Here is a 72,089-nt window from a genome sequence, read left to right on the forward strand (position 1 = left end):
GACCAAGTATCTTGCAATTTGGATCCCAGTCTGTTAATATAATAGTAGGGAAGATGATCCTTCGATTCATTTCCACCTTATGGAACTAATTATTGCAATTCAATTTGACTGTACATCCAAACGTACCCGGGAACGGATGCTTGTAAGTTTTAAGTTGTGAGTTCCACCTAAAAGTTACTTACAGAGAAATGACTTCTCACCTCCCTTCCCATAAAGTTTCCTAGCAGTTTTGCCTGCAAGAACATGTTTAGTTAGCTGTAAATGCATGTAAATGGTGGTAAATAAGTAATGACGACCGACTATGGTATTTTCGTGGTAGAGATGCTGACAGGTACGGATCTTGAAAAGAGACTCCGATTGCATGACATAAACTCTATGGGCCCCACTAGATGTATGTGTTTTATCCACATCGTCCATTCATTTTGTCATATCATTTTAGGGCATGAGCCAAAAAGTGAGGCAGATCCAAAACTTCGGTGGCCTCCAAGAAGTTGTCAATGGTAGGCATTCAATCCCTACTGTTTTCTATGGCATGGTCCAATTGAGCTTTGTATCTGCCTCATCTTTTGGCTCATGCCCTGAAATTATATGAAGAAAAAAAATGAATGGATGGCATGGATATTACACATACATCATGGTGGGCCCCACCTGTTATGGGGTTGAGTTTTACCTGATTTTTGAAGTGAAATTCCAACTCTATTGCGAACAGCAAACCATTTACATGCATTTACACTGAACCAAACAGGCCCAAGTGACTTACAGGTAAATTTCCTCTCCCAAACACTACTTGTAAGTGACTTACCTGTAAGTCACTTCCCACTTACAGAACTACTTACAAGCATCCAAACAACCTCTAAGTCGCAATCCACGAAAGAAGGTTCTAATTCAATACAAGACTGATATGAAACATGAAAGAAAATGGGTATAACTAGATGATAAAAGGAGAGAAAACTGACATTCATGTCTCTATGTTCTTTCTATTTTTGGTATTAAAACAGTGCAAAGAGCAGTGTAGCAACCAGCAAAGCAGGAAAATGGGGTGTCTTAATGAAAGACATTAGGGATTACTGTTAGTAGAAGATATCTACTCATACAATCTCATATTGGAACATTTCAACAGCCAAAGAAGAATCATTCAAGTGTCGTTTCCAAAGCCTTTGGAAGGAACCCAAAACTGTGGGGTATGAAACACAAGGATAGAAAAGAAGAAATAGTAGTACAATGACATTATATAAGGAAAGGAAAAGGGAATTTGGATTACGAAGCAATCAAAGACTCTTTTCCTTTCAGAAAGCATGGATCCTCTACAATTTTCATCTGTGCTATTTACAGTAAGCTAAAAGGTGTAATGCCTAAACCTGATTAAATACTCCAAATTCACGACGAGCAAAATCATAATCGGATTCAAGTGAACAGATTAGAGAATCGTCACGAACTAGGCTCTTTCTCTCTCAATTCGTCGATTGTAGCGTGTTTTAATGAGAACCCATCAAGGATATCACTATCCGAGTCGATCTGTAACTCTTTGAACATGGCCATCACTTGGATCATGGTGGGCCGCCTGAGTGGCCGATCATCCAGGCACTCACATGCAATCTTTAGGTACTGATAGAGCTCTGCCTCCCCAGAGTTCTGCCCTGTCAGCTCGGGATCAAATATTTCGATAGCTCTCTTCTCTCTTACTAGCTGCTTCACCCATCCAACCAGGTTGCTGTCTCCAAATTCTGATGGGTCGATCGGTCTCTTCCCTGAAAGAAGCTCTAGCAATATGACACCATAGCTGTAAACATCGCCTTTTGTTGTGCAACGGAAACTCTGGTAGTACTCTGGCGGGACATATCCAGGAGTCCCGGCGAGGGTGCTTACACTCAAGTGAGTGTCGAGGGCGTTCATTAAACGGGCCATTCCGAAATCTGACACTCGGGCCTCTAAATTCTCATCCAGAAGGACATTGCTAGATTTCATGTCTCGGTGAATTATATGAGGAATGCAGCTGTGGTGAAGGAAAGCGAGCCCTCTCGCTGACCCAATTGCAATCTTCTTCCTTGCGGCCCAGTCGAGCTTTGAGCTCCCCCCTTTGACACTTCTGTCATGGAGAACTGTTTCTAAGCTCCCCCATTTCATGTACTCGTAGACAAGCAGCCTCTCCTCACTGATTTTGCAGTAACCCAACAGAGGAACAAGGTTCCGATGCTTGATCTTCCCAATCGTCTCCATTTCTGCGGTGAATTCCCTGTCGCCCTGGCCCGTTACATGGACCAGCTTCTTGATTGCGACAGTGCACCCATCGCTCAAATGGGCCTTGTATACATCGCCGAATCCACCAGACCCAATCAGGCTCTCAGCACTGAAGCCATTGGTAGCTTCGAGGAGGTGGGCAAAGGTCAGCTTCCTCAGCGGCTTCTCAAATGTTGCGACATTGATGCTTAGAGGCTCGAGAGCGCCAGACAACTTCCAGCTGCTATTGCCGGAGGTCGGGAGGCTTTCAATGTATTGCTCTTTCTGTTCTTCCTTCTTCTGGTGCTTGTTCATCCTATACAAGGCCAGCGTGAGTGCAAAAATGAAGAGGAGAGCAACTGTGATGCCGATCACAACACTCCCAGCCATAGACTGATTTTTCCTTCCCGAATTTGAATTTGGAGAATGGGACCTGGGGAATGAACTGCAAGGAGGCAATGGAACTCCGCAGAGGCCAGAATTGTTCTCGTATCTTGATGCCGGGAACGTTGTCAGCTGACCAGAGGAAGGGATTGGACCCGTGAGGTTGTTGTTGGAGACGTCAAAATCACTGAGGAATGAAAGCGCCCCCAATGACCCAGGAACGAATCCTTCAAGACTGTTGTGAGAGAGATCAAGAACTCCAATCGCTTTTAGGCTTCCTAAGCTATCTGGGATGGCTCCCATCAGCTCGTTGTGGCCCAAATTCAGGACTTGCAGATATGACATTGATCCGAAGTCGTCTGGGATTGTCCCGGACAGTGAATTGTAGGAGAGATCAAGGTAGATCATGCTGCCATTGCTGGTAAAAGAATACACTGTTGTCCCAGTGTATATCCTCATGGACGGGCATGAACGTAGCATGGGGTGGGCAGCAAGTCGTTCTGCCCGGATACCCTCGAATTCAAGCAGCCCCCCAGCACCCCGGCAAGCTGTCCCTCCCTCATTCCTGACGAATGCAAACTGCTTACCAGACACAACTCCGGGGATGATCTTCCCAGACTGGTCAGCGAGTGCAGGAGGGAGTGGGCCCGTCAGTTCATTGCTGTTAAGATCGAGCCAGATGAGGTTTTGACAGTTACCGAGCTCCAGTGGAATCTCCCCAGTGAGTGAATTGTTGCCCAATTGAAGAATTGCAAGGCTCTGGAGGTTTCCTATCTCAGCAGGGATGCCTCCGATGAGCTGGTTAGTGGCGAGCGACACCCAGATCAGATTCTTGCAAGTGGTGAGAGAATGAGGAATTGGACCGGGGATGCGATTGTTGTTCAAAATTAGAGTCTGTAAGCTAACTCCATTCGAGCAGAGGCTATCTGGAATTTCACCATCGAGACTGTTAGCCCAGATAACCAGATTCGTGAGCTCTGGTAGTCTCCATATTTCTAAAGGAATCGAACCATTTAGATCATTGAAACTGAGATCGACAGTTCTCAGACCCTTGCAGTTTCCGAGCTCCGAAGGCACTGAACCAGAAAGGGAGTTACCGGCGAGAACGATTTTCTGCAGAGAATTCAAAGAAGAGCAGAACCCAGATGGGATATTGTCCGTAAAACCGTTAGAGCTGAGATCAAGCACTTCCAACTGAGTACAGTTCCTAAGAGACATAGGAATCGATCCAGTGACATTGTTGAAAGCAATGGAGAGGTATTTCAGCGACATAAAACTGCTGATGACAGTGTCAATGAAGTCGCCGGAGAGCTGATTCCTGCTGAGATCAAGCGTCTGTAAAGAAGGGCATGAGAGGAATGTCGATGGAATCCCGCCGGAGATGTTGTTGGTGGAGAGGTTTAGCTCACGAAGAGTTCCACAAGTCTTGCCCAATTCGGGTGGAATCTCCCCCCCAAAAAGGTTCTTGCCAAGAAACAGCTGCTGTATATTGCCGAAACTTCCCAACAGCGACGGAACCTTGCTCTCGAGAATGTTATTAGTGAGGTCAAGCTTCTCAAGCTGCCGGCAATTTGTGATGCTTGATGGGAACCCAGCACCTGAGAGCGAGTTGTAAGACAGATCGAGCACCGTGAGATTGCTACACTGGCCGAATTCGAGCTTGGAGAATTTGCTCGAGAAGTTGTTGTGAGAGAGGTCCAGGTGTTTCAGCAAAGCCGGCAAACCCGAAATGGGATTGAATGACATCTCTCCGGCAATCAGATTGTATGAGAGATCGAGAACTTGGAGATTCTGGCAAGACTGAAAGACGCTGCCCAATCCGCCGGTCAGCTTGTTATCAGAGAAATTGAGAAATTTCAAATTCCCACAATTCGAAATTGAGTAGTTCAACAGCCCAGCATCCGAAATCTTATTGCGAGAGACATCGAGCTTAACGAGCGACGGACTGAACGGAAACACCCTACCGGGGATTGAATTGTGAGAGAGGTTGAGCGCGATCAGACGGTCGCAAGAGAGCAGAAACGCTTCTGGAATCGATTCCGAGAAGTTATTGTGGGAAAGATCCACCATACGGAACTTGCAGAGGAGAGAAGCTATGCTGCTGCCGCTGCTGCTGCCGGAGAGATTGCCGTAGAACGAATTCCCTCTTAGGCTAAGGTTCTCGAGATTTTCCAAAGCCATGAGATCGGCAATCCGGAGTCGACCGACAAGGCCGCCATTGTTCAAATCGAGTCCGACCACCCGATCGTCCGGCCTCGAGCAGACGACTCCATTCCACGAACATGGATTCGGAGAATTCACATCCCAATTCTGCAATACGCCGTTCGGGTCTCTCTCTACCGACGATTTGAACAAAATCAAAGCACCCATGTCAGCGGTCGGGGAAGCCGCGGAGGCAAAAGACGATAATTGAAGAAGCAACAGAAAACGGAAGAATCCAATCCGTTCCGATACCGCCATTTCCCCAATCGGAGAGAAACTCGATCTTCTTCCCGCCAAAGCTCGGCGCTCTTCTTTCTAACCCTTCTCGTTTCGAATCAGCATTCGAACAGACCGCTTTCGTTCTTCGCCTACTGCAGAATTACGATCGGAGATTTTCAATTACAGAAAGCAATTGAAAGAGAAGAAAAGGAAGAGAGATTCGCGAAAATGAGTGAAATTGATAAACCTTTTTAAGCTGGAAACTGTAACAGTTTCGCTTCTGATACGAATCGGGAAAAGGATCCGTTACGATCTTCTTCTTCAGATATCATAAGCTGTCTTCTTCTTGCAGGTGGATTCGAGAGAGAGATTCGAATCTTGGACGGTGGAGAATGTATACGAGGAAACGAAATCAAATCAGGAAATCTATCAATCGATTTCAGATCTTCTCTTTTTCTTCTTCCTCCACCGAAACGCGACGATACGTTACGCGACTTCTCCGTATCGTGTAACGTATCGGAGTTTCGGAGCGATGAGAGACAGAGAGAGAGAGAGAGAGTCAAGAGGTTTTGAAGAAAAGAGAAGAAAGCGAGCGGCAAGTTGTTGGAGAAAGAGCGGAAATGAAGACTTTTAATACTCTGGTTGATGGTGATAGATGATACGCAGCCGCCTAGAAATTGCATATGTTGAATAGAACTAGTATAAGTAAACCGTCCAAATTATGATACCCAGCGTAGATGTGTCTTAAATAAAAATTAAGTATATTTTATTGTTTTAATACGTGACTGGAGGATATTTCTTGAACGGTTGTAAATGAAAGAGATCCAACGGTCCTATTTCTACCAACAAGTGTCCAGGAATCAGATGGTAAGATTGTTGAAGTGAGTTGGAGACAGTGGGATGTACATTATATATTTTTTAATTGAGAAGTTCTCAGTGCCTGCGTATCAAGTGTCATAGACAGCCGGAGTATCAAATAATCCCATCTTTTTTGTTTTTCTTTCTTTTCTTATTTTTCGAGTCGAGTCAAAGGTAGGATTTAACTCTTCGAGGCTGCTTTTCGGTGTCTCACTCTCTCTCTCATGCAGAGGTATTATGGGACCAACGTGATCCTTTCCGTTGATTTAATGGGCTTTTCAGTTATTGAAACAGTTCCCGATGGGATAATCCTAGCCCTACGATCAGTGGCCATTTACCTCAACGGCAGATGATGGACTTGGATTGTTTAGTGCAGCACAAAGAACCGACGTCGGTGCTGGAATGGCTATGTGGACCCCACCATGATGTATGTGTTTTATCCACGCCGTCCATCCGTTTTGTTAGATTATTTTATAGCATGGCCCCAAAAATGAGGCAGACCCAAATCTCTGGTGGATCATACTGCAGGAAACGGTGTTGATTGAATGCTCACGGTTAAAATCTTCTTGTGGGTTTTGGTTCGAGCTGATATCTGTCTTTTCCCTTCATCCAGTCCGTGTGACCCTATCAATGGTTTGGATGGAAAATAAATATTACAGTGGGCCTCAGGAAGGTTTTAATGATGGGTATTCAATCGCCACCGTTTCTTGTGGTGTGGTCCACCTGAGATTTGGATCTGCTTCATCTTTCGGATTATGCCATCAAATGATCTGAAAAAACGGACGGACGGTGTGTATATACAACACATACATCAAAATGGGCCCCACGGTCTTGGCGTGACCGAAGTGGGTGTTAGGCCGGCCTGACCGAATCCGCTCACCTATCTCTACCGTACAATGGTGCTGAGTACAACACCCCTAGCTCTGTGTGGCCCACCGAATTGTGAGTGTGTATGTGACATCTTCTCCGTCCATCAGGTGGGCCCCTGGAATTTTGGACTTAGGTTAAAAGATCACCCTGATCCACGACTCAATGGGACACCACAGGGAACAATGGGGAGGGGATGCCAACCATATGGTTGAGTGTGGGTCCATCATGGTGTTTATATTCCATCTCACCCGTTCATCAGGTTAGCCTCACCAGGATGAAGTGCCACACCAAAAATGAGCCAGACCCAAAACTCAGGCGGGCCACACTGCCTAAACTTAGAGGTTTTTGGAGTGATTTTACATATTCTGGTGGGGTGGCCCACCTGACTTTTTCCCTGGATTTTACACAATAAGGTGGGCCTACCTAGATGGGGTGTTGTATGGATTGGGTCCTACAGTTCTTGTAGGGGTACCGGTCCCTCTGGCAGGGTGACCTATCAATGAGTCCATCCATCTAGATTGGACGGTTCATTTCTTTAATAATTACTCCTGTACCATCATATCCATCAATGGATGGTCGCTTAAGATTGACGGTCAAAACTATTCAGTGGTTTAAATTGATAAAAAATGATGGATAGGATTCTCTGGTATCATCAGATTCTGAGTTCCTACAAGTGGGGATCATTCAATTGATCCCGACCGTTGATCTGCGTGATCCAATTGTGGGTCCATCATATCCATGAAGATCAATCCGATCCACTCATTAGATGAGATACAAATATACACTGAGTTGGACCATTGAATGTTCATTGTTTATGATGGTGTGCCCCACCTATTGAACGGCTCAGATATTCTAGGAGTCTGGCGTTTGAATGTGATCATTTCTCAAAGTAAGAAAAAAAAAAGAAGATCCCTAGGAACTTCCAAGGAAATCTTGAAGTATGGCCTATGAATGGTGGGTCCCACCAGATCAGAGATCAGACTGACAGGAACTATGGGGCCAGGAGCATATAAATTCTCTTTATTTCTTTTTGTTTTTTTCTTCTACTTGTCTTCTACAGTGTATTTCTCGTTTTTCCTGAAAAGAGAATCGGACGCCGACCTTGTACTGTAGGGGAGTGGATTAGGTGTTATCCGGGAACACGTTTGTGGGTGTTACCTTGACCTTATGGAGCCCACCTTGATGATTTATTTATATATCCATGAGGTTCATAAATTTTTAAATTTCATTGTAATATTTATTCCCAAAAATTAAATAGATATAAATCTCGTGTGGACCACACCACTAAAATCAGTGGTGACTGACCATTAAATAAATTATTATGGACCATAAGAGTTTTGTTTTTAATTATCAAACTTAAAATTTTATTTTCTCTTCATCCAGGCATTTTTTATCTTATCAACAGGTTGGATGGTAAATAAAAATTACGTTGCGCCCTGAGTAGTTTTTAATATGGCCATTCAATCACTACTGTTTCCTTTGGTGTGGTCCATTTTATATTTTAATATTCTTAATTTTTTGTGTTCACATCCTATAAAAATATATCAAAACTTATGAACGGCATGGATATATAAAATATTTAACAAGGTGAGCCCCATACCCTCAGGGTAACACCCACTAACATGCTACGCGGGTAACACCTAATCCGCTCCCGGACTATAGAAAGGACTACAGAGGGATCAGTGCTACTGCATTTCAGAAAAATTGCATATCATACTCACCAACGTATCCTCCACCCGTAATCATTAAAAAATATATGTCAATCCAGTCCATTCAAATATCTGGACCAACTCAGAATAGATAATGACACTCTATTCATGGTTATATTAGAAAGATCTTCAATCAACGGTCTGAATTTACCACGCAAATTTTCATTGACTACAAGGCCACGGTTATCTAATAAATGTTGATTTTTTATATATGGCCCATTTAAGTGTGACCACAATTTAGATAATGTAGATTGAGTATGGTTAATGCATGCATGAGTATACACCACAGTATCCTACCAGAGTAGTGTACATTTCCAACTGCAGTAACAATTTTAAATTGGGGAAGTTGCGGAGGATCTGCCTGTTGTCGCCAATATAGCATTATTTCAGTCGCTCTCTAGTTTCTATAGTCAACACCAGTATTTTATACGCAACAAAGCATTGTAAATGCCCTTGTTTTCAATTAAAATTACAAAAATACCTTCCACTTCTATGGTGGGCCCTGGCTGCTTGGATGGTAAGTGGTAACCAATCGGACACGGATTGCCTGGAGACCCGATCACTAGATATACCATGATGGCCCAACTCTGTGGGGCCCACTGTGATGTATGTGTTTCATCCACACCGTCCATCCGATTTTTCAAACCAATTTAGGGTAGGAGCACAAAATTGAAGCAGATCTAAAGCTCATGTGGATCACAGTACAGGAAACAGTAAGAATAACGAAACTGCCGTTGAAACCTTCCTAGGGCCCACCATAATATGTATTTGCCATCTAACATGTTTATTAGTTATCATATAGGACTGGATGAATGGAAAACACAAATATCAGCTTGATCCAAAACTTCTGTGATCCTCAAGAAGTTTTCAACGGTAGACATTCAATCCCCACTGTTTCCTGTTGCTGGTCCACTTGAGTCTTGGATCTGGCTCTTTTTTTGGATCATGCCCTAAAATGATATGGGAAAACGGATGGACGGCGTGGATAAAACACATATATCATGGTGGGCCCCATAGAGTCGGTGACTTGGTCTCCAAGCAATCCACGTCCGCTTTCACCTGACTTTTAACCCCGCCAAATTGGTTGCTTGACTGGCGGGCTCCGGTGCCAGTGCCACTGTAAGCTTAAGATTGTACCGAGTAGATGTGGGACCCACATGATGTATGAAGGCCATCAAAACCGTCCATCAGACACATCACTTCATATTACCACCAAGTGCACAAAATAAGCCCATTCCAACGCTCAGGTGGGCCACAACACAGAGGAAAATGCAAGAGAGAACACTGATCCTTGATTTGCAAAGGGGTCCACCTGAATTGAAAAGCAGCCTGAATTATGGTCTGACCTTGAAAGTCACAAAGCCTGAATTATATATCCATAATATGGTGGGCCCTTCACACAAGTCAAGGGTAGGTGTGTCTACCAAATTGTATGCTATGGTGTGGCCCACCTAATGCATGGAAGAGAATCATTCTCAGGCTCTGTGGGTAATAACCCATATGCACCGACGCATCTAATGTACACATGTGAGATTTGTGGGCATGTTAGAACTAATTTATGATTTGATTCAAACTGTATGCCACCGACTCATAATGTCTATATAAAATAATGCTTAATCGAACGGTTAGAAGACCAACTGTCTATTCAACCAACTATCATTGTGCTAATCAAGCAATATGTAAAGGTTGAGATTTTCCTTTAATGAATTCTTTTATTACCTTCAAAAATTCTGTGGCATTTATATGATTGAATGGAAATAAGTCGAATATAAATATAGAAAAAGCAAGACTTACCACTAAAATGAGACTTGTTTAAGAGCAACAGGATGCTTCGTCAAGCAACTTGTTGATGAGTGGGGAAAAGACGATGTTGATAATCACAAACTACGGTCGACCCAACATATAAGCATAGGTGAATAATTTCTAAAACTAAAGTCTTCTTTCAAATTCGACATGCAGGCGCAGATTGAAGAGAATTACAACTATTGGCTATCACTAAGTTGATTCGGCTTTAAAGCAGAGATGGATTATGCTAATCCTAAAAGTTAAGGGTTCCACTGATGATGAGTGGTGGAGAAAGCTAAATGTCTTGAAAAACTACATAAACAACCTTGTGCTGAATTGGTTGCCAAGTTGTTATGTTTTGGATTATTGTTGGGATCCTTGCTTCAAATTTTTCTTTGTTATTTATGTAAAGTAGCAGTTATACTCTACCAATTATGCTTTCGCCTTCGTCAAATGTGATTAATCATCTCCCAAATGTACTTTTGTGCTGATGAAGCCCTAACAATTGCTTGTCCTTATCCAAAGGTTATCTAAACGTCACGAACATTTATCTATTAATGCATTATCCTCTGTATATTCAGTGCATGTCATGAAGATATCAACTTACCATGTGGTTGAATTTATGTCATTAATCTGGTGCCGCTAAATCTTGTCCAAACAAAAGGCTTTTCACCCTTTTGAAAACCATCTTAGAAACGTCAATTTGATACCACACTAGTGGAAGTACTAAAAAGGTTACCCACCGGATGGAAAATCAGTTTGAGTATACTATATCATTTAATACTGAGGACTCATTTAGTCACACCATCAAAATGGGTTTTTAGAGAAAACCTCCATTTGGATTGGAAATGAAGTCTTTTAGCCCTTTTGGAAACCACCTTACAATTACAAATGTTACTTTGACACTGCGCTAGTTGAAATAAGCACTTAAAAGCTTACCCACCCAAAATCAATTGGACTGTTTTTTAGAGAATTAGCTCTTACATAGCCATATTCCTAGGAAACGTCATTTTAATGGCGTGTTTAAATAGAACCCAAAGTTGTCACGCTTGTGTGATGTGCTAAGTATCCTACAATCATTACATAAATGGTAACTATAATGTGTTACGGCACCATAACGGCCATTATAGACAAAATAACATGCAAAAGCGACTATAAAACCAATATAATTAAAAACAAAAGTGCTAAGATGGCCCTTATGCCGTACTACAATGATAACAAACTTGTAGTTATTGAATACCTTAAATTTGGTACATGCATCACATAGCCCCCACATCAACCTGGTACCATCATAGCTTATAGTCGTCCTGATACCCTTGAGTACTCCCTTGTAGAAATGCAACAAATGCAGCTGATATTATCAGATTGAAAATCAATTTTAGCATATTGGGTCATTCAATACTTTAAGGGCTCATTCGGATGCACCATCAAAATGAGTTCTTAAATAAAACCCTCATTATGATTAAAATGAAGGCTTTTCACCATTTTGAAAACCATCTTACAAATGTCAATTTAATACTTGGCTAATTGAAATAAGTATTAAGAAGCTTACTCCCCCGAAACCAATTGAATTGCTTTTGGATAATTAGCTTCTATGAGAACCTTGTCTAATGGTTTGTTCAAATGGGTCCGAAAGCTTGGTTGCTATGCTTGTGTAATGTGCAAGGTATCTAAAAAAAAATTATGTAACAATATATGTGTTACCAGTATGTAATGGCCAAAAAAAAAAAAAGAAGAAGATGAAAAAGAACCTAAAAAGTTTTTACAAAACTGTTATAGCTAGTTTTAAAAAAATTAAATTAAAGCATCGTGATGGCATGTACAACCCTATTATAATGATAATGACCTCCTAGTTATTGAATATGTCGAGGTTGATACATGCATCTCATGAGCCCAACATCTGCCTGATACCACCATAGCTTATCGTGGTACTGGTACCCTTGAGTAACCCCCCTTATAGAAGGGCAACAAAACAAAATTATTATTTGAATTGAAAATCAGTTTCAGTGTACTATGTCATTTAATACTTTAAGAGCCCAGTTGTATGCATAGTCAAAATGGGTTCTTATATAAAACCTTGGTTTCAATCAAAACAAAGGTTTTTTTGTCCTTTTGGAAACCATATTACAAATGTCAATTTAATAGCCCGCTAGTTGAAATAAGTACTAAAAAAGCTTATACAAGGAAGACCAATTACATTGCTTTTTAGAGAATTAACCTCTATGAGAACTATATTCTTCCGCAACCGTCATTAAATTAATGGTGTGTTCAAACGAGGCCCAAAGCTTGGGTGTTATGCTCATGTGATGTGCAATTAGAGGTGTACACGAGTTGAACCGAGTCGAGCTTGGCACAGCTCGACTTGGCTTGGCCACTTGCTCACCCCAGCTTGAACTTGACTTGGCTCGGTCCTCGAGCCTGGCCAACTCAGCTCAATTCGGTTAGTGGCTCGGGCCAGTTCGAGCCAAGATTGAGCCGAGTTCGCCTGTACAACATTCTTACAAGCACATGATCTACACTTTCAAAATCTCATTGTATATAAAACAGCAACAATGGTTTCATAGGTATTTTATCAAATACTTTGTAGGCAATATAAAAATCAAGAAAAAAATCATATTTGTTTCATATACGTATCTTCTTTGCCACCAGCCACACTTTATTGAATCATTTCATCAAACACTTGGTGAGCAACATCAATATCAAAGTAACCGAGTCACTGAACTAAAACGATCTGAGTTTGATTCGAGTTGGGTTCGATTCGAGTTGAGTTGAGCTTGGGCAAGCTCGAACTTGATTCGAAAATTTTTAAAGCTCAAAAAATCAGCGCTCGAACTCAGTTTCGAACTGAGTCAAATAGAGCTTTTTCGAGTCGAGTCGAGTGAGCTACTAAGCTAACTTTGCTCGTGTACCACCCTATGTGTACTGTATACAAAATTAATTAGACAATTGTAACTATTATGTGTTATGGGATTGTAATGGCCGTTATGGAAAAAATAACCTGCAAAGGTCATTACAGGACTGATAGAGTAGTTTTAACGCATTATAGGACCGATATGGTTAAAAAAAAATACCATGATGGCCTGTACGACCCGTACCATAATGGCAACGACCATATAACTATTGAATACCTTTGGTAGTGGGTCTTCTCTATCAAGCCATGTCATTATCAAAGCAATTTGTTAGCTTATATTGCATTGTATCAGAGCATCCTTGTAATATAAAATTCTACAACTTGCACTAATTATTTATATTAATATTTTAGTAATTCCTTAATTAAAAAAGCCCCTTTTATCGAAAAATAGATTCTTTTTAGAAATAATTTTGGACAGAAAACTCAAGTATTTGTGTCTCAATGTCGTTTAACTTGGCATTGGCCCATCACTTGTAGGCCACTGATCAGATGCATACCACCATCTGATTGGTATGAATTCCATCCCATGGCCCATCAACATGTCATTTACAGGCTATTAACTGGATGGTTAGAAATCATCCCATCTGAGAGTTTTTAAATGGAAGCCCTTGAAATGTGAGGAAGTAATGGGTGGTCCAGATTAACCAATTAGACTGTTCGAGTGTCCCCTTGCACACTGATAGCTGGGGCCCACTATGATATGTGTGTAACATCAAAGCTACAAAAGCAAGGCTGATTTAAGCTTTTGTTGGGCCCACCATAAAAATCATCAAAATATTTTGTGGGGCCCACCTGAGTCCGCACCCGGTTTGGATGCCACACACATATCATGGTGGGGCTCACAGTAAGTGTATCAGATTCTTCCCAAACTTGTTGCAATTAAAAAGAGAAATGCTCCAGTCCTCTTCAGAGCAATATAAGTTATGGTGCTCCTAGGTGTAAGGATTCAGTTGGACAGTCAAATCAATTGATCTGAACCGTTTATTTAGTTCAAAACACATTTCATGGGCTACCATGAAAAAAATAAACTGATCAAATGATCTGATCCATCCTCCATTTGGTCTTATTTTATCTAGCCATCCATCTTCCAAGCCATGGATGACATGGTTAAGATTGCCTAAAATGGTGATTCCTTAGAAACATAAGCCATCCATGATAGTCCCTAACGAATTATTGATCGCATCTATCTTTTAATAAATGATTTTAACCGCCCATATTTAAGACCATTGATCGAACGGTTAATATTTGTCTATGGCAACCAATGAAATGTTTAAGGCCATTGATCAACAGCATGGTCCACCCGAGATTTGGATATGCTTCATTTTTTAAATCATGCCCTAAAATGAGTTATCAAAATGGATATACGGTGTGGATTTAAGGAACATACATCACCGTATGCCCCACTGTCAGGGATCCACCGAATCTGCGCCCATGAAATATGTGTTGGACCTGATGAACGGTCTAGATCAATGGATTGGACTGACAGAATATCTCAATGAAATCAGGAGCACTATAACTTGTAATGCTGTGAAATCACTAGAGAATTTCTCAATTTATTTTATTATAATAATTTTCAAAGTAGCAAGGTGGTGGTATTCTCGTGAATTATTGAAAAAATGAAGGGTATTGTAGGGTATCGATATTCATTAGCTTAGCTAGAAAACAGCGAAATCCTGTGAAGAAACAGGCGATTCGGTCCGTCCTTTTTAGTGAAGAAAATGAGTATAAACGGGGCCTGTCCCCACTTGCCTTTTTTCTAGTGCACGAGCGGCTCTTCCTCTCCTCTTCTCCACGTCTTCCAATTTCTGACACTTGGATTTTCAGTTTTTTACACGTGGGGCCCACGGTTTAGCAATCCAGGCCATTGGTCTATTGGGACCCACGGTCATTGTGAGGGCATCACGCACTAAAGATAGGAAGTGGATTGCCCACTGAGTAACTCAGTAGGCTAAACTATGTGGGGTCCACTGTGATTTATGTATTTGAACAATGTGAATTGAACGCCTACAATTGAAAATTTCTCTAGAGCCACGGAAGTTTTGGATGAAGTTGGTATTTGTGTTTTCCTTTCATAGTTGGATCACAAATAAACATTACTGTAGGTCTCAACGAGGTTTTAATGATGGAAATCATTATTCTCACTTAGGGGTGTGCACCGAATCGAGCTGGCCCCAGCCGGACTCAGCCCGGTCACTAGCTGACCCCAGTTTGAACTCGGCTTAGCTCGGTCCTCTAGCCTAACTGGCCAAGTTGTCTCGGTTCGATCAGCAGCTCCGGATAGTTTGATCCAAGTTCGAGCTAAAATCAAGCCTCCGTGGCATTTTCACAAACACATGTAGTGTACTTTCAATTTCTCATTGTATGCAAAGCTGCAGCAAGTATTTCATCAAATACCTTATAGGCAACATCGAAATCAAGGAAAAATGGTATTTGATTCATACACATACCTTCCTTGCCACTAGCCGACACTTCGTTGAGTCATTTTATCAAATACTTAGTGAGCAACATCAATATCAAAGTAACTGAGTCACTGAACTAGTTGATTCGAGTTGAGTCGAGCCTGGGCAAGTTCGAACTCAGTTCAAAAGTTTTTCGAACTAAAAAAGTCATCTAGACTCGGGTTAAACTCAGTTTCAAATCGAGCTTTTTTGAGTTGAGCCAAGCGAGCTAACTGAGCTAACTTGATTCGTGTACACCCCTATTCCCACTTATTCCCATGGTGTGGTCCACTCAAGCTTAGGATATGCTTTAATTATTGGAAGCAGATTAAGTGAAACCCCATATCCCACCTATGTGGGTGGAACCTCTAACTGTGGGCCCCACTATGATGTATGTTATGTTGTTCATCTGTATTGAAAGCTCATTTTAGGGCATGGTTCAAAAAATGAAGCAGAACCAAATATCAAGTGGATCATGATACAAGAAACAGTGGTAAATGATGGTTAAAAACTTCCCATGAGCTACAAAAGTTTTGGATTAAGTTGATATTTGTGTGGTCTCTTCGTGAAGATATTTGTTACTTATCAACAGGTTGGATATCAAATAAACATTCCGGTGGCCTGCATGAAGTTTTTAATAGTGGGGATTCAATCACTATTTACTGTGTGGTATGGTCCACATAAGATTTGGATCTGCTTTATTTTTGGTATCTTAAAATGAGCTTTCAAAACGGTTGGACGGTGTGGATTTAAGGCACAAACATCACTGTGAGCCCCCACAGGTCCCATCCACCTCGGTGGATACAGGGTATCACCTAATCAGCTGCAAATTTGGGCTTAACCCTAAAATAAGCTGTAAAAACGGATGGACGGCATGGATAAACCACATACATTCATGGTGGGCCCAATAGAACTCACTCCGCAGCTTCGGTTAGGCGATGATTCCGGCCCTCCTTGATATATATGTTGTATATCCACGCCGTCTATCTGTTTTTTCAACTCGTATTAGACCATGGTCCCAAATATGAAGCAGATCTAACTCTTAGGTGGACCACACCACAGGAAACAGTGGTGATTAAATGCCTATCATTAAAATTAGGGCCCACCAAAATGAATATTTGCCATCTAACCTGTTGATCGTGTTGCACAGACCTGTATGAAGGGAAAACCGAAATATCAGCTTGATCCAAAACGTTTGTAGCCCACAACTAGTTTTTAACGGTCAATCACCACTATTTCTCATGGTGTGTACCACCTGAGATTTGGATCAGCTTCATTTTTTGCCCCATGCCTTAACATGATCTGGAAAAACGGATGAGCGGCTTGGATATACAACATATACATCAAGGTGGACCCCACAGTTACGGACTGACCGATCTCGCTGTTACCCCAACCTGACCGAATCCGCTACGCATCCCAGACCAGAAGATCGTGGCCACGGGATCATCCGTTTTATTTTCAGTTGCATGTGGACTCCTTCTTAACCGTCTATTTTCTGTCCTTACCAGTTAACGGTTCTGATTTATCTAGCTATCTAGAGTGAGGGGCCCATCATTCCAATGGTTTGGATCACTGGATCATTGACTTCACTTGTGCAAACGAAGAACCTAAACACGCCATAATCATGCTCACGTGGAGCTGTATATATTATAAAGGTGAGACTCTTGTATTAGTTTTACACCATTTAAAAATGAGGACGACTTTCACCCGTACACATGACATAGTTGTACGGAAATCCAGACCGTCTAAATTACTGAACAGACTGTGAATGGATCAGAAATAATAATATTTATAATCAAAACATTCCCTTTTGATTTCACCACGCCTATGTTTAAATATTAACCGTCCATTTAACATCCATTAATTGGATGGTTCAGATTTCTCTCTCAGTGTGATTTTCAACTTATGCTCCATCTGTAATGTGACCCACAATTTGGATGGTCTGGATAGTCATGCATCAGTCCACTTGTAATGACAATGAACCACTTTCAAAGATTCAAACCCATAATATCGTTACAACTCCAATCTGCACGTGTGCATCTCCAAACGTGCAAAAATTTTCACAATCTCCAACACGTGCCAAGCTACCTCGAGTGCCTAAACAGGTACAAGACCCAAGTACTATTTTAAAATGACCATGTTCACCACAATCTAAGGGACTGTTTTGAATGGGATAGACAGAGCTGTGGGAAAGAGATGATTCCTTCACGTATTTGATTTTTGTGCCCTGTCAATCTCATCCATTCCATACATAAAATATTTCTGATAAACCCCTTTGGAATTCTTCAATACAATCCAATATAATATAATGGGCCACACCACACAATATTTATCATTTTTTTGTCATTCCAAGATATATGACTGACTCGATTTTCGCACGGGTGCACTAAATACAAACTGTTCATCAGGTAGAGTCTACTTTGGATGGGCCACACCCCAAAATCATAGCTGTCCAACAATCTTGACCATCTAATCAGATTGGACTGAAATCCATCAAATCTAACGGTTGAAGCTGTTCACTGGGTAGGGATATTGGGATGGGATCCATCCAAGGTGGGACCCACATGATGAACGGTTCCCTATAGAAAATGCACGTGGTATGTGGATAGTGCATGCTTGCATGGGTTGAACGGCTTCTATTTTTGTGACATTGGTAGTATCAATGTTGATGGTTTTGGGACAACTTCATCAAAGTAAATGATTCAAGGGCGTGGATCTTTGAGCCTAGCTTCCATCCAAGAAAATGCCAAGACAGGGTGCATCTTTTCCTTCCTACAGCCCGTTGTATTAGAAGTTATGGTACAGCCACCTTTTTTTTCCTGCCAAAATGTCATGTGGCTGATATCCAATCCGTTCAAATGGTGTTTCGCACTACGATGATCATCTGAATTGAAAATCAGGCAGACCCACTTATAGATCTGAGGACAGAATCAAAATCAATGGACAGCCATTGGTATGACTCAGTGAGTGGACCGTCCTGATTTTCATACAATGTGATAATCGTGAAGAGGCCCACCTTTTTCAAGATTTGGATACTCCACGCGTGCGATCTGTTGGCGATAAAATATGGATGTATCAGAACTTTTGATGGGGACTGTATACCTCTGATTAATTCTCTTTTTATATGATACTCAGGCTGGGTATCCCGCTTTATACGCAGGTGCTCAGACATTGTACACGTGGCATATATAAATTCAAATAGACCGAGTGGATTATCACAATTCCACGATCAGATTGATTGAACAATTCTAGCCTGTGATTGGGACACTTGATTTTTGTTTTCATTTTTAACCGTCCAATAAATTTCCACCAATCTAATGGTGAGATGTCAAATGAGTTTAATTTCTGGTTCATGGACATTGTTTACTATTACCACTATTTGGACAGTTTAATTTTCATGATACAGTATTAAAGTTTTTTCTTAAAATCTAACCATTTTCGAAAGAGAAATTTTCCACGGTTAACTTTACTTTTAACTGAGGAATCTTTTTAAACCTTAAACACTTTAATTTTCATTTCTGAAATTTGGAGCTTTTTTCAAATGAGAATATCCTTGTCATATCACAAGCTTATTTTATTAAAATATTCTCATTTCTTCATATTTCTTCATGAAATTGTCACCTACTTTCAATTTGTAAACTTTTTCTTAATGAAGCTATACTTTGTTTTCTTAATTCAATATACATTTCAATCCCGTTATGTTGGAGAGGAATTTGAGAGAGCAAAGGAAGAAAATGATGCTGCCATCCAAGAAGCCATGCATTGCAGGAATAATTGAAGTAGTTGGTCAATTTGCACCCTTCTTTAAACCCTAAATGCTAAAAATTTACACTTTGTACAAGTTCTCAATCAATTGGATAAGTTCTTGGTTATTTGCTTGAGTTCTTTGTTAATTTTATGGAGTTTTCAATCAATTTCATTGTGTTCTCAGTCAATATCACCAATATCTTGATTAATTTGTCTAAGTTCTCAATCAATTTACTCAATTTCACCGCGTTCTCAGTCAATTTCACTAAGTTCTCGACCAATTTTATCTCTCACAACCATTGTACTAGTAAAACATGAGTTCAAAAAGAAAAAGAATGCGTTGAAATGAAACACAATTTAAAACCCTTTGAAAGATTATAAAAAATCCTTATGTACAAAACCTAAAAGATTTCAAGTTTATCAATGTGATCAATTTGAAGCAATGAATAAAATCCTCAAAAAGATTGCGGGTATAAAATAAAATTAACTGGCTACTTACCAAAGATTTTAAGGAGAAAAAGAAAGAAGAAGAAGATTTTAGGTTTTTAGGTATAACTTAACGAAAGGAATATAACATTAAAAAACAAGGGTATTTTCTAGGTGTGCACATGATTCATTTCGATTCAATTTTAGGGTGAAATTGGAATCGAACCATTTCTAACTGTTTCAAGAAAATGAGAACTCGAACCGGACCGTTTGCACCCTAGATCGAAAACGATACAGTTTTCTTTATCGTTTTGTCTTATGTTAAGGAAAGAAATATATGGCCATGGATTCATGAGATCTGTTGTAAGTGACCCATGGTTGGTGGACATGGTGGGCCCGCTGGGATAGTAGACAGATTTGGCTGGGTCCCACCTGTAGGGAGAGACAATGGAGGGACAAGATCTATATGTAGGTTTGAGATTTGGGAACATCACCATCCATGATGCTGCCCTTGACCTAGAGACATTGTAGCAATTTATTTATTTATTCTCTTTGTACTTATTCTACGAGTAATCAGGTCCATCCAAAATTCAAGTGGGCCATAATAGGAAGAGGATGTCTGCCATTAAAAACCTTTCATATTGTGTGTGGGCCCAACCATGTTTTTAATATGCTATCCAATCCATTCACAAGATGGGGCCCATCAGGATGAACAGATATTCCAAAAATCAGGACATTCAAAAGCTTAGGTGGGCCACATTGCGTAATTTTAAAAGTTTTAATCATGATTTTTCATGGTAAGGCCCACCTGATTTTTGGATCAGATTAATCTTGGGTGCCAAGGAAAACATGAGGCGCATATGATGGATGGATTGGATGCCATGAAAACATCATGGTGGGCCCCATACAACTCATCGTAGTACAGGATCCAGCCTCATATGACCAATGACCCCTTTCTTTCCCTCTAACATGTCACACGTGCAGGAAATCCAATAATTGGGTGGGCCACACATGTACATTGTAGTCCTACTCAGAGATAAATGCAATCCATTCGGTAGGTATGCGATGATGTTAGAAACGATTTAACGGTGTAGAAAACTTCAGCTAGTTTTCTTCACAGCCGTATATTTTTTCAGTTAATTGTGGCCCACCTGGCTAGTGGACCAACCTGATTCTTGGGAATAGTAATCTAAATAATCATATCCTTCCGATGGATGGCTTGGATATTGCACCTAACCCCCAGGTGTGCATACACGGGGGCGTGTGTATTAGCTACGTACACAGCTTGTGGCTTACCAAAGGTTTCTTTTCCATATATGAGATCTGAAGCAATAATCAGGTATACCGTACCTTGGATGGGCCTCATCTCAAAAATCAAACTGATCCGCCGATCCTAACCACTCGATTGAAGGAAGAAAATAGATGGTCTTTTAACCCTCCAAAATTCTCCTACAAAATAGTCAGATCCAATGGTCAATGTCAGCCAATCGGTGTGGATTTGGGGTGTGTTCCATCCAAGATATTGCATGTCGGATCATGGGTTCAGACCTCGTGACTTTCCACCAAAGAAATTGAAGTGCTAGCTGACCCGAAATAAGTGGGCCATGGTTATGATGATGATGGGTGGCTACACTCAAGTGGACAACCAAACACAATCTTTTGGGAGATTTTATTTCATTACTACACTTGTTTTATTTTAACTTATATGACCCGAAATAGGTGGGACATGGTTTTCTCCAGACCTTTGAATCGTGGATTGCTGACTCGTCCGGGTAGACTCGGACTCGGTCGGGGACTGGTATGGGTCGGTATGATCAGTGCTGTGGGCCACTCGAGATTTGGATCTACTACAATTTTGGGCTCATGATATAAAACGAGCTGTTAAAATGGATCAACGGCTTGGATGAAGCACATGCATCATGGTGGGGATCATACTGGAGGGGTCAATACTATGGTCGAAAGTCAGGCAGGTTCGGACGGTTTGGTGCTCAACCCTAGCTTAACCCAAGTTTCATGTACCTCAATCGTAACCCAACGCAACCCAACCCAACCTAACTTCAGGTTGGAAATTCTCAACCCAAGTCTAACCTAAGTGGGCTCGGTCATGTGGATACATGGTAATATTTTTCTTATTATATTAGTCTATTATATTTCAATATATGTCTTGTTTTTTATACTTATGATTTTATTAATTATATATGTATTTAGTTATCATAAAAAAAATTTGTTTTTATAAACATATAAGCTAAAATATAGGACAATTACTCTTTTAAAAGCCGTATAGTGTAAGAGAAATTCGACATATATTGTTACCTTGAGTCATCCGAAATGACATAGGCCAATGAGACCCACTGGTGCTGAAATTTCACATGACTTCAACACTATGATCCACACTCAATTATAATTTATAAGTAACTTATATATCGGTTGGGTTCAGGTTGGGTTGGGCAACCCGAGCCCGGCTCGAGTTTCATCGGATTGGTGTTTGTATAGCCCAAGCCGAAGACTAAACCCAATAAATCCTGTCTGAGCCCAACCCAATCCGAATCAATCATGAATTGCTGACTTATCAACTCAGACTTGGTCGGGACCTGCCCCACATGGTTTGACTTGAACCCGAACCAATCGGGCAGGTGGGTGAGTTAAAAAAATCTATGATGTCAAATGAGCTTAATGTGGACACCCAACAAATGGTTTGGATTATATTGAGGAGCGATATGAATAAATAATTTTAAAAAAACATGGGCCCCACCCGTAATGGAAAAATTGAAGTTCCTTCATGCCTCAAATTGAAATGTGATTATAATTAGTCATTCTAATCAAAGGACAGTTGCAAGTAGCGTGTCAATGGGCTAGATATGATCAGCCCGTCCAGCCCAACAGTATAAAGCCAGAGGCCCAAGCTCTGGATGGGCCTAGACAAGCTAGGCCCGAACCCAAGCCAAAAAAAATGGTTGGACCAGGTCTAAGAAATGATTGAATCCCTACTAACTATTTGCAATGGTGAATGCTCCCAATCCGTAATTTGATTAGGTGGGCCATAGGCAGAGATACATAGACATTTAGAAGAATGAAAACCAAGTCCTACGTGCAAGATGCATCATGTATTAGTTAACGGACGATTGAAAATATGACACATGTATATATGAAGCCAGGTCAGGCTAAGTAAATGTGTCCAGGTAGGTGGACCACCCAGACCGCCCCCATGTCAACCAAAGTGGTTTGTGTGGGTCAAAGGTGCGGCTATGTGCAACCAAGTGCATTTAAGTGAGTCTAATTACAACAACTTAAAACATACCTAAGTTCTTTGAGATGTGGACGCCTGTCGATGGGTGCCATTTTCAACCGAGTGCATCTAAGTGAGTCTAAGTTCTCAATGGACCGGGACTAGTTAGAGCTGAAAGTCGGGGAGGTTGGTGCTCAACCCTAGCCCAACCCAAAGTTCCTATACCTCAACCCTAACCCAACTCAACTCAACCTCGGGTTGGGAATTCTCAACCCAAGCCCAACCCAAGTGGGCTCGGTTGGGTTGGTCGGGTGAATACATGCTAATATTTTTGTTGTTACATTAGTCTATTATATATTTAATATACGACTTATTTTTTGTACCTATAATTTTATTAATTATATATGTAATTATTTATCATATATAACTTCATTTTTTTTCCTAAACAAATAAGCTAACTATTTCTTTAAACGTCGTGTTGTATAGCACGCAATTTATTTGGGAGAAAGAAATCCGACATATCTCGTTAGCTTTGAGTCATCGGAATGATGTGGACCAATGAAACCCGACGGCTCAAAAATTTCCCGTGCCATCAACATAGACGATCCACACTCAATTATAATTTATAACTTATATATCGATCGGGTTCGATTTGAGTTGAGCAACCTGAGATCTCACTCAACCTGAGCTCGACCCAAGTTTTATCGGGTTGGTGTTTGTACAACCCAAGCTCAAAACTGAACTTGTCCAAGCCCAACCCAATGTCGGGTTGGTCATAGGTCGATCGGGTTGAACCCACCAGACTTTCAACCCTAGGACAAGGTCCATAGAGAGATACATTGTCAATGAGCCCAGCCTAATGGCCCACTTCAAGAACTAAACATCTAAGCTTAAGACAACCCAAGGCCTAGCTTGTTTAAGGGAAATATGTGGTTGGAAAGCTTGAAACTGACCGTAAGAGATTTTATTTTTATTCTATCCAAATTATAATTGCTCCCAGGATTTTTAATTGTCTTTGAGACTTGTAGTAATCATACCATAGTCATTTCCGAAATTTATAATTGGACCATAATAATAATTATTAAGACTTGTAATCATATTGTATTTGTTCTTGGAACATATAATCAAACTGTAATTGTTGTTGGAATTTATAATCAAACTGTAATTATTTTTTAAAATTATAATTAAAATTTATAGTCAGATTATAATCATTCCTGAAATTTATAACCGAACTATTAAAGCTTAAAACAATCAGTATGTGTACCCATAGTACATGCTTGGTGAAACGGCCTAGAGATGATGATGGGGATGCCATTGGTACATGTATCTCCGATTTCCCAACAAATATGTAAGGTGTCTTTCTGTTCTCTCTCCTTTAGCCATCACCCTTTGGATTTTAACATTTCTTGAGCTCGAGACATGTCACTTAATATTCTCTCATAATTTGTCATTGTAATGGGCCACTCCACCTTGATGGGAGTCTGGATCTTCGCTTGCCACAAATAATAATTTCTTACTTGTTGTAATGTAATTGGACTACAGCATCATATACTGTATTTAATGTAGTAATGCTGACAATGGTATTAATGACGTCGATTGATCATAATACAAGTTTTTTATTTTTTATTTTTTGTTTTCTATTTGTGGCAAACAATAATTTGAATTCCCTTAATGAAAGGTTGTGTTAAAAATAATGTTGACGGGAGTTCTCTCCTTGTAAGATAATATCATTAACGATTCTATTCAACTTGTGATTTTTTCTTTTCCATGTGTAATGTAGAAACGTAGTGAAGTTGGTTGGTCCCATGGAATCGATTTGATTCGAGAACGCATTATAAGCAGGTAGGGCTGAAAGTTGGGCGGGTTCAACCTGACCGACCCGACATTGGGTTGGGCTCGGGCAGAATATATCGGGTCCGATCTTAAGCTTGGGCTGTATGATCCAACCCAAACCCGATCAATATATAAGTTACTTATAAATTATAATTGAGTGTGGATTGTTTGTGTTGAAGGCACACTAGTGATGTCGGATCTCATTTGTCCACGTCATTTCCAAGGACTCAAGCTAACAAGATACGTCAGATTTCTCTCTCCCAAAGAGATTGCATGCTATGTTACATGACTTTTAAAAGAGTTGTCCTGTATTTTAGTTTGTTTTTTTACAGAAAAAAATGAAGTTTTTTACGATGAATAATCACATATATAATTAATAAAATTATAGGTACAAAAAATAAGTTTTATATTGAAATATAATAAACTAATGTAATAACGAAAATATTAGCACTTATGCACCCAACCAACCCGATTAACCCGACCGGCCCACTTGGGTTGGGCTTGGGTTGAGAATTCCCAAGCCAAATTTAAGTTGGGTTGAGTTAGGACTGAGGTATAGAAACCTTGGGTTAGGTTAGGGTTGAGCACCAACCAACCCCACCCACCGCGCCCCGCCCCGCCCCGCCCCGCTCCGCTTTCAGCCCTACAAGCAGGCCCACATTCTTGTAATTCAGGCCTTTCATCCATTGGGACCCACCAGAAAGTGATATCTATTTCAACAGACGATTGATAAGACGGTCCACATTCAATTGAAAAGGGGTCAGGGCAATCCATTCATGGTGGGATTCAACATACCAACGGTCCAGATTAACAAGTCACAGGCCCCACTTATGCGAATTCCAAAACGCGTCTCTCTCTCAAGCCACATCATCTAACTATTATCTGATGGCAAGGATCGTCCAGTTCTTCTTGATGAAAGATTAGAGACTGGGCCCCACTTTATTTATTTATTTTAAATCATAGAATTCATCATGACGAGAGATAGTGATCGGGCCCCACATTTTTCTACTCTCTCTCTCTCTCTCTCTCTCAGAGATAGTTGGGGGAGAGAAATGGTCAGAGGTAGTGATCTAGAGAGGCTTCCTCAGAGCCTCCTCCATGAAATCTTAACGAAGCTGGATGTTGAATCTCTGTCTTCAACAGCTCCTGTCTGCAAAACCCTTCATTTCTCGGCCTCCCAAGCTCTCTCTTCTCTCTCCACCATTGATTTCTCTGTAAGTCTCCAAGAACCCAACTTCTCTGTAACTCATATTCTCTTCTAACCATGTTTTTAGAATAAGTCTCCAAAAACCCATCTTCTCTGTAACTCTTATTCTCATCTAAGTATGGTTTTAGAACATGGGTTTTTCTCATTTTTCACCGTCTTCTTGTGAGGTTCTCATTCTTTCTGAGATGGGTTTCTCTTGTTCGTACTATTTTGTACTGATTTCTCTCTTCTTTGTGAATTTCAATCATTTTTCTTATATGGGAATTGCATATTTTAGCTTCTATTTTCTTTTTAATCTTGTTATTACACGCAACTTTTCTTTCCTTTGATGAGGTGGTTCTTGTGAATTTGGAAAATGTGAGATGGGTCTTGTGAATTTTGCTCAAGGTATAATGAAGGTGCGCTCCAATTTTCAGTTTGTATAAGGGGTCGTTTTGATGCCTGTTAATGGGCCAAGTTGTAAATCATTTACACTCTGCGTTTGGATGGCCTTTTTTTGCCTGCAGAATTTACCCCAATCTCATTTACAGGCTCTCAATTTACAGCCTAATGGCTGTAAATGGAAAGATTGGCTCTGCATTTACACGACTTAAAACAATTTACAGGCTATCTAAACAGAGACAATCATTTACAGCTTAAAGCCAAACAGGACATGTTGTAAATGATTTACACAACTTAAACCATATACAGGCATTAAATGGGGCCCATGTTATAAGTGGTTGTTAAGATCCTAACCCAATACGCCCAAAGCCCTAGGACTGATGGAATGTATGAAAACAGGCCCTTAAACCTCTGGGGATAATGGTTAAGAGACTCGGTGACTCAGACCGATTTGTCCGGTCTTGAGTCTAATTGTGACTCAGCTGAGTTGGGGTTGACTTGTTCGTGTGCCTTATGCTGTCAAATTGGATCAGGTCCGACTGAATCCAAGTCAACTCAGATGAATCGCCTGGGATTCAGACAAGACTTAAAACCATGCTAGGGATTGGAAGTTCATAAACCACTGCCATGTTCGGCATTCAAAGTCCACAGTGGCTGACTTGGGCAAGTGTCTAGGTAGCTCTTTCCACCTTGTGGCGGCTTTCACTCTGGTCCAGGTTTTCCTTTCCACAGTTGCCCACCTCTGTGACTCAAAACATGAGATGTAGTATTGGCTCCAATACCCAATGTTTTAAATATCGACGATGGCGGCCAATATATCCCACGATATATCTTGTATCCCACATGTTCGATCTAGTGAGTATTTTTGATTTTCGATCCTTTTTTTTTTCCCTTCTGTAAATCATGTTAAATTAGTGTCAAATTGTTACAAATCCATGATTTTTCATGTTTTGCATGAAAAATCATGGATTGGGAGCTTCGATTTCAAGATTTAGAGATGGGCCGAGTTGCGGAAAATAAAAAAATAAAAAATAAAAAATTCCAATTTCTCGCAAATCGGTTGCAATCTGTGTCCAAACATAAAAAATCAAACATGTATATAAACTAATCTAGTGATTCTTCACTTGCTATTGAATGTATTGCTTGTGTTTCCACACGTCTTCTTACATTTATAAATTATATGAATAAACTTTGAATATACTTGCACCAATTCAGTTAAACAACGCATATATTAGGACATCATACAAAGAAAGCATATTACGTGCACTTGTTTTATGTAATGTTTTGATTTATAAGAGTGTATTGGTCTCTTTTTTAACAACCACTGAAGTTTCATTGAAAAATTCGACCAATTTCCCAATGTTTCCCCATGTTTCCAACAACAACGATACATTACGTGATACAACTGATATATCCCATACGAAAGCCGATACGTATTCATATCCCAAGGGTGCGATACGTAACGCGATACCGATATTTTGAACATTGCCAGTACCAAATGTTAAGAACCTAACCAATATGCCCAAAGCCCTAGGACTGATGAATCAAATCAAGCTAGGCCCTTAAACAACTCTGGGATCATAACACAACACCATGCTCCACCACCAATATCTGGCGGCCCATTCCATGGTGGCATTCACCTGGGCCTACGTCCATGCAGCCCTTTCTTCCTCGTGGCCAAGGTATTCAATAATGGTAACAGTGGCCATAATGACCAATGCCATTACCATTACGATACAAACCATAACGGCCATTGTAGTCAAATTAAATAATAATAATAATAATAACTGTAATGATCCCGTAATGGATTATTAAGGGCTGTAAAGTTCGTTACAGGCTGCTTTTTCTATAACGCGTAATGGTACCCACCATTACCATTACGTAGTGGCCATTATGGCCAATAGGTAACTGTTTTTGGATACCATGCTTGTGGCGGATCTCACTCTGGTCTAGGTTGCCAACTCTATGACTCGAACACAGGATGTGGTGTTTGATGCAATGCCAAGTGTTAAGGAACTTACCAATACATCAAAAGCTCTATGACTGATTGAATGTGTCAAGCTAGGTCCTTGAACAATGGCCTTCATAACACCAAACCACTGAGTGCAGTTGGATCCACTCCGATGTCCAATGCACCAACATTCCCCCTAAACCTTCAATTGCAGCCAGAAATAGACAATTAACACACACACACACACACACACACACAAGAAGATATACAGCAATGGTCCACATCCAATCAAGAAGAGTCTGATGATCTAATGGTCAAGATTTTCAATTTGGGGGGTGTTTGATGCATTGGCTATCAACATGGCCTGTTGTAGTTGGAAAAGTGAACCATGAGCCCCACTTTTACAAACCCTTTGGCTGAGCATTTTGTCATACCTCATTTTTCTCTCCTTCATTGATTTCCACTTTTTGAGTGAATTGCAGGGGTTTTCACCTGATACCTGGATCCTTAATCATGTTCTTCATGAAAATAAAGTCCTTAAGAGCCTCACCCTCGATTGCAGTCGGCTAGACAGCTCTTCAATCAGCATTTTCACCAAAGACCATCTTCAAGAAGTAGTTCTGTTGAAGTGCTCTCTACCATGTACTTCAGTTTTCGCATCTATTGGAGAGCACTGCCCAAACATAAGGTATCAGTCACTAGTAGACATGGTTTTAAATATCATATGGATTGTTTTGGGGGATTTGTATATGCTTTATACAGTATTCTTTAGTCATTACTTGAACCTTCCTGAGAGTAGCTATTGTTGAGCTTGAAATTGTGTGTCACTGCATCATGTTTCTTATGTTTTGCTACGATATTTCTCTGTTACAATGCTCATCTTTCCCAATATTCTCCTTGGTGGGTTTGAGCCCATAGCTCAATTGTTGGCACTTGGGGCTTCAAGATTGAGGTTCCGCGTTAGATCCCAGCCTACCTTCCGAAAAGAAACATTAGCTAGTTATGATATATATAGACACACTTCTGGATATGGTCCTTGATAGAGTGGAATTGCAAAACAGAATTCATGTACCCGACCGCAGCTAGTTGGGATAAGGCTTAGATGATGATGTGATATACATCTCTGCTTCTGTCATTGATTTATACATTCTTCTACCTAGGTGAAAGTTGGATGGATAAAATCATTATTATCCTCAGGTCTTAAAACTAAAACCATTGATCGTGCAAGGTCTATCAAGCTATAGACTTTGGTTAAGTACTGTGATTTCAACATCACCAAACTTTTTTAGCAAAGTTATTTTAGATTGAGACGAGGTATCTCATCTTACTATTGCAAGATGATTTCTGAAATAATTCTGTGAAGTATTCCATTCTAGTAGAAGGGGTAAATAGATTCCTAATGCTTGAGTAGGGAGGCAGGAGAAAAAGAAGAAGAGAAAAAGTTAATACACAAGGCTCAAGTGGAGATCTGTTTGGAACCTGTGATTTGAACCCTTATGGCCCAATGCTTTTATCTGTTAGTTTCTAATGGCTGTGATCTCTGAACTCCTACATGTTCTTGCAAAGCAATTGAAGGTAACATGATATGTCAATGATTTTTTGACTCGTTTGTGTCGACTCGTATTTGGCAATACCTAATCTGGTTTAATACCACGAACTCCCTGTCAGGTGAGCCGTGACTCGACTCAATACCAAATGAGTCAATTTGAGTCTAAAAGCCATGGTTATGTCTCTCTTTTTGTTTCAACGCAGGGTGTTTACATTGGAAATGGTAAGCCGGGCAGTGCTCGAACCATCTCACATCTGCAAGGAAAAGCTTGCGCAGATGCTTAAAGGGTGCTCACATGTGGAGGTGAAATTCTTGCACTGCAGATTTTTTTATTTTTTATTTTTGGCTTTTACAACACATTTGTCAGCTTTACGGAGAGAGATTTCTTCTTGTTCTTTTCTTTTCTCCTGATTTTATCCAGTCTCTATGCATAAAGTTCCGAGGGGCAGATTGTGATCCAGGTGTCTTTGAGTCCATCGAACTCTTCCTGCCCAAAACCATCAAAACTCTACAGCTGCGGCCCATGTCTGAACAGCATGCAAAGCAGCTCATACATGAAACAAGGGTCTTCAGGAACTCTGTGCCATCCTCAGTTGACTTCAGCATTCCCTTCTCTATGGGACCCATCAGCTTCAAATTGCAGTCCTTATCGCTCGTCCTGGATGGAATTACAGATGAATTACTCATCTCCATCACCCGCAATCTCTCTCTTCTGGTCAAGCTAGACCTTGAAGACAAACCAAGGTTAGAACCATTGTTGCATCATGACTTGACCAACAGCGGGATCCAATCATTGGGCTCTTGCAGCCATCTGACCGACCTCTCCCTCATACGGAGTAGAGAATTTTTCCCAGCCACTTTCAGGAGGGTAAATGACATGGGTATGTTCCTCCTTGCTGAGGGGTGCAAGAGCCTTGAAGAGATAAGGCTTGGTGGATTCTCTAGAGCTACAGACGCTGGCTTTGTATCCATCCTACATTCTTGCAAGAGCTTAAAGAAATTTGAAATCATCAATGCCCATTTCCTCTCTGACTTGGCTTTTCATGATCTAGCCGACACTTCGTGTTCCCTTGTCAATGTGAGATTGGCATCATGCAGCCTTCTAACGAGCGAAGCTGTGGAGAACCTTTCCTCATGTAAAAGGTTGGAAGTGCTGGACTTGTGGGCTTGCAAAAGCGTGGCAGATCGTGGGCTTAGTTCAATCTCGAGCCTTAACAGATTGACCACATTGAATCTTGGTGGAGCTGATGTTACCGACAGTGGTATATCAGTTCTTGGCCGTGGGAATGTGCCGATTGTATCTTTATGTCTACGAGGTTGTAAGAGAGTCACTGACAGAGGGGTGGCTTTTCTACTTCATGGGGGAGGGATTATCAGTAAAACATTAGCGGTGCTTGACATAGGTTACATGCCAGGCATATCAGATAGAGCTGTTTTCACGATTGCTGAGGCGGGTATGGAGATTACAGACCTCTGCATCCGACATTGTTTCTACGTGACCAATGCTTCTATAGCAGCTTTGGGTTTAGAGAGAGGATATGGAGAGGGGCGGAAACCCCTTAGAAGGCTTGATCTTTGTCATTGCAGTGGGTTGTCTGTCAATTTGTTTGGATCGCTGAAGAGGCCTTCATTTCGCGGTCTGCGTTGGCTTGGCATCGGAAGCACTTGTCTGTTGAATGAAGGTGATGCTGGGCTCTTGGAGATTTCTAGCGAACGTCCCGAGTTGAGATTATGTTTGAATGGCTGTGAAATGGGCTGCTATGATGGATGCATAAGCTAGTTTGAGAGATTGGTTTTCACCAGCAAGTGTGACTAGTGCGTTTTACAAGCTCGCTCACCAATCTTCCAATCAGGATGAGATATTATACAATGCTCGGGGTTTGAGAACGGTTCTCTCGGGTCTCCGTGCTTTAGTGATCCAAGAAGTTATAATCGGCACTCATTATGGCCCAAGCACTGACAATCTCGAAGATGGGTAAAATCTTAATTCCTCTAATCGGTTGCCAGTGGATAGAGAAGAAGAAAATACAGCAACAGCACATTCAACTGAAATGGGCTGAACAATTCATGGCCCTGATATTACATTCTGGGGCATTCCGGTGCGTAGACCATCCATGGTGGCTCCCATCATATCAATGGTTTCGGTCGTGGAACCATGCACCCAAAAGTGCGAAAACAACTAGTTAGAAACTCTCAGGCCATGTGTTGTATAACACCTCAAGAAGAAGAGTGGTTTTCGAACCCTGCCTAGGTTACTTTCCTTCATTAGAGTTTATAATATGCTTTTATCATTTCTTGCCTTATGTCATTAGAATTTTGAATCAGTTTCACCAGTCGGTGGAACATCAAGCACCAAAGATATTTCAATTGTACTGTGATTTAAATGACTTCTATATCCACAGCCACGTCCTGTGCATACTTGCAAGAGTTCTCTGTTTAGGTTTCCCATTTTCAGAATTTCCAAATCCACTTTGCATCTTTAGGGTGGCTTAATTTCTTCTTTTGAGTTGCTGCTCCTACACACCCGCTATCAGCCAGCAGCTGCTTATGGCTGCAGCTGATAACTAAATTTCAATCAAGGTGGCAGGCATGACCCCAGATCCAGCCAGGTGGGTGTGACCGTGACTGTGGGCCCCCCATTTTGCCAGCTTGTTTTAGGGCATGGTCTCAAAAAATGAAGCAGGTGCAAATCTCAGGTGGACCACACAGTAGAGATCAAATTCTCACCATTAAAAGCTTCTAGGGGGCCACCAAATTTTTGGATCAAGCTGCTGTCTGTTTTCCCTTCATCTAGGTCTCTGTGATCCTATCAACAGGTTGGATGGCAATAAACATTATGGTGAGAATTTGATCTCTACTGTGTGGTCCACCTGAGATATGTATTAGCTTCATTTTTTGGACCATGCCCTAATATGAGCTGGAAAAATGGATGCAACGGTGCATTGTGGTTAGCCTCACAGGCAAGGTCACGCCCACATGGCTGGATCCAGGGTCACGGCTAATCTGTGCATCAGGCGGGCACAACCTCAATGTTGAATTGAATTGTGACCATCATTCTAGTAGTGTCAAGTTAACCGAAGTCTAATTTCCTCAGCATTTTATCAAGTGCTTGGGCTCCAAATTTCAATATCTTGCTCTCAAGGAGTTGGAAGGAAAGCAACTGCCATACAAGGGCTTCTTTGGGACTACCAGGAAAGGTAAACAGGCCAACATGGTTTTCAGACTTTGGTAACTATTCATAACTTGTTTGGGTCCAAGGTAAAGTCATGAGTCGACTGAGTTGGGATGAACCAGCTCGTTTGGGTCTGAGTTGAGTCGCAATTCTCCTGAGCTGGGGGTGAACTAACTCGATTAAATCCAAGTTGAGACGCAACTCACCTGAGTTGATGGTGATTCGGAATAGTGTCAGCAGGATTGGTTCCAGCATCCCAACTCATTAGGTTCCTAGTTAAGTTGCAACTCACCTGAGTCGAGGGTGAACCGATCCATTCAGGTCCAAGTTGAGTCATTAACTCGCCTAGAGTTGGAGGTGAATCAGGAACTCAATAGTGTCAAACAGATTGGTTCTGATCCGAGCATATGTGATTAAATCAACATGTTCCTCCAAACGCAATTGCAGAAAAATTTTCATATTGCAGAAATGATTTTCTTCGGGGTAAGTAACACAGTATTCAATCCTGAATACAGGGATTAAGAGACTCATACCACCCCAAGGTTTTGAAATTTCATTACCAATTGGATTCCATAATGTATAATAACAAAATGATATTGGATAAACTTGAGAAAAAACATATAGATATCTATGAAGTTGAATCAACACATCTCCTTAGTAATAAACTCATCCAAACCAAACTTGTAGGACTAAAATCCTCATATCCTGGATACAAAATAAATGGGAAAAGAGACAGAATATCCTATAAAACTTTTCGCCAATAAATTTTCTTTCTGAATCAGCACAGCTCCAAAAATGTATGTGCTATGACCAGAAAAAAAGGGAGAGCTGCTGTGCAAAAAACTGCATCTGGTTCAAGCAGAAATAGCAGCAGTGTGACTAAATGAAAGCAGTCCTTCCTCCCCTTCTGCTCTGTTTGTCATATGCAGTGTTGAACTTGTCAACGAGCTCGTTCATGGTGCTGCAAAAGTTACAAGGAGTTTCGTTACACTTCCCAAATGTGAAAATTGAAGAAGATGTCTATAATTTCATGAAACTTTCTTCTATATGAAATGAAAGATTTTTTTACCCCTCAATAGAAAGAACTAAAACTTTTGACCATTAGATAGCACTTGACTGCAATCAACCTATGTGATAGTCTATTACACTGTTCCTGTGGGAGTTTTATGTTCTCATTGCCAGTCCCCAGCCCACATAAAGGAGGGTTGCATCAGGTTGGCAACTGGCGTCAAACTCATGCCAAAACTCCCAACATGAATCCGAACAATATGACATTCTGAACAGATGTGAGGGCATTCTCTGTAAGCAACTGCTACATTGGAACCAGGGTGTAGTGGGAAATGGGCAAGGGTTAGCTAGGGCGTTTCCTGAAAGTGACATGCCACAACAACACCCAATTGCCATGAAAGATATGCAAAGGTTCCTGCTCCATTCTGGATGTGTGCAGGTAAAGAAGCTAGTCCAGGAAAATAGGATTCGTATTACCACATGAAATATAAGAACATTGACAGGAAAGAGTATGAAGGAGAGTTAACGCAACTTGTGTGTTTAGAGTATAGGGGCCAAAACTAGAAAATTTGATGGGTATAAGCTTTGGAATATAAAAGGACAATCATAGAAATGGATAGGGATGGTTGTAGATAAACATTTAAAGGATAAAGTTATAGATGTGAAAAGAGTAAGTGATAGGATTTTATCAATGAAAGTTATGTTAGGGGAGATATCAACATTATTAGTATGTATGCGTGGTAGGTACAGTCAGAGGATAAAAGATATGGACTAATGCAAGAAATTTTAAACGGAGAGAGGATATTTATAGGAGACTTAAATAGTCATGTAGAAAAGAAAGTATAGGTATGAGAGGGTATGTGGAGATACGGTTTTGGGGGAAGAAATGAGATGGATAAGCTATCATTGATTTTGCTATGGCATACAATCTAGCGCTGCAAACATGTACTTTAAGAAGAGAGATGAACATTTAATAACCTTTCAAAAGTGGATCATATACAAGCCAAATAGAATTCTTTCTACTTGGGAAGACAAAACCATTAATATGTAAAGGCTATAGGGTGATACCTGGAGAGAGTTAACTACACAATATAGGTCAATGGTTATAGATGTTTACATTAAGAGATGGAAGAAAGTAAATGACATTAATAGGTGTCTATAACTAGATGCTAGAATTTAAAAAGGAGAGAACAATATTATTCAGAAATAAAGTGATGGAAGAAGGAAAATGAAATATCAAGGAAGAAGTAAACGATATGTGGAATGGGATGACTGGGTGCATTAGGAAAGTGGCAAAAGATATTTTAGGTGTACCTAGAGGGAAAAGCCAATCATATAAGGAAACTTGGTAGTGGAATGATGATGTACAAAATGTTCTTAAAGAGAAATGTGCATGTTTCAAAGCTTGAAAATGAACCAATAACAATGAAAATCTTGAACAATATAAAAACACCAAAGATTGTTAAGTAGTGAGGCTAAAATCTTTACATTAGATTGGTGACGAGAAGGTGAGAAAGATATCTTCAAACTTGCAAAAATGAGGGAGAGAGAGTAGGGACCTAGATGACGTTAGATGCATTAAGAGCAATGATTAGAGAGTGCTGGTCAAGGATAATGAGATCGATAAAAGGTGGAGAAGCTATTTTCAAAACTTGTTAAATGGAAATCACTCTAAGAGTATATAGATAGAAGGAACCATAAACTCAAATAGTATTAGACTCTATAGATACTTTTGAATGGTTTGGATATCTTAAGTGAAAGAAGCTTCGAACAAGATAAAAATAAGAAGGGCCCTTAGACAGATTGATGGGGACATCACGTGCACACGTGCCCCCCTCCTTACGCATGTACGCGAGGAGGGCCCCACCATCGATCTGGATCGATGACGACGTCCAGGGAGCGCCTCCTAGTTAGAAGACTGTGTTTTGGTTCCTTCAAGTGGATCCGATCGTCATGTGAATCCCACCATGGGTTCTCATGATCATGGCCCAATATTCCAAACAATCTAGTACTTTGAGTTTTGGTTATTATTATTATTATGAATATCATGGATGGTTTAGATTACTTTGATTAATTGTTATTTATGGTTACTTTGTCTCTAAGTATTAGGTTACGCACATGGCGCAAGTTTTGAAGTATAAGATTTTATTATAAATAGGCACCCCTTGTAGTCTTTTGTCTCATTGAATATTATGAATAAAATTCTGCGTTTTCCTGCTTCTCTAATTCTTTAAGTTGTGGAAATCCAATTGAGTGTGAAACCCCCCTTCTTCGAGGGGCTAACGATCGTGGTGCAAAGCCACACCCATTTCAAATCGCCCCCATCTCCTACTATCCATAATCATCATCTCTCACAGCCATCCACTCTTCAAATCCACCTTTATTTTGCAGCCTGTCCTTCTCAACAGTAGATTTCCAGAATTAGGCCCTGCATGACGCATATAATAGCCGCCCCACGACGAGCGACTTGCCGCGATCTTGCTAAACCTAACTTGAATCATCTGCCTCGTCTGGTATGTTCCTGTTCTTCAACATCTGGATCTTCATAGGCGTTATCAGCACTACCATCATTGATGGCAAGGTTTGCCACTTTTTGCTGGGGACAAGTATTTGATAGGTGGCCCAGTTGGCCATAACGATAGCAGTTGTCGGGCCTTGGTCGAGCATAGGGGTTCGGGATTCTAGTAGTCGATACGCCCCTTTGGGGTCTAGCTTGCCCGCTTCCCTGATCTCGGCTCTCAGACGTAGTCGATATGCTCCTCTGGGGTCTAGCTTGCCCGCTTCCCTGATCTTGGCTCTCAGACGTAGGAGGCTGAGTGCGTGCTCCTAAAAGCTCCTTCCCCCTGGACTGTGGAGCTCCCTAGGGCGGACCTGCCGCAGCAATCCTTGCGGTAGAATATGTCCGTGTATTAGGACGTTCAAGTTGCGCTTCCGCCCGAGTAGCTAACTTAATCGCATCATTCATCGTCTAGACGGACTGCATCTGGACCCGATCCTGGATCGCCATTCGCAATCCACCGTTGAATCTGACGACTTACTGTGATTTAGTCTCGACCAAATCGTTACGCACCGCCAGACAGTAAAATTCTTCTGCGTATTCTTTCACCGACCGACTACCCTGTCGACAATTTTGGTATTGTTGGAATAATACCTGATCGTAATCGCTAGGGAGGAATCGGGCACGTAGTAGCTGCTTCATCCGCTACCATGTGCGGATTGGTACTTTCATCTGCCTGGTTCGTGCGAGTTGTAGTTGTTCCTACTAAGCTGAAGCTCCTCCTTTCAACTTGTAGGCCACAAGCTTGACCTTCTTTGCTTCAGGGATGTCCATATAGTTGAAAAATCACTCAACTTCAGAAAGTCAATCAAGAAAATCCTCAATGTGTAGTTGGCCATTGAAGTTAGGAATATCAACCCGCATCTTGAATTCTCGATCTGTTCGATTTACTCGATCGCCGCCTTATCTGGGGTGTTGGAAGATTATGTCGTCAATCTCCTCCTCACTGGATCCTCCTTCCTCAGGAATGACCCTTGGATGCATTGTCGGTACTATCCTGCGATCAGGGCGATTACGAGTTTTAGCAATTAGCGGTAGAGGATTACCACCAGGGACACGGAGTTGCCCTAGGGTTTTTGCCAAGAGATCCACTATGCGGTCAATGGAAGCCTGCAACCCTTCCATGGCTTGTCGATTCTCTTGCTGCGCTGATTCGAAAGTTAAGGTAAATTCTCTGGAGCACAGCTCATGGGATTGTTGCCCAACCCGTCGTTAGAAGCCATCTATCCGAGGAAAAACCTCACTTTGATACTATATTGACGTAGGGAAGGTCGTGAGGTTGAGCAACGTCTTCCTCAAGAGGATAACTATTCTGAATCCACGGAACTTCTCTGGACTCCTCACAGACACTTCTCGAATCCACGAGGAAAGAAAGCAGAAAAAAGAAATAAATTCTAATAAATTCGAAATTGATTAATGAATCCATAAAAACGAGTTCACAACCCTTTAAATAGGGGTACCAAGCAATGGGAAAGAAATCAGAATCAAACTACAACTAAAACTCCTAGAATTCGCGACTTACTATAAATAGTAAACTTACTATTTATAGACGGTCGTGATGTCTACTAGTGCGCAAGGTTTTCGGCCCAAAATAGTAAGTGTCCTATTTGGTTTTACCAAGCTGTTCTCTTAATTTTTCTAAGCCCTTTTCATGTTGGACACAACTCCTAAAGCCGAACGGATGAAGAGCTATAATCAAACTAAAACTTACTATTTATAGTAAAAACGAAATTAAAATAGGGAAACGATCGTCGATCTGGCGGTATTTCGCAAATCCGGCTTGGGTAACCTGGCATAGCTGGGTTGGTTGGCTAAAATAGCTCGTTCTACCCCAAAATCATATATTTTACGTCAGATAACTCATTCCGGATTGCGAGATACACCCGATTTAAGGTCCGATGGTCTAGATCACTTCTGTCGTCGACCGGGCCTTTTCTAATCCATCTTGACCATGTAACTATCCGCGACCTGCTCTACATCATTACATGAGGGTTGAAACTTCGATGGAGCACCGTGCTCAAACTGGTCATCCGTTCGATTTGAAAATTAGTATGTGGGTGGCGGTAGCCCATCCCTGGTCGACCAACCCCTTGCTGACCCATTTTGGGTTCGTGAGCCCCACACACGTGCGGGCCACAATCCACGCACGTGCGTCAAGCCCGCTTGCTGCCCACACGCGTGGACTGATCCTCGGTTCTCTCTTTTCTCTCTTTCACTCCTCTCTCACTATATTTCCCTAGCCCTAACCCTAGATTATCCTAAATCCCAATTTCTATTCTTTTTTTTTTTTCAACCCTAGGGTTTCCCAAATTGAAACATGTGAATCCCTTTGATTGGGGAAATAATCCTTTGCATGTGTGGATGAATCTACTCTCTTTTGATCATTGTTTGGTATATAATTTTAATTGATCCAGCCCTAACATGTGTAGGCTTGGACCCTTGTAGATTCCCCTTGATTGAATGCTTGACTTTGTGAGATGTGGAAGTTTTGTGAATGTTTCTAAATTAGTATGATCTAAAGTCTGAAATCTTACATATCATGTTTAATTTCCATGTCCTGCATCAAATTTTGTATCAAAGCCTAGGTTTTTCATAGGGGCTGCATTGCATATTTAGGATTTAGTCTACTCGCGTTTATTTTGCATTAAATTTCATCATATAGGGTTGTTTAGGACCCATCATTCACAAAATAGACTGTTGAATTTTCTATTGTTAGAAATTCCCCCAACTTTCATTGCTGAATTTTCTGTTAACAAACTATTTGGACAGTTATGTTGCTGAAATTTAAGGAGCGTTGCGTAGTTTCCCTCATATAGAGTCCCATAGGAGCATTTAGTCTCATTTAGACGCATATATTTGCATTAGAGGATCTTTGAGTTGAGTGGGTAGTTATATGCCCACATGTACTGGTCGCAGGTTTGGGTTGCACCTACACTAAACATGGAGCAATTACAATAGTCAATGGACAACATAACTCAACAGTTTGAGTCTTTGGGTAGGTGCTTGGGACAACGTATTGACCAACGTTGAGATCAGCTTAATGTGTGCATTACCCTACTAGAGACCTCCGCCTGGGCAAACCTCGCCATTGGGGAAGATGCCCAATCTCAGGCAGGTGGTCAGGAGGATAAATAAGGTAATGAAGGTGGCCAAAGAAACAGACATGAGTGCGCACCCGTGCACCCATCCTGCGAGGGGCATCATGATCATTATGACCCAGATGCGCAACTCCTCAAGGGAGTTACAGTAGAGGCCCCTACGTTTAATAGCTAGTTGAGCCCTAAAACCGCAGATATTGACCACTATTTTGAGTGGTACGAAATGTTGGATGCTCGTCGAGTCCGATTTGCTAAGATGAAGCTTGTGGGCCAAGCAAAAAAGTTTTGGGCTACTGTGGAGCGAAAGAAAGAGAGGTTGAGAGAACCCCTCAATAGTCCATTGGAGAGAAATGAAAGAAACTCTAAAGGAAAAATACATCCGTTTCTCTTATCACTTGAGGTTGGTTGAGGAATCGAAGTCCAAGTTTAACCCTCTCCATATTCTAAATACCAAAGACTTTGAGCGAGAGACTGAGTTAGACTCGATGGTGTACGCCCTTGTGGCTAGGGAAAGTGCATCAGAGGCTAATGCAAAGTTACCCACTGAGGCCACTCTGGTAGTGGATGAGTTTCGTGATGTCTTTCCCAATGATCTATTGGATGAGCTTCCCCCTATAAGGGATATACAACACCATTGATTTAGTCTCTGGGGCGACTCTACCAAACCTGTCTGAGGTGGTCAATAGGAGTCTGAGAAATCTGCTCAGAGGTTTAGTAGGAGAGAACACCAGGACGTGGGACACTGCACTACCTATCGCCGAGTTTGCATTTAATAGTTCTGTCAATAGATCTACAGGTTTAAGTCCTTTTGAAGTCGTTACTGGTTATAAACCTAGGAAGCCTAATGATCTTGTCCCTATGTCCCTATTTCATAGGCCATCAGAGTCTGTAAAGTCCTTCGCACATTACATTCATTCATTGCATCAAGAAATCAGGCGAAAAATCAATACTAGTAATGAACATTACACAATTTCTATTGACTAACATAAACGATTTAAGGAATTCAATGTAGGGGACTCTCTGATGGTTCGCATCAGGCCAGAGCGGTACCCTCAGGGAGTCGTTCGTAAATTACACGCGCATAGCACTGGACCATTTAAAATTATACAATGAAACGGTCTCAACACGTATGTGGTAGATCTTCCACCTTCCATGAGAATTAGTTCTACATTCAATGTAGAGGATCTAGTTGCATTTCAGGGGCCACTGATATATTGTCCAGACTGTCACCTAAATATCCTAATTCCCCAGACCTTTCCCTTGATCCATGGCCCCCTCTCGACCCATCGTTCCAGCCTCTACCTCTCATACCTACCCTTCCCATACCCAGAGAGGAGATAGAGGATATTCTGGATCATCAGATAATATCGACGTCAGATGGCGGATTTCAAAAGTTCTTGGTCAAGTGGAAGTCACGCCCAGCTTCAGACAGTACGTGGCTCACTGAGGAGGAGCTTTAGAGACTTGATCTTGACATCTTAGAGTGGTTCAAGAGTTTTGTTTGGTCAGTGGCAAAATCTTCGCAGCCGGGGAGAATTGATGGGGACATCACGCGCACATGCACCCCCTACGTATGTACGCAAAGAGGAGGGTCCCACCATCGATCTAGATTCAGGGAGGGCCTCCTAGTTAGAGGACTGCGTTTTGGTTCCTTGGAGTGGACCTGATCGTCATGTGAATCCCACCATGGGTTCTCATGATCGTGGCCCACTATTCCAAATGATCTAGTACTTTGAGTTTGGTTATTATTGTTATTAGGAACATCATGGACGCTTTAGATTACTTTGATTAGTTGTTATTTGTGGTTACTTCGTCTCTAAGTAATAGGTTGCACACATGGCGTAAGTTTTGGGGTATATAATTTTATTATAAATAAGCATCCCTTGTAGTCTTTTTTCTCATTGAATATTATGAATAAAATTTTGCATTTTCCTACTTTTCTAATTCTTTGAGTTGTGGAAATCCAATTGGGTGCGAAACTCTCTCTTCTTCAAAGGGTTAACTACCGTGGTGTGAAGCCACACCCATCTCAAATCGCCCCCATCTCCTACCATCCATAATCATCATTTCTCACAGCCATCCACTCTTCAAATCCACCTTTATTTTGCAGTCAATCCTTCTCTACAACAAATTTTCAGAATTAGGCCCTGCAAGAGGGCTGAAACTTCGGCAAAGCACCGTGCTCAAACCAGTCATCCATTAGATCTGAAAATTGGTGTGGGTGGCCCACCCCTGGCCAACCAACCCCTTGCTGACCCCTTTTGGGTTCGTGGGCCCTACACACATGCGGGCTACAATCCATGCACGTGCGTCAGGCCCGCTTGCTGCCCACATGCGTGGACTGATCCTAGATTCTCTCTTTCCTCTCTTTTACTCTCTCACTATATTTCCCTAGCCCTAACTCTAGATTATCCTAAATCCCAATTTCTAATCTTTTTTTCAACTCTAGGGTTTCCTGAATTGAAACATGTGATTCCCTTTGATTGGGGAAATAATCATTTGCATGTGTGGATGAATGTACTCTCCTTTTATCATTGTTTGGTCTATAATTTTAATTGATCCAGCCCCAGCATGTGTAGGCTTGGACCCTTGTAGGTTCCCCTTGATTGAATGCTTGACTTTATGTGGGATGTGAAAGTTTTGTGAATGTTTCTAAATTAGTATGATCTAAAGTTTGAAATCTTACATATCATGTTTAATTTCCATGTCCTGCATCACAGATGGCATACCAAAAGGGGTTTGGAAGTGTATGGAAGATACTGGATTATTTTTGTTGATAAAGCAAATGCTAAACAAATGGAAGAAAAGTATCGTGGTACCTATTTATAAGAATAAAAGAGACAGAGAGCTGCTCTAACTATTGTGGGATTAAACTTACAAGCCATACTATGAAACTTTGAGAAAGAGTGATTGAGCATAGAGTCATAGACTAAGGAATGAGGTGAATGTATCAGAAAATCAGTTTGGCTTCATGCCAGGGAGATCCACCACTAAAACTATGTTCCTACTTAGACAATTGATGGAGAATAATAGAGAAAGGAGAAAAGATCTCCACCTGGTCTAAAAGGGGTGACTTCGTACAAGTTGAATGCTCTAAAAGGGCAAAGGGAGGCCCAAATAGGCGTTGGGTGGAGGTACTAAGAAAAGACTTGATGAACTATAGTCTAACTGAAGTTATGGCCCTTGATAGGGTGGAATGGCGGAAAAAGGATTCATGTAGCCAACCCTAATTAGTTATGATAAGGCCTAGATGATGATGATGATAGAAAGAATTAAAGGAAATATTAACAGTGTTCGAGCCCATAGCTCAATTGTAGACAGACTGCATTTTAACATTGAAATCTCAGGTTTGAGCCAGCTTACAATCCAATAAAAAAAGGGGGGAAATAACAATAGGCCTAGAGATCAACACCAGCCAACAAATTAGTTGATACTACACTCCCATCAGTTCAAGGCTTCTTGTGCCCAACTTAATAACCTTTATTGTCAGTGTCAATATTTAAATAACAATGGCGGCGGCGACAATGATGATAGTAGTAATAATAGAGCTTTGCTAAGTCCACAACTGTGTGCAATAAACGATGTACATAACACGCATGGGTCAGCGTGGCATGATAGGTCCAAGATCCAGTCCATCTGTTAGAATGGAATCAGTATATTGATGCGCTGGCCCAAGAATCAGGTTGATCCACTGGTCAGCTGGGCCACAGTTTGAAAAACAAATGTACAGCTCTGAAAATCTTGGCTGAAGTTTTGTAACCTATCCACCTGTTTCCAATAGTGGGGACCACATGCTGAGTGTACTGGATTTATTTTGGGGAAAACATGTACAAGGTTGAACCAACCAGATGGATGGATTGGAAATCTCACCAATATGCCCAGCTAGCATACGCGTAGCATTTACATTAGCTTTATAGCACACGTGTGCGTGCTTAGCAAATACTTGTAATAATAATAATAATAATAAAGAGGTGAGAAATGGCCTTAAATACCTTGAGCAGTTGGTGAACATGGCAAGGTAAGTCATCAGGAGCGTATCATTGTATTCCTACAAAAGAAAGCAGGCACGAGACAACCAAATGATGGCAGAATCAGAAATTGGCTGATATGAATACCACTAATTAATTCCATCTGAAACCAGAATTTGTTGGATAAAGAAGCATTGGTTACTCTTTTCAGTAATAACAGCCTCAGAAAAACTTTTCAGTTGAGGTAAACCAGAAAACAGAAACAAATAAGGGCCAACTGAACCAATACACATGATCATCAACAGGCCCTATTTGCATTGCTGATTTCTTTTTCCCGGACAAAACAAATTGATAACATATTCAACCATTATGGCAAAAGTATCACTCACCATCAAGAAATCATCTTGAAATTTCACAGATTCAATGGCCGGCAATCTCCTCAAAAGACTTGAAACTTGCCTAAGCAATGAATTCTCACATTGAATATCACCTGCACTTGGAACAAACAAGTCACTGTCAGCATTCGACCAGATTCCATAAAGAGGCAAACTTCAAGCTCCAATAACTGGACAGAGTGAAAGGACCAGTTTGGTGCCCATAAAGTATCTAACTCACAATATGAGAAACATTTGATTGATGATAGCATTATTGCCTCAATTTTCAGTGCAACTCATCATGTAACATCCCAAAACTATGATTCTCTTGGTCTAACATTCTTTAACTTCAAAAGATCTAGTTTTTGCTTCCTAGGTTGATACAAGAGCTGAACTGAAAGAGGCAATTACACTAGAAGTCAGGGGTCGCCTGTGGTTCCCAAACACATAACAATAAATTCTTTTCTATAAATATATGTCTAGCTGTATATACAATATAAACAGATTCTTTTGTGACAGATTCATTATCAATAAATCCCATGATTTATTGTGCATTCAATAAATACATATGCATCTGTAATGTTATTTAATCATTAGGTTCGTGAGGAGCTGGATGAGAAGAACTCTCCTGTCTGGTACTGCAGTATGGATGGAATCAAGAAACAACCATCAAACCATAAGCACCAATTAAAAAAAATAAAATGTGGCAATCATGTTTTTTTTCGGTGTTATATGATCTTCGGGCTCTTGAACCTGCTTGGATTGCATCTAGACAAATATAACCGGCGACGAGCAATGACACGATATGCACACCATGGTGGAAAGATATGGCTGTGTATATCTCCTGACAAACTCATTACAGCAAGACCTATGGAAATCTATAATGTGAGGAAAAAGTGGGAAGAGCAGAATTCTTGATGAGGACATTGAACCATCATATAGGGTCTACCAGATGAGGAGGTTCCCTACTGCCGCCCTCACCTCATTATGGATGGACAACATCTACATGGGCTCCAGCGGGCCACTTTGAAGACCACATGTGTAGTTTGTGCATCTGGAAGACCCCATATTGGGAAGATGGATGTGGGCAGCTATCAGAGGAAGTTTCGACCATTGGATTGTGGTTGTTGGCCCATCTGACCGTTAGATCATCATCTGCCGGCCATCGGACCGTTGGTCCACCCAGATCTTGGACCACATAGGTCCATGGTGTAGGTGTTTTAGTTTTATTTATATTTTAAGCATTATTGATGGTTTAGATTAGGATTTGATGTTTTTGATAGCTTATTTGAATTTATTTGCAGTATGCACATTTCTTTTAGACTTAAGGACATTATTGTAATTTCTTTTAATTGAGAATGTAAATAGGGGGGGGGGGGGGGGGGGGTTGTGTCCAAGCCCTACTCCACGTTTTCTGAGGAGAAAAAAAGAAAAGAAAAGAAGAGAAATCTCTTTCTTCATTCTTCCTCCTTGCATGAGATTTGCAGGTAAAGATCCAGACACTCCTTGCGTCCAAGCCCTACTCCACGTTTTCTGAGGAGAAAAAAAGAAAAGAAGAGAAATCTCTTTCTTCATTCTTCCTCCTTGCATGAGATTTGCAGGTAAAGATCCAGACACTCCAAGGATTGGAGAGGAGGTGTGAAGGCTCGAGGATGATCCTCATTTATTCCTTCTTCTTTTTCTTTAAAGGAAAGTCCCAATCTGTTTTTCATTCTTTTTCTATTCAAACCCTAAACCCCATCTCTTCACTATTTTTCATCTCTTTTTTTTTTTTTTTTTTTCCCTCCTCAATCCTCCAAACACCCAACCCATCCAAAACCCTAAGCTGTGCACCCTCTCCCATGGTCGTACGCATGTGCATGCAAGGCTGTCCACATGGACAACTACTTCTCCTTTGTTTTTTTGCTTTGTTTCTCCCATAAAACCCTAACCTTAACGCCCTATTCCATCCCTCTTTAAAACCATAACCCTAATCTTCCCCTAAACCCTAGCCCTACGTTTCCTATTTTAAACCGTTAGTCACAAATTGTGTCTAAGACTTGAAATCATCAATCTAGCTGTAACAACTAACAACTGCTATGGAAAAATTAACCCATTACAGTCCTATAACAGCCTATAATGGTCTAATAATGATCCGTTATGGGACTGCAATAGGTTTTTTCAAATAATATTTTTTCTAGAGGAAACAACAATTTATTGATGAGGCCCGCATAGCAAGAAAGAATACAATGCTCAACCTAGAAAAACAAAGAGGGCAACGAGCTGCTTACACATGAGAAACCCAGACCAACAAAAGGTTAATAGTCCTCCAAATCAGCTCATTGATGGAAGAACATTTATCCTGGAAACAACGCTCATTCTGCTCCCTCCAAATGGTCCAAAAGACCGCCATAATGAGCATCCTCCAAGCTTTCTTCCCACCTTTCGACCCTCCAGTGCCATGCCAGGTCCATGGAATCTTATTCACTGAGCCTGGCATTACCTAGGCCACATGCATGATGGAAAAGAAAAACTCCCAAACTGATCAAACAATGGGGCAGTGAATGAACAAGTGGTCAATCAACTCCACGTCCTTCATGCACATTGGGCAAATGTTGGGCAGAACTAGAGATCTTCGCTGCAAATTATCTATTGTCAAGACTCTCTTTCTTCCAACTAGCCAAACAAACACAACCACTCTTGGGGGAGCCCCATAGAACCATAGGTGGAAAGGATTAGGCGGACCTGGGAGAGGAATTGAGGAGCAGATCACATTAAACATCGAACGGACCGAGAATCTCCCAGAGGGGTGAGAAGAACTCTCCACATTAAGCGATCATCATCCAACGTGGGGGCCGCAAGCTTCAACTGAGATACATATTGCGGCAGAAAAGACAACCTCCAAAGAATCAATCCATCTTTTGAGAGGTGCAACCCATGACCAGCCGAAAGCAACTGAGATACAGATTGTGGCATGACCCATTGCAAGTTGAATAAGAAAAGGACGCTGGACCATATCTTAATGGCGAAGGGGCAGTGACTAAGAAGATGATCAACTGTCTCCTCGTTGCTCATATAAAGGAGGCAAACATTCAGGATAGACATCCCCCTCTTCTGAAGATTACCTACAGGCAAGATCTGATTTCTGCTCACAAACCATGCAAAAGAAGAAATCTTCGGAGGGGTCCCGTACGACCAGAAACCATGAGGAGCCATGGCTCCCAGATCAGATCCAGATGAACGAATCGAGTTATAGAAGGTTCTGACTGAAAAGGAATCTGAAGGAGAAGCAGAACAATGTAAAGATTTGTTGTCATCAGGGGAAGGGATGAAAAGCTGAAGGTGGTCCAATAAGTTGGCAAAATCATCTATCTCAGAATCCGAGAGGTCCCTTCTACATGGAGGGCACCAGACACCCCTACCGCCAACCACCAACCACCTTAAAGCATCTATCTATTGTAATGTCCTTATCCAAGGAAAGCTGCTAAGGAAGGAAAGACTTCAGCTACAGGCTGACCTCCACACCAAGAATCCTCCCAAAACCAGATTCGGGATCCACTCCCTAGAGTGAAAGAAGCAGAATCCATAACTGACGGGGATAGGGATGAAATGGCCTTCCAGATGCTCGATGTAACCAAGACTTCTTGGTCTTCCAACCTCGTTCTTCTACCCCATACTTGTTGGCAATACCCTTCCTCCACAGCTTCCCTTCTTCAAATCTGAAATCTCCATTGCCATTTGCTGAGCAGTGCCAAGTACATAGAGTTGAGATCTCTCACACCTGCTCCTCCTTCCTTGGGAAGACATACCTCCTCCCACTTTAAGAGATGAAATTTGTGTTTTTCTTCCGCACCTTGCCATGAGAAATCCCACCTCAACTTCTCTAGTTACTGAATCACCGATCTCGGGTATCTATAAAGCGACATAAAGTATGATGGCAGGTTCAACAGCACTGCTTTTATCAGGGTGATACGACCAGTTAAGGACAAGTGCCTGCCTTTCCAACTAGATAACTTCCATTGGAATCCTTCTATCACTTTGCTCCACAGATGTTTTGGGGGCTTCCCCACACATAAAGGAAGGCCCAAGTAAGAAGAAGGAAATGAGCCGGACCGACAACTGAAGACACTTGCTAACCTGATTAGTTCTTCATTGGATAGACCTAACGCAAGCGTCTCGCTTTTGGGCATTGGTTGCATTGGTTTTGGGTATCAGCACAGGAAAGATCTGCTATGGCACATTTCAGACTTATGGGTGTCAATGGTCAGGGCAGCTCAAGCCAGCCCTGCAGGGCAAGGGCTTGGGCCACAGACTTTTGAGCAATTACCATTCACCATACATTGACGCTCACTGAATCTGGATCATGTTTCAACGACCCAAACCATTTTTACGATGGTACTTATCATAGATGAAGGATACCAATATATGTATATTTAATTTGACTATTTCAAACCGTTGAACACATAAATCTCTTTCCTCAATGGGCCAGGGCCTTTTCAGACTGGTAAGGGCCAGGGCCAGTCCCCGGCCCAGGCTTAGGGCACTAGGGCTGGGCTAGGGCCAATCCCAGTCCATTGCCATCCTCATTCAGAGTCACAGACGTCAGTTTTCTGCATATAGATTTGCTGAAGAATCAGATCAGAAAATGAAATTACGGATCCAGATTCAATTCTTGCAATTCTGTTGCATTAACTGTTGCCGAAAATGATCCTGTATGCCACCTTTTAAAGTTTATGGAAAGAATGAAATTGCAGATCCTTCAATAACAAGGTAGCCTTGGTGGAAAGTGTCAAAAGAACTCTTATGCTTGTTATAGAGTGGTCAGCTGGCTCGTGCATTAGTTACAAGGAATTGCTAGAGAAGATCTCCTCCGTGATTGGAAGTGGTGATTTTCAGTGGTGAGATTGGCAACATGATGTGGAAGCCGCCTCCTATGCAGCACCTAAAGCTTAATTCTGACGTTTGTGCATGGGAACATGGATCCTTCCAGTGTGGGAGATGTTTTAGGAAATAAAAAACATGAGTTCTTAATGGCATGCACCATTCCTCTCCTTTGCATCATCATCATCTAAGGCTCATCCGAACTAAACGGGTCAGCTACACAGATCTTATTCCATCATTCCACCCTATTGAGGACATTCCTCTCCTTTGCATTGCTGGTCCATATAGTGGCTTCACACATCCCGAGGTTGAGGATTCAAGGAGCTGGTGCCACCATAAAAAAATATCTTAGTCGCAATATTCAGGGCCTTACAGTGAGGTGCATTCAAATGAGGCATAGATTTTGGCACTAAGAGAAGGGTTCTGCATTTTTTTTTTTTGTTCTTTTTTATTTATTTATATAGATGATGCAATTTATTGAAGGCAAAAGCCAAAAGAACAAAAGGAAACCAAAACAAAACAAAAAAGAAAAACAAAAGATAGACCCATAGAGACAGAAGAAAAGAAAAAGAAGAAAGAAAAAAGAAAATAAACAGAGCTACAAAGGGAGATACAAGGGGCACAGCCTCACCAATCTGCCCAAGAAGGAACTAGGAAGCTCACTCCTTAACAAGCTTAGAATCCTATTACAAACCCCAAGCTCAGAACCCTTAAGATTTCGGTAGCAGCAATTCTGCATATTTTCAAGGGAATCTTGTTATCGATGGCTATTCTACTAATGTCATCAAGTGGTCCTCATCTAGTGAGAAGTCCTTAGAAGTTTGCTTTTTGTTTATTTGACACTAGAGCCATTGGGGCTAATAGGAGGGATGTGCTTTCCAAGGTTCTGGGAAAGGTAAATCACATAGTTGGTTCCCTTGCAAAGGAGGGAGTGACAGGAGGGTCACTCGATATCATATCTACAGTGCCCTTCCATTGATAATTTTCTGCTTTCTTCAATAAAATTCTAGCTACCATTTATTTAAAAAAAATCATGAATGCTTAAACGTGGTGGTTAAAAGCTGAACAGGTGTACCTTTCTGCATGGCAAGAAGATAATGGTGAAGTATTCTGATTCTGCTATTAAGCATTTTGATGGCACTATGTATACCCGTAAGGTGTGCAGCCACTGCATGAAAAATCCATGCTTGTCAGCTTCAATCATTTCTATTCATCAGTCAAGAGAAGTCTGACTCAAATAGAGAATGTGGAAGTTAGAACAACACAAAATAACAAATAAATAAATAAAATAAGAAACCTTACATTGAGTAGCAGCAGATCCACCATCCGATGGTTTAAGATGGGCTACATGATCAACAGAGATTCGTTCTGCTTCTACAGTCTTCAAACAAATGCAAATCATTTAATCATCTTATTTTGCAATGATGATGCGAACTACAAGTCAAGAAGACAGGCAGGACCAACCTCAATGGTGTAGTTTGATCTAACAAATATCAACTGGGGAATCCCATCTATGACATGCAATTCTTGAGTTGTAATAATCCATTCCCACAAAAAAATGTTGTTGTTAGTACAAGTTTTCAAAAAGAAAAAGAAAAAAAGAGAGAGCATGAAATGAATTATTATGGATAATCAAATTGTCTAGTCAGTAATAACAACACATTGCACAGCATCCATGTATGCCTAAATCAGATAAATTTAGTCCAAAGGAAATATAAACTCATTATTCCATAACGCTCAAACGATATCCGGGAGCCAGCAAGTCCCAAAGGAGGTTGGTTCGTTCAGGCAGACATGTGGGCTCATCCTTATTGAACAGACTGTTTGGTTTAATCAATGCCAATTGCCTTTAGCAATTAGTTTATATATATATATATATATATATATATAAGGAATGCCCAGCAAATTTATAAATATGAGCAGTTGAGGAGAAGCAGAGAAGTACCTCAACCCCCACAACAGTTTTTCTTTTGTTTTTCTAAGGCTATGTCCAACTATGTGTTTTCACTTAATCACTCGAGGAAAATAAATTATATGATTGTGTTACTTGGAATTTATCATGAAGCTAAAATGGGCTCAACTATTTCCAACAAAATAAAAGTGGGATGTGGAGGGACCAAAAGCCAAGTAAAAACATATTGTAGCATGCCCTTCCATTTGTTTTAAAAAAATAATCACAAGTCATGCGTCACAAACACTCGCAGTACCAAATGTTGCAACCAGTGTTGCCTAGATATGATTAGTCAAATGAACAAAAATAAGGTCAAGGGGCGTCAGGGCCATGACTCTCTGTTTCTCAAACTATCCAAGATAGAGTTATGGATATGGATAAGAGTATCCCATTGGTAGTAGCACGATATTCATATCTTGTTTAATGATGAAATATGAACATTAAAATAACATTTAATTTTATTAAACAAGTAACCTTTTCTATATTTCTAACATTGTCTATTGAATTAACTTGTTGATGTTGTAAAAGAAACACATGCCCGTATATTATGTCAAGAATGGAAGAAGTTCTCAAACTCACAGAAATAACAAATCCAGTAAACTAGGATTCCATTTAAACAATTTTCCCATGAAGTATCTTAGAGCAGCCACAATCAACATTGGTATTGTGACAAGTCCAACACTATGTTAACATGTGCAAGTATGAAGTATCTAGGCACGTGATGGCTTTAAATAATTTGCTATTGCACAAGCAAAAAGGAAAAAAAAAAAAAAAAGTAGTTCAAGATGACAATTGTGACAAAACATTGAGAACAGGGTTTAGATGCAAATCAGACATACCACTTTCATATATGGTCACCGGAAGATCCTTTTGTGCGTGGTTGATTGCAGGATTCAGAAGAACATACACTGGACTTTCATTTATATCCATCAACTGTTCCAAATAATAATAATAATATATATTTGTTAGTCAGACAGTCGAACAAGATAGTTTCTCAAAGAAAACACTCATAAACAAACTTAAAAGATATGTTCTTTCTAGGCTGTAACTTGAGTAGGTCAGGTCAGGACCATCGGGTTGAGGGTCAACCCAAGCCTGACCTAACCTTAAGAGGAGTGAACCTGTGGCCCAACCTAAGCCCAACGCTAGATACTGAATACATGACCCTAACACAATTCAGTAGGGTTAGATTGGGCTGGTTGGGTCAGGTTAACACCTGCAACTAGTAAACTAACACATAAAATCAAACACCCAACCATCAAATAATATCGTTAAAGTAATCATTAGCAAAATGAAGTCCATAAGTAACACCCACAAGTATCAAAATAAAACTAGCAAAATGAAGTTTATAATCACCATAGTATTAAAAAATAGTTACATTACGGTTGTAACGGCTGTTGCATGACCGTAATGATGGTGCCCTTACATGAAAGGGGGCTATAATGCCTGATTTGAAAGGAAAAAAAAAGAAAAAGAAAGAAGAGAAGGGCTTATTAGTTATAACAGGCATGCAATGGGCCAAAGCAGTGGGGCAAGACACTATTCAACATGTTGATCATTACCAAATATGTCAAGTCCCAAAAGAGCAAGGTCAAAATACTGGTCTCTACACCCCATCACCCGTCCTGAAGACACCATGGGAGGATGTTAGCATGGATTCATGTTGGGTCTTCATGGGGTAAAAAAGGTATGTATGGATTCAATCTTTGTCGTGGTGGATCAATTCTCCAAAATGATAGATTTTATTGATTACAAAAGACATCACATGCTTCATGTGTTGCTGATTAATATTCAAGTCGTGAAGTAACATGGAGTTTGGAAGGCGATTGCTTCAGATCAAGATACTAAACTACTAAGACACTTGTGCAAGAAGATGAGCATTAATCTGTAATATAGTGTTGCTTACCATCCTCAGACCATTGGATAGACAGAAGTGTTGAACTGAACGCCGGGAAATCTCCAAAGAAGCATTGAGGGAGAGGATCCTAGACAGTGGGACTTCATTTTGTGACAACTTAAATTTGCCTACAATAGTTCCAAAACTTGCTTCACTGGTAAACTCCCATTCAAGAACGTGTGGTATGAGTTAAAAGTCAATTTATTGATTTTGTACCATCACCAAACTTGAGAAAAATCAACAGTGACGCTGGTGACAAGGCAGAACTAGTGTTCGGAGTATTGGTATTGCTAGAATTTGCGCTGGTTGGGGATATGGAAACAATGTCGATATCGCCGATAACCAGAAATTCTAGGTAACATTGGGGAAACATGGGGAAAACGGTGAAATTTCTCAGTGAAACTTCAGGAGATGCTAAAACACACATTTGCATATTTAGAAATTTAAAAAAAATGCAAAAAGAATGCATGCATAATAAGTTTCCATTTAATGGGGGCGTAAAAGCATGTGCCGTTGTAAGAAGCCAGTCCAACCATCCCATCTATCCAGCCAACCATCCACATCCATCCATCCAACCATCTAACCGTCCACCCAAACATTCATCGAAATTTCAAACTATCGACAACACATGATATTTCGCTAATAAATAGTTGTTGACAACTGGAAAGGAAATGAAAGATTGTGGTCTTGATATCACTCATATTGCGATAACGATAATATTGCAAGATGGTCGATATTATCATCAACAATTTGAACACTGTATACAACCATGAGCCCATAAAAAATTGAAATGACTTTTTTTAATAAAAAAGATTTTTTGTAATATTAAAAATTTAGCAATATTATCAAAACATCGCCAATACACTGGCAACACAAGCGACACCTGGAATTTACATAGTCGAAAATATTGGCAATACATTGGTGACACTTAGCGATACATCGTCGATACCTCGAATTTCTAAGACTACCTGTGTTATCAGTATCAACAAGCTAGAGAAATAGATAATATCGAGGAAATCTCGATAATATCAAGGATGCTCCGAACAATGGGCAGAATAGATGCAATAAAGTTATGAAGAGGTTTATCAAAAGCCAAAACCACAACCCCATCACACACACACGCACACGCGCGCACACACACACAGAGAAAAGCAAAGTAATAAGTAGTTGTCGATGAAAATCAATGAACCAAGACTTTTGAAACGCAGCTTCTTGTCATGGTCGTTTTTCAAAAAGAAAGGTTTCCAACAGGCAGCCACAATAAATAAAGACAAAAGAACGTTGGAACATGCAAGGCATTGAAGAAGACCAATGAAAATTCTTATCACATAGAGCTACCATAAGACATCACTTCCCCTACCTTCAATGTCATTGATCTCTATGAATACCATGGACGAATCCTCTCAAAGTGAGAGGCGCTAATGCTAATAGGTTTGCAAGTCCCAAGATGACGCAAGGGTGGAGAAACAAAGCCAACTACGGGTCATGCTGAAATGGCAAGAATCTTAGGTTCGAATAGTAAGCAAAATTTTAACATGTGCAGAATATATGAGGGTTGAGACTTGAGAGAATATAAATGAGGGCTTACACTTAATTCTCCTTGTAGGATTTGAAGAAAAAAAAAAAGTGATAAAGGATGGTATGACATGTGATAGATCACAGGCTAGGATTTAAATAAATCAACAATGAAGATTTCTTAAGATAACTTAGGTTTCTTATATAAAACCAATAATTGAGTCTGTAAAAGGCATTTTCATGCAATGTTTTTAGTAGTGTAGTTAAAACGCTTTGCAGCGTACAAATGTATTACATGTCCTTGGTAGCGTAAACTATAAGGCATGTGGCATGTAGCATGTAGCATAGGTAGCATACGCTGCCTAAGCTGGTTATCGGACTCTTAGTTCGCTTTTGCATCAGCATTCTTGCAGATGGGAACGCTTAGGTACGCTTAGTACCTCTTTTCCAAGCTTTGTTTCGGATGAGACAACAAAAGTGTCAATGTTGATTTCTGAAGCAAAAAATGCCTATCCTATACAAAATCAAATTCCTGACAATTTTCTTGCTTGATAGTTTTAAGGTTAAGCGAGAGTTGTCTCAAACCAGAGATGAGTTCAGAGAAATATCCTTCTCTCTGCTACCATAACACCCTTACCTACTTATTGACCCACTCAGCTCTGCACCTAATAGCCATCCACAATAAGCCTTTCCTTGTTTGAACCCTGCCATTAACATTAGGGCTATGCCATCCTAAGGGGTTCCCCTATTTAGGGCAAGGCTTAGAACAGATGCCAACCATTATTGTTAAAGCTACAACCTCTTTTCTTAAAGTCTTTCTTCCATGTTAGTTCAATATTGGAAATGGTCGTGATTCATCCCCATCACATGTGGCACTACATTCGATCAATACGGACCACCACCACCCAAATTGGTGGTCCCTATTGTGGATGGAGCATATCTCTATTATCACACCCATTGGACAATCCTAATCATTTGTATTTGGAAATGAAAGTGTATGGTTGGAGAGTTTTTATTTCTTTTAAATGGTGTCAAACTCACAAAAACCAAACCCCATGATTAAACTCATCCTTTTGAAAGAAGGGTTTTTAAAACCCTAAGGGGTAATACTCTTCTGGCCCCAAAAAATTCATCCGCTCGATTCTCTCAACCTAACCTACTCAACAATTTGAGAAAATTTTTAGGGGTTTGATTGGTTCTATGAGAGAATCCCATGGCCTGAATTTCATGAAGGAGAAATCAGTATTCCCCCGTTTCACGTCCGTACAACTATGGAGGCTTGAGATTTTCGATTTCTACTTGATTTGGAAGAGAAAAAACAGTACATTTCTAACTCTTGACCACAATTAATTATTTTCATTTTATTTTGATTGATTGAAAGTATATTTTGTCAGTTTTCCCCTCTCTGGCATGCCCCTTTTTTGTGACATTGTAGAATAAGCTTGTTTTACTAGCATTTGTTGCATGCGGTCTACTTTGGTGTGCCATGTGTGTATGACATGGCATCCAACTCATCTAGTTCACCATGTTGGACACCACACACCTGATGACTGCATATGCATGGTTGTCCATTGTTTTTTAGTCCGTTATCCTACTATTGGAATAAAAATTAACAATAACATCACAAATGGAACCTTTATCAATGATCCTTTTACCATCAATCAGGAGGGAGGAGATGCAATTGGTACGGGATCTAACACTAGCTATCCGTGGAAGAACTTGGTGTTCTTATCACCTTCCTTGACCCAAGTTGCCCAAGAGCGTTGGCACGACTTGATCTCCTCCTTTTTTGGGCGAGCACTATGATCACCAGAGAGCAGATCTTTAGCTGCTAACTCGTCAGCAAACAACATGCCTCCTCCTTCCTTGATGCCTAGAATTTCTATCTCACAGAGGATAGAATCCATCTTAAGCTTCCTCTGCAAGAACACCTCTTTTTTTCCACGCCTTCACCTTAGCTTTTAACAACTTCAACTTCTAGAAGAGATGAAACCGACCCAACCTACAACCATAAAGGAGCACCACTAACCTAAGACCAAGGCCTGAAAACCCTCCACTTTGAGCTAGGCCAGCTCAAACAGAAAGGGCTTAGTCCCCCAGTCAACTTCATCTGCCTCCACCAGGATAAGACAATGATTAGATACTAGTTTTGGAGGCCCCTTTGATGCACCAAAGGAAAAACATCCACCCACCCAAGAGAAACTAGGAATATGTTTAGCTTAGACATAGTTGGGTTCGCTTGAACGTTAGATCGGGTGAACTTGACCCCTCCCATAAGAATGTCCACCAGCTCATGCTTGAGAATCCAATCTGAAAAACCTAGTATATTGTTAGAAATCCGACCTCGATGAAGCTTCTCAAAAGTGAAGTGAATCACATTAACGTCACCGCCTACACACCAGGGAAGGTGAGACAGGACAGAAGTAGTAGAAAACTCCTCACACAAAAGCAGACGGAGAGCCAACTACTTTAGGCTATAAACCCTGAGAAAACCCACTTGAACTTAGAGGTGACACCTTGGAAGGCCACAATAACAGAGAAGCAACCCTTCCATCTTTCCTGACCCAAGTCCTTAGATTCCACATCACCAAAATGCCACCAGCCGATCCAACAACGTCAAGGCTTCCCACTCGATACCCCTACACCCCCAGATAGAATCAACCAACCCACAATCAACCTTCTAGAGCTTAGTTTCCTAAATAGTAATAAGACGGGCTTTAGAACATTTTTTTTTTTTTTTGAGAAGTTATGATTTATATTAATAAGAGAAAGAAAACATAGAAACGAAGTTGCACCGCCGAGGGAGCTACACAGCCTACTACACACCTAGAAACAGCAAATTATAGTCCTTTAGTTTGTCAACATTGACGGCCCACTCAACAACTAACATTCTAGCTCTAGCGGCTACATATTCCACCGATTTAGAAATCCCTTTGAAACATCTGCTATTTCTTTCTTACTAGACTGTCCACTAGACGGCGAGAAGAGACATTCTCCAAAGCTTCGTCCTTCTCTTGCCCATCAAGATACCATGCCAAGCCTTTAATAGTCTACCTGTTGAATTTGGGACAGACCAAGCTATATCGAAACGAGACAGAAAATCTGTCCAGATATGGCTAATAAAGGAACAATGAATAAATAGGTGATTCACTGATTCCTCCATTAACATGCAGCACAAACATACATTAGGAATAACCATGCCTCTTTTCTTCAAATTATCTACTGTGAGCACCCTGCCCTTGGCCACAAGCCAAGCAAATCCCACAATCTTTGGAGGGGCTTGATACTTCCAAACCTTGTTGGTGAAAATCTCTTCTTCCTTCTCATCTTCATCTCCTTTTTCAATGCACCTGTAGAATGACTTGACCGAAAACTTCCTTGATTTGTTTTTGATCCATACTTGCTTGTCTTCATTATTCAAATCAATCTTTACCCCTTGGATACGATTCAGCAGTGTCGCAAATTCTTCTATCTCAGATTCAAGGAGATTCCTTCTACACTCCACGTTCCACACCCACGCACCCCCTATCTCAGAATAACTGTCCGCTACTAATATATCTTTATTAGTAAAGATGCAATATATGTGCGGGAATTCCTACTTTAAAATTCCCTCCCCCGCCCATGAATCTGTCCAGAACCTGATTCTGTCTCCAATCCCTACTGCAATGGCTATCTCTTTAGTAACTTCCTCTCTTATGGATACCCGCGCACCCCCTATCTCAGAATAATTGTCCAGACAGGCTTTCGAACATTTACCAATATCTTTAACCTAGATGTGCTTTTGGGGACACTTGAGCCCACATACATTCCAACTTTAGAATCTTCATTGGATAACCAATGATCTATTTCCCCCTTCTCTCACTTCTACGAATAACTTCAGCCAACCCACTTGGATCAGCCTTGAGACTAGCTAACTCCCTACATCACTTGGCCTGGATCGAAGATCAACAAGGAGTTGAGACAAAGACAGCTGAAAACCTCTCTTTTCAACTAGTCGGAAGAGAGCGACATAGTCCTCATCACAATCCCCAAACACCACCCCAATAAGTCTACCGAGATGGCTAATAGCCTCCCCAATCCATCGCTCCCCTAACAGCCACAACGAGGCTCTCCATAACTCACTCTTCAAAAAAAAAAAAAAAGGGCTCCCCATAATTCCCGTCAGACAGGTAGGTGAACGGATGTGGTCAGACGCAAACTGATCATTATCCAAACACATGGCTGCCTGCAAGGGGTAGACGTGCAAAGCATTTTCAAGGAGGCCCAAGTCAAGAACTAAGGGGGAGTCTTCAAGGGGGGATAGATAACAGAGCAGGGGACTGAAAGCACCCAGAGACTGGAGACCTTGGGGCACAACAACAGAAACCCAAGACCACTAGGCGCTAGGGGGGAGCAGAGGAAAAGAGGAGGGAGGGGTGTGAAAGACCTCTGGAGAGATAGGGGTTAAAGGAGGGGAGTAGAGCGAGTGAAAGTTAAATGGATCTCCCACACTCACACAGGAGGAATGGACCACATGAAAGTCATCCTCTGAATAAAGGCCCACCCTACTTCATCAAATTCCGACAGAGATTGGGGCGAACACTTGTTGCTAGCAAAATCAACAAATCCGATGTTTACAGAAAGGCTAGACAGATCAAGCTCTGAGGCAATGCTAGCACACCAGGTGCCGACCTCCATAAAAGCGCTGAAGTCGGCCAACTGCACCACACCGTCATTCTCATAAGTTGCGCACACACATCTCTCTCCCTCTCTCTCTCTCTCTCTATTATCTACCTTTCTCTTCTTTATTTTCTACTACACATCAGTGTGTAAACAGCACTCGTCCACACTGGTGCTCCATTGCTTTAATTCTTAACATCTCCAATTATCATTTCCCAATTTTTTTTATAAAAAAAATGGATTCCAAATTTCTGATATGCAACGATCCAATAGAGCAAAAAATGCACAAAGCATATGCCAAATGAGACTGCGACAAGGCAATTAAGAAAGGTAGGAATCAGATGAAATGGGATTTAACATACTAACAAAACAAAAAATAAGAACCATAAAGTATTAAATTCAAAAAAGGGATGGGGCACTCTAACCATATTAGAGCTCCCAGGTGCATAAAGTACTGTTATTAAGAAATCAACCGACAGTACCTTAAGCCCTTTATATAGATAGGAGTAAGTCACAAGTGCCTTTTCTAAACTAACCGATGCGGAACTAAACCCACACAAGAATAGCATAACAGTAACTAACATCAACACAATTTAAAACTTAACAACATGTGGAGTTTCTTCTTAACAGATATCTCATTAGAAAATCTGTAAACCTCATGAGCTTGCAATATTAAAAACAGTAATAGAGATGCAACACTCACAGCTTTATGAATCTGCATGTCCGATTCCTGAGCATCACTCCCCGTAGAATACCATCCGAGTATGTAGAAATTCGGGAACACCTTCTTATCTATTTTCATTCAAAAACAATGCAGCACTGGTATAAGTACAGTAGTTATCTCATAGTGTTTAACCAAACAAACATGTTGGGGACATCTTTCTGCATCCTGGGCCATTCACCACATGGGCAACACCCCAAAAATCTCCTCCATCAGATGGTCTTAAACCAACTGATTGGCATTGCACAAATTGGTAATTGGCCAACGGCCTATTATCCGATTGGAGAGAGTTTTGGGAGCATGAGACGGTCCCACGAGTCAAACGCCCTGAATTGCAGAAACACACTGAAATCTGGGCCATTTACTAAAGTGGGTTCCACCTGATTAATAGGTCGGATGTCCTACATGTTTTATCCACAGCTCAAAAACCCGAAACTCGATGAATGCCGAGGATCACAGAAAAAGGTCGGCCTAGCGCAATCGGGCATTCTCTGGCGGGGGGAATTCGAAAAGGGCAGAAGCTAAAACCCTAAAAGAGGCGGAATTTAGATAAAAGTTGATAGATGGGAGAGAGAATGAGGATGTGTGATTACAGAGCTCTTGCTTCTTCTCGAGGAAGGAGCGGTTGAGGGAGTCGGTGGAGGGTTCGTAGAGGAGCTCGAAGCTGTTGAAGATCTCAACCGTCCGGCCCCTCTGGACGCCGATGACGCAACCGAAAACCCTAGGAGGAGAGGAGGAGGGTGCGCCGTTGGTGCTAACTTGAGCCGCGGGTGAAGATGGGTGGAGGGACTGGGATTTGACACGTGTGTAGTGGTCGGAGATGTTGACGATCACCAGCGGGTGGAGCTTGAACGTCAGCCCGCTGCTGCCGCTGCTTGTCGCCGTCGACATCGTCTTAGGCGGAGAGAGAGAGAGAGAGAGAGAGAGAGAGAGAGGCTGTTTCTCCTCTCTGCTTCTCCTTCGCTTTCTGCTTAAAACAGGAGAAGAATGTATTATGCTGATGACGCGATTGTATAGTAACTCACTACGCTACTCTGTGGGGCCCACCGTGATGTATTTTCGTTATCTACGCCGTCCATTCGTTTTACACATCAATTTAGCGAGTTATAAAAAATTGAAGTATATCCAAAGCTTAAGTGAACCACACCACAGAAAACAGTGGGGATAATGACATCCACCGTTAAAAAATTCCTGGGGCCACAAAAGTTTTGGATCAAGCTGATATTTGTTTTTTCATTTCATCCATGTTTTTTTATACCTTATGAACAGGTTGGATGATAAATAAACATCACTGTGGGCCCTAGGAAGGTTTCAATGGTGGACGTCACTATCCCCACTGTTTCCTGTGGTGTGGCCCATTTGAGATTTTTCTTTTCTTCAAATTTATCATCATCCCATAAAATGATATTTAAAAACGGATGGACGGAGTGGATAATAAAAAATATATAAATGTGGGCCCCACTGAGCTTACTCACCAGGCTATAGCGCGGCTGAGTTACTGCACAGTACATCATGTTGGGTTGTGCTTCCGTGATTTGGGGCCTAGGTGATGTATTTAGAAAATCCAATCCGTCCATCATATGATTCAGCGTATATTATCCACAGTCCCTGAAAATTCAGTTGATCTGTTAAGCATGTGGGCCACTGGGTACAAGTTGAGAGGGACCGCCCAAATTTGATTTCCGTGGAAGGTCCACCAATTTTATTCACTTTACATCTAGTCCGTTCCAATCCTTCGTTTGTATGGATGAAGAGCCATATGAAAAATAAGGATGTTTTTCAGTTCTGGTGGGCTTCTGTGCAAATCAAGGGTGTTCGTCCTCTCTCACATTGTTCTGTGTATTGTGGCCCACCTGACGGATGGATCGGGTTGATTTTTGTTAATATAGTGGGATATAAGGTGACTCTTATGATCGATAGGTTAGATGGCCTCATGCATCATATGGGCCTCACATCTCTCAAGTTCCAGCTGACATGGATTGCACACTGGTGGTGCTATGTGGCCCTACAATGCGATGTATGTGTTTTATCCACGCCGTCCATCCATTTTGAATCATTATTTTAAGGAAGGAGCCCAAAAGTAAGGAAGATCCAAATCTCATGTGGACCACACTACAGGAAAACAGTAGTGATAGAATGCCCACCAATAAAAACTTCCTTATGACCCACTGTAATGTTTATTCCCCATCCAACCTATTGATTATGCCGCATAAACCTGGATGATGGATGAAGAGATAACACAGATATCAGCTTGGTCTAAAATTTTTGTGGGCCCCAAGAAAATTTTAACGGCAGGCAATCAACCACACTGTTTCCTATGATGCAGTCACCTGAGATCTGGATCTGCCTCTTTTATGGGCTCATGCCTTAAAATGAGATGTAAAAATGAATGGTCGGTGTGAATAAAATACATACATCATAGTGGGTCCATAGAACACCATCCAATAGTCAGTCACCAGTAGAAGTGTACAGGGCCACTGAGGTATTTTTATGTCATTCAGTTCATTCCTTTACTGTGTATTTCTCCCATTAGGATGAAAAAAATTATCCAAAATCATAATATTTGGGGCCATAGCCTTTGAATTTATGGGATTTTAGCTATAAAAATTTGTGGTGGCACACCTGACTGTTGAGTCAGCCTAGCCTTTGAAGTTATGGAATTTTAGCTGTAAAAATTTGTGGTGCCCACCTGAGTGTTGAGCCATCCTAGCCTTTGAATTTATGGGATTTTAGCTGTAAAAATTTGTGGTGGCCCACCTGACTATTGAGTCATCCTAGCCTTTGAATTTACGGGATTTTGGCTGTAAAAATGTGGTGGCCCACCTGAGTGTTGAGTCAGTCTGATCTTTTTATCAAGGCACCTAATGGACAGGCCAGATTTTACTCACCATGAGTCATTTCCCCTGTATTTAAAGCCTTTTGGTGCTTGATTATTAGCTTTTGTAGTGAACCAGGTTAAGCTCGGTCCAACCAGTTTTTGGGCTAGGGCTGGACTTTGTTGTGTTAGGCCCATGCTGGGCTACTTGGATTTTGGCCTTATAGTGTTTGGGCCTAACATGTGATTGCTTTCTTGATTTTTGGGGTTCACATGGCTATTCAAAGCAGTCCTTTCATTTCCTTGCCTTGAATGACTACTGGAGAGGTCCCATTAATCAAAGATCATCCTCCTCCAAATGGACATATTGAAATATGGATCTTTGACATGGATGGTGGAGATGTTTGATCGGCGAGACATATCCTACGCTGGCCCAGTTTGATAATGGGCAGGATCATTTAAGCAAGGAACAAGTTGCAAAAATCAGATCCTTAATCTTGCTCGGGTGGTAGACTCTCAGGAGTTTTAACACCCGGTCAAGGGTTCGAGTATCTATAGATCCCACTACGGTGTGAGTGTGTGGGTGTGTGTGTGCGTGTGTAAAAAATTAAAAAAAAAGAAGTAATATATATATATTAAAAAGCTGCAAAAATCTTGAATAAGTAATTCGACAACAACCACATATTTCTTTCACTCCATTGTAACAATCATAAACTAAAGCTAATGTTTTCACTAGTCGATTGAAGTATTTTCTGGTAGGAAGGAATCATTGCTGGCTTATGGAGAAAATGAAGAAATCATCATTTTCTTCCAAAGAATAGTTCTTGAATCTTTAAAAACAAAGAAATCCCTAAAATGAGAAATGAAAGTGATATTATTGATTAAAAGTGTTATTCAACTTATTTGATGGCACAAGTAAAACAAGCCATATACCCTCGATTTGACTAAAATTAGAAAACTTTCCCGAAGTAATAAATATATAATTTTGACATTATCTTGATATTTTTTCAACTGACTTATATTTAGTTTCTATCAAGTTATTGTGAGCTGCTTTTTTTTTTCATAATCAAGGGCCTGTTTGGTGGACGCATGAAAATGAGTTAATCTCATTTTGGTTGATCATAATTATGCATTAGAGATCACGCACTTTAATATATAATTCTATTTAGCATCATAATTACATACTGGAAATCATAATCTCTAATACATAATGAGATGAAACCATTTTCAGCCGTCTACCAAATGGGCCCATCTCTCTAAATGAGCCCATTTTAGTTAATATAATTAAAATAGATGAACTCACTTTTAAAAAGCTACGAAACAAACCCACGTCTCTAAAAGGAGCTCATTTTAGAATGAGATGAACCCATTTTGAGGCACCTACCAAACAGGCTCACCTTTCTAAAATGAGATAAACCCATTTTCAAGGCCTACCAAACAGGCCCATCCCTCTAAAATGACCCCATTTTAGTTAATTGTAACTAAAATGAAATGAACTCATTTTCAAGCATCTACCGAACAAGCCTCTCTCTAAAATGAAATGAACCCATTTTCAGGCACCTACCAAACAGGTCATCTCTCTCAAATGAGCCTAAATAAAATGAATTTTCAGGCATGTGCCAAACAGGCCCATTTTTTTCCATTTTAGTTGAGATGAACCCGTTTTCAGGTGCCTACCAAACCAGCCCATCTGTCTAAAATGAGTCCATTTTAGTTAACATAAATAAGATGAGATAAACCCATTTTCAGGCACTTACCAAATAGGCCCATTTTCTCAAATGAGTCATCTTAATTAATGATAACTAAAATGAGATGAACCCATTTTCGGGCTTATTTTATGTCTAACATCTGGAAACATAATGAATGGCATTAAAATTCGCCACGCCATGTAAACTGATTGAACACACATAAAAATTGTTGTTATATATATATATATATATATATATATATGTGCATCGAATGTTAAACACACCATCAGAGTACATCCATGCCCATGGATTTTATGTTCTTCAACTTACTGCTTTTTCAGGTAAATGCATTGATGCATTGCTCGGATAAAAGAGGGCCTTTATGTGGATGATTTCCAGACGTAAGGCTCCTCAAGCTATAGATAGCTGGGTTGGTGTCTCCAACTCCTGTGCTGTTTCAATTCAACAACAAAGATGGTGATAATGGTTGGGCATTTGAATTTGAGTTGGTGAGGAAAAAACCAACAACGTGAAAAACGTCCAAATTTGATAGCCTAAATTCGACAAAAATTTGATGGATGTGGGTGTTGAAAATTGCCGTCGAAATTTTAAAAGTTGAAAACCAAATTAGACGGTCCTCTCTCTTGTAATTTCTATTTCATAGTGAATTTCTGTCGCTTTGTACCCTGATTTTTTCCCGAAAGGATTTTCCACGTTAAATCTTTGTATTTTCCTGTGATTGTTTGTTGCTCTTGGATTGCTATCCTAGATCTAAATCTGTGCGATTCCGCAACACAAATCCCCAACAGAAAATTGTCGTTGAATTTTTGAAAGTTGAAAACCAAATTCGACGATTCGAAACTATCAAACTCTTTTCATTGGCCTAGAGGGAGCCGCTGAATGAAAATGTTAACGGAGAGAATTTGATAGCCTAATGCCATTGAGTAGAAACAATATTTTATCAAACCATATGTACATTGAAGATGTAATTTAAATTTAAATATTTCAGTAAACACAAATTGATAATCAAGAGCCTATGAGACTTAAGAAACACTCGCTGCAGTCAAAGCATCACTTTCGTATCATTATATTTTTCTCCTCTATAGATACTACTCACATGCTTTGGCAACATGCATCCAATTTGTTCATGGAACTGAATTACATCAAAATTCATCATAAAACCATTGAGTAAAGCATTTGATTGCTTGAATTACAAACTTTTCAAGTGCGATTGTTATTTTTATATAAATCATAATTATCTTAGATCAATCGAGCAATATTTGTCATTTGTTTTTTTGTATAATTGTTAAAATTTATATTGTCCCGAGCTTCTAAGACTCATAATTAACATCATATATTCATCATTAGCTAAACGCCAATTATCATTTATGCATACAATTATAGTAATTAGCATTTATTTTGTCCCATACTTCTATGTCTCATAATTAACGTAATCTATTCATCATTTGCGCTAAAGACTATATTATCATTTATGTATATAATTATAGTAGCTAACATTTATTTAATTTGTTACATACTTCTATTTCTCATAATTAACATAATCTATTCATCATTAGCTAAAGATAAATTATCATTTATGTATATAATTAGTACATGGCAGTCTCAAACCAACTCTTTCATTACAAATGTAACTAGTTTGAGTCTGTTTTATTGAGTGAAGGAAAAAAAAAAAACTTAAGAAATTGCTTCAAAGATCAGTGGGGTTGACATCCACAGTTGAAACCTTAATGGGCAGTCCAACAAGGTAGATGAATTTTATCCAATCGTCCACCAGTTTTTCCAGCTTTTTTTTGGGTGGGCCCACCATGTCAGTGGGACCCACTGTGATTACTAGACAGTGGGGCCCACCTCATTACATTTATTCTATATCCACATCATCCACCCATTTTGACATTTCAGGGGAGCCCCATTGTTGGGAACAGTAGGGCCCACCATCCGGACCACCCTGGGTCCACATTGTTTTATGTGCCATATCACATTGTCCATCCATATTCAAAAAGGGACCCACCGTTTAAAAATAAAAAGGAAATTATGGGAGAGGGGCTTAATGAGAGAGAGAGAGAGAGAGAGAGAGAGAGAGAGAGAGAGAGAGATTAGGGTTTAAGCGCTCAGAAACTTTTTGTTTATCCCCAAATCAAAATAAATCGATGGCCCTTGCCCATCGAATAACTTACAAATTATTCAATAGCCTTTGACTGTCAAATTTGATAGTCATAATTTTATTTTATTTTATTATTATTTTTTTTTGCATTTTCACGTAACGTAGTGATCACTATTTAACTTCTGTTATTTATGAAGGTGTTACAATCTGTCTAATAAATATTGTGATGTCTAATAAATATTTACGAATGTGTTACAATCTGACATGTTTGATTAATCAGTTGCATAAAAGTTACAAGTGGTATCATAGCCACTAGCTTTGATCATGGTAACTTAGTACTAATTTGGTCATCTATGAATTGGGATCCTGATGCTAATGGGAGCACAAATTTTCAGGAACATTTGGAAGATTTCGTTTATGAATAGAAACACCATTTTCAAGTAATGTTTGATCAATTATGCATTAATCAAGCACAAATTTATAGGAATATCTAGAACATTTTGTTTCTGAACAGAAACACCATTTTCAAAGTGTTCCATCGATTATGTATTAATCAATATTTGATTGATTCGTTCAAGATTATTGACAAACAAGATTTATCTAAGTGCTAAGATCGGGGTAACCGAGCAAATATCTTGTGTAGTGATTGGTTCATTGAACTAAACTCACGCATGATCATCTAAGTTAATTTATATTGGTAATAGTGTTTTAGATCAAATCACACTCATAAATATAATTACTTAAGCACTCAAGAAATTGATCAACTTTGGTTTAGGAAAAGATGGTAGGATATGGTGTTTTCTTGTTTTGGAGAAAATAATCAGACTTCAACTATGACCTGTGCAAGTCATTAATAGAGTCATACCTAAAAGGTTGGAATTATTGAAGGCTATAAGTGGGTCCAGCACAGATCTCTTGTAGATCCTGTGTAGAAGGAGAAGTGGGCGTTTCAAAAGTGAAAATGAAAAGTGTGCGATACTTTGTTAAGTTATTCACAATAAAGAACAAGCAAACTTATCTCAAAACTCTAGCACGGCATTTGAGGGGTCAGGTATGTGAGGGGTAATAGTTTGCACAAATACAATTAGTATGGCGTTGAAGTCCTCTTTAAGAGAGACACAATAAACATAAAAGACTGTTAGTAGTGTGATTGCCTTAAAATCTCAAGGAGGAATGTTGTTTGTCAGCTAGACATGCAAGATCAACAAAAGATAAGAGCATTAAGGATTATTGTTAATCTAATAGGTCCAAGTGAGGCTCCTTATCTTCAGATTCATTGGGTTTTAGTTAAATACTTTGCCTTATATTCAATTAGTCTCACCTTGGATTCTACTGGAAGAGTGGATTGTAACTCCTATTATGTTTAGCATAGTGTAAAGAGTACAATATCATATTATTGAACAAGAAAAAGAGTTCTTATAATATAAGAGTTCATTCTTCTCTTACACTTTCCTTCTCTCTTTCCTTAACTATTCATTCATTGGCCCTTTGTCACAAGTTATAGTGTATCACAAATTTTTCACACAAGTACGTGCGGTTCTTTCACATGCGTGTGTCATTCTTTGGGTTTGCAATAAGAACATAATAGAGTTAGCGCATGATAGAGTTAGGTTTTGTTTGGATAGAATAAAAATTGGGGAATACAAATTGTTTACAATGATTAGACATTGTACCTACTTTGGAAGCAACAAATGTAAAGTGTTTGTATTTGCTTTCTCTCATTGATAAGGAGTGCAACATTTTTTTTTTAAAAAAAAAAACTCAAATGGATGAAAAATAATTTGCCTGGATGTGACGTTTTAAATCACAATTTTTAAAAGAAAAAAAAATTGTCTTTATGGGAATGTAATTGAAACAATTTTTACTGAAAGAAATTTTTTTTTTTTCAATATCTTTCTTTAGTAAAACAAACAAATACAAAGAATATCCGTCCTATAGGGCCAATGTCAATTTACTACTTATGTTATATTTTTATTTTCCTTACGTTCCCTTAAAACTCTCTTAAATCATGGAAAGCATAAGAAAGTAATCTTAGCAAATTTTATTTTCAAAAAACTGTGAAAAAGGAACAATTGTTTTCTTATATTTTTTTCACCAAGATATATATATATATATATATATATATATATAGTATCTATTTTCAAATTTGTTTGTTCATAAAACAAAATAAAAATTGTTGAAAAATATCTAGATACTCACTGTCATGGGCCAGATTAGCACGCAGAATATTTGAAATTGTATGGTTGTACGTGTGGTATACAAGGCACATATATGTGAGCACTTGAAGTTGACTAGCCATACCCATACACACGGTATATGTGTGGGACTTGAAGTTGTATGGTGACATATGTGACACTTGAAACTAGATGGAAGCGCTTGTGCATATTATCACTATTGGAAAATATGACATACTTGGAGTGATTGAAGATGGATGATGACACACGGTACATGCATGGCACGTGTGATAGATTAGCGCACATGACAAGATGGATGGCGGCACATATGGCATCACGTATGGCATATGTCTAGGCATAACCAAAAAAAGACAATGGATCATTTGAAACATATGGTATATGTGAGGCATTTGAAGATAGATGTTAGCACATTTAGGAAGAAGCTTTGATTTATCCGTTTCTCTTCCCCAGTGGAAGATATCTTTCTTAAGGTGTAGGTCAGAAGATAAATTTGTGTACTACCCAACAAAGATAAAAATTGAGAAATTATGTTTCTACAAATTCTAACAAATAAAATTATCCAAAAACAGCCAAAAGTGAGTTCACAGGAGAAATAATGTAATTTTCTTTCCTTTTCTTGAATCCAAAGAAACTATTAGGGCCTGTTTAATTTTTCGGCTCAAGTGTAATTACCATGTAAATGGGTAATAATTATTTACCTACGCAATTACCACATCTTTCCTGATGCAAATGTGATAACTTACTTTTTTAACACTTAAATCAAGAAATTTTCAACATCAATGTAGGGCCCATTGAGATGTATGTTACTTATCTACACCGCTCATTTGTTATACCAGCTGAATTTATGGCATGAGCAAAAAAAAGAGGCAGATTTAAAGCTCAAGTGGACCACACCACAAGAAACAACAGGAATCGAACACCTACCATTCAAAACTTCTTGGGCTCTTAAAAGTTTTGGATCAAGCTGATATTTGTGTTTTCCCCTTATCCATGTCTTTGTGACCCTATGAATGAGTTAAATGATGAAAAAAACATCAATGTGGGCCCAATGAAAAAAATAACTTTTAATGGTGGACGAATTAAGGCCACTGTTTCCTTTCGTGTGGGCCATTTAAGTGTTGGATCTATCTCATTTTTTGGTTATGCTCCAAAATCTTCTCATAAAATAGATCGGCGGTGCGGATATATCATATACATTACAGTGAGATCCACATATTTAAGTCAACACTTTTGTTTCGAATTTCAAGATGAAATTACTCTCGTATTTTCAAACAAGGTGAAAAAATAATAATTACTTATCTACCATGATTTACATGTATCATGGAAAATCCAACGGGCTATTAGTTTTCTTTCAATGCAAACAGGCCTAAATGTGACCATTATTATACACGTGTGAGATCAACAAATGGTGGCCACATATCATGAGATTTGGTGAACGGTACAGATTAGTCACTTGTGGGCCTCGTTCCATTGTCTTCAGAGAGCCAGAGGAGTTTACGTAGAGCAATGCAAATTCCAGATGCCTACAAAGTCGGAAGCGCAGATTGGCTGGTGTACCACACACCAGCTATATAGCTGGTACGTGTCGTGCGAAGACGAGCACTCAAGCTCCGATTTGTAAGAACGGCTAAAAGGAGATCAAAGTAACATGGGCCCATGTATTTATTATATCTACACCGTTTATCTATTTTTAGAGATCATTTTAATACATTATTAAAAAATGAATCATATCCAAAAATAATCTGGACCACACCACAAATAGCAGCGGACATAATGATTTTCACCGTTAAATAATTCGTAGGGCCCACCATAACGTTTATTTTCCATCCAATCTGTTCATAAGGTCACAAAGACCTGAATGAAGAGGAAAAATAAATTTCATATTGATCCAAAACTTCTGTGACCCCAAAAAGGGTTTCAATGGTAGACATTTAATCCCCCACTGCTTTTTGCAGTGTGGTCCACTTGGTAGTTAGATCTATCTTATTTTTCGTATCAAGCCTTAAAACAATCTCTCCAAATGGATGGACGGTTTGGATATAACACATACCTCATGGTCAGACCCACGGAATTTGCTAACGTTAATACACCAGCTATACAGCTGATGTGAGGTACACCAGCCAATCCGCTTCCCACAAAGTCACCCCAGCGACGCACGTTATCATTCCCAACCGTTCATTTCTTCCCACATGCGTGCCACCTGGTAAGTGGGCCTGTCCCGTCCAGTTTTAGAATCTGAGCTATGAACGCCCAAGAAATCACACACATGTGCCAGTACGCCACGTGCGGGCGCATGATCATTGGGAGTTGGATTCTTGGAGTGTGGGATTAGCCTGCAATTGACATGACATAAACATCATCTTATATATCTTTTGGGACCGTTTTAACTTGTATTGCACGCATGGATTCTCAGCCTCTCTCCTGTTGCACGCAAAGCACCAAACCCTCTCTCTATCTCCCTCTCTCTCTCTCTCTCTCTCTCTCTCTCTCAGACACATCTTCAATGAATGGACGGTTCCTCTCTTTCAAGAAAACTGTAGGAATGCTGCTCTCTCTCTCTCTCTCTCTCTCTCTGTCTCAGGCTCTATCTCTCTCTAAATCATTTAGGTTGGATTGGTATCTGATGGTACGAGCGAGCATGTGCACTAAAATAAATACACTGACTGCTTTTCATTTACTTCTCTTGCACGGCCCCATCCACCTTTCCATACTCCGCCCTTTTCATCTCTCTTTCCTGCACCCCACCTAGACACGTGTGTACGTGTGTTATAGCTAGACTTTATCCATCCCCCACCATTCATCCTCCTGTCCTTCATATTCATAAATGAGAGAGAGAGAGAGGCCCCTCTTCTTTTAGACAATGCATGATAGATAGTTATCTCATGCACCATTTCTACGTACGTGCAAGAATAAGTTTCTTTCTTTCGCTAAAAAAGAGTCTACCCAGGCTCCTCAGCACCATTTCATGTGTTTACGTGCCTATAATAACATAACACATCTTACTCTAGTAGTGTATGGAGGATCATACTCATGTAAATGCAAGTCAATCTTGATGTTTGAAATATGGGTCCCACTAGATTTGGAGAGTAGCCCAGAAGGGAAACTCATGGAAGAAATCTGACTGTTTAATCTTGATGCCTACTGAATTTGGACCATTAACTACTTTTCTTTTCTACTGTTCATATTGTGGGGACTGATGGGATGGATAAGATGAACTGACCAATGTTCTTTTCTAATCATCCCATCTTTACTAGAACCCATGAGTTGGATGGTCAGATTGACATGTATGGAATGTGTAAGGTGGGTGTTAGAGTATTACTAAACATACTCTTTTGGATTATGCTATAATTTCTCAAAAGGGTATTGATATTTACACCCACATTTTAATGTGTACACCCTCTTTTCCTTTGATGTTTCCGCTTTCGCTTGCAAAGGACAACTTCATTTCTCGAATCAAAAGGAACTGATTTTTGCACCCTTTCTTTTAAATCATACAACCCATTCTTCTACTATTGTATGAGCTAATGATCTTGTGGTGCTATTCTAGGACGAAAAGTAGAAGAAAAGGTCCATATA

The 72,089-nt window shown here is 40.3% G+C and overlaps 3 protein-coding genes across 5 annotated transcripts; 1 reads left to right on the plus strand and 2 right to left on the minus strand.

Moving 5' to 3' along the window:
- Positions 1 to 1,199: 1,199 nt before the first annotated feature.
- Positions 1,200 to 5,626, minus strand: LOC131256065 (serine/threonine-protein kinase BRI1-like 1). 2 transcript variants are annotated; one of them, XM_058257108.1, is made up of 2 exons: positions 5,270 to 5,626; positions 1,200 to 5,171 (listed from the first exon to the last, which is right to left on the minus strand). In XM_058257108.1, exon 2 carries the CDS (start codon positions 5,059 to 5,061, stop codon positions 1,429 to 1,431), a length of 3,633 nt encoding a protein of 1,210 aa, XP_058113091.1. In that variant the 5' UTR covers positions 5,062 to 5,171; positions 5,270 to 5,626; the 3' UTR covers positions 1,200 to 1,428. The 2 variants fall into 2 exon arrangements, with proteins under 2 accessions (XP_058113091.1, XP_058113090.1); XM_058257107.1 differs by having other exon boundaries at positions 1,200 to 5,174.
- Positions 5,627 to 25,836: 20,210 nt separating this feature from the next.
- On the plus strand, positions 25,837 to 32,134 carry LOC131256066 (F-box protein At-B). Of its 2 annotated transcripts, none has more exons than XM_058257110.1 (4): positions 25,837 to 26,039; positions 28,847 to 29,052; positions 30,117 to 30,216; positions 30,350 to 32,134. In XM_058257110.1, the coding sequence occupies exons 1-4, from the start codon at positions 25,878 to 25,880 to the stop codon at positions 31,691 to 31,693; spliced, it is 1,812 nt and encodes a 603-aa protein (XP_058113093.1). In that variant the 5' UTR covers positions 25,837 to 25,877; the 3' UTR covers positions 31,694 to 32,134. The 2 variants fall into 2 exon arrangements, with proteins under 2 accessions (XP_058113093.1, XP_058113092.1); XM_058257109.1 differs by having other exon boundaries at positions 25,838 to 26,039; positions 30,335 to 32,134.
- A 1,529-nt stretch (positions 32,135 to 33,663) lies between these two features.
- On the minus strand, positions 33,664 to 60,665 carry LOC131256067 (COP9 signalosome complex subunit 6a-like). Its single transcript, XM_058257111.1, has 9 exons — positions 60,287 to 60,665; positions 59,676 to 59,764; positions 51,741 to 51,834; positions 50,415 to 50,476; positions 50,253 to 50,331; positions 50,026 to 50,118; positions 44,106 to 44,206; positions 43,741 to 43,796; positions 33,664 to 34,046 (listed from the first exon to the last, which is right to left on the minus strand). The coding sequence occupies exons 1-9, from the start codon at positions 60,582 to 60,584 to the stop codon at positions 33,965 to 33,967; spliced, it is 954 nt and encodes a 317-aa protein (XP_058113094.1). The 5' UTR covers positions 60,585 to 60,665; the 3' UTR covers positions 33,664 to 33,964.
- Between the last annotated feature and the right edge of the window lie 11,424 nt (positions 60,666 to 72,089).

The sequence above is a fragment of the Magnolia sinica genome, chromosome 9, assembly GCF_029962835.1.
Source record: "Magnolia sinica isolate HGM2019 chromosome 9, MsV1, whole genome shotgun sequence".
NCBI classification, from domain to species: domain Eukaryota; kingdom Viridiplantae; phylum Streptophyta; class Magnoliopsida; order Magnoliales; family Magnoliaceae; genus Magnolia; species Magnolia sinica.

Bases quoted from the DNA above. Each gene is read 5' to 3' on its own strand.
- LOC131256065 (XM_058257108.1), bottom strand. From the start codon at position 5,061: ATGGCGGTATCGGAACGGATTGGATTCTTCCGTTTTCTGTTGCTTCTT.
- LOC131256066 (XM_058257109.1), top strand. From the start codon at position 25,878: ATGGTCAGAGGTAGTGATCTAGAGAGGCTTCCTCAGAGCCTCCTCCAT. The intron at 29,053-30,116 runs GTATCAGTCACT...GTTTCAACGCAG, and splicing joins GAGCACTGCCCAAACATAAG to GGTGTTTACATTGGAAATGG. The intron at 30,217-30,334 runs GTGAAATTCTTG...GATTTTATCCAG, and splicing joins AAGGGTGCTCACATGTGGAG to TCTCTATGCATAAAGTTCCG.
- LOC131256067 (XM_058257111.1), bottom strand. From the start codon at position 60,584: ATGTCGACGGCGACAAGCAGCGGCAGCAGCGGGCTGACGTTCAAGCTC. The intron at 50,119-50,252 runs GTAAGGTTTCTT...TTTTTCATGCAG, and splicing joins TGGATCTGCTGCTACTCAAT to TGGCTGCACACCTTACGGGT. The intron at 43,797-44,105 runs GTGAGTGATACT...TTTCTTTTGTAG, and splicing joins TTCAAGATGATTTCTTGATG to GAATACAATGATACGCTCCT.